The following is a 72,089-nucleotide window of genomic DNA, read 5'->3' on the forward strand; positions in this document are numbered from 1 at the left end:
TCTCCCTCTCCATCTCTCCCCTAAGTCTCCGCTCTGCTCTGGAGCGCTTAAGTTAAGTTAGGCTTAAGCAGTCCATGTTTCAAAGTGTACGAATAAACACCTACGCACGTCGCGTAATAACCCCAAAAGTACTCCCGTGTTTTTTGGGTACCACTCGATATTGGGGCTTCAACTATTTAATCGATCAAGCCGCACCGCCCCAACAGATTCACAATGTTTTATTGGGACATAGTTTAAACATAGAAGTGCTTAGATTAAATTTTACAGAGTTCTGTTTGTCACATGAATTGTATTCTTGTCTTCACGAACGCTAAACGACGACTCCCCGCTCACTCGTGTAGGTATCGGCGGCATTAAAAGAATCGAGTACTTAATCGAGGATTTAAGATTGCAAACTGATTAAGAGTTGCCATATTACTTAACCCGCTTCGAGTGTGCCGTGTAATAAGCCCGCCAGATTCAAATCCTACATTCGGCCCTCCTGACTGTTCATTCGCCTCGAATGGACCTGACCAAGGTTTCATATACTCGGAAACCGTAGATGTTTTAAATGGACCCTCTGAATTACCTATACGTTCTACTTCGTACCGCCCATGATCCTTTACTGCAACAATCCTGTAGGGCCCTAAAAACTTCCCCTTAAGCTTTAATCCGACACCATACTGAGTTCTTTTAATTGCTACCAAATCATTGAGTTGATAGACTCTTTCTTGTTTCCGCTTCAAATCAAACGTATTCTTATTCTCGTCTTGTACCTTTTTGCCGGCTAATCGCATATCAACTCCAGTTAAAAGCTTGAATGGCGTAATCTTGGTGCTTCTCGGCTCAGTGCTGTTGATAATTTGCTGAACTCGTCCCACGTATTTATACCAAGCTAATGGACTTTCATAGCTCAACTTTGCTAGCATTGGTACGACGATCTTGTGAAGTCTTTCGACTTGGCCATTTCCGCGTGGTACACCTGTCGCTATAAGCAGATGCTGTATGTTGTGTGACTCGCAGTATTCCTTGAATGCGAGAGATGTGAAAGCAGTGCCTCTGTCGGACACTATGCGGTAAAAATTTCCAAAATGTACGGCTTGCTTATTCAGACAGTTTAGAACTTCGTCTACACCAGTGCTACGAGTTGGGTAGAGCCAGACATATTCTGAGAATCCGTCTACTATGACAGGGATGTGGTTATATCGCTTGGTCGTCATTTCCATGGCCCGACGTGGTCGATATGGTATGTAATGAAGGGTAAATCGCCTTTGTCAATTGAAGTTAGAAATCCCTCTTTCTTGCCGGCTTTGGCATTTACGATAATGCATCTGATGCAACTCTCGACGACTCGATCGGTTTTATCTTTGAGCTTGGGAATGAAATATGACCTTTCGATTATATCCTGCGTCTTTCTGGCAGAAGTGCCCCTGGCTATGCGCGCTCTGAATTATTTTATTTTGCATAGTCGAAGGTACTACGACCAGCTCACGAGTCGGATCTTTGAAGAGAACGTCATTCTGTATATAGAAGTCCTGGTATGCATCCTTTTCTACAAGGTTCCGAACTGCTTTTGTCCAATCATCGTTAGTCTGGGCTTCCTTTAAGCACATGAGACTCGACTCAGGGCATCAGCATGTTTCATTTGGGTCCCTGAGCGATGTTCGATCTTGTAGTTGAAGTCCTGCAAATATAAAGCCCAACGAGCTACGCGAAGAGGAACTTCCTTTTTGTTCATCGTCATTTAGAACGCGTTACAAGCAGTTACGATTGTGAACTTTATGCCTAACACATATACACGCCACTTGACTAGAGCTCCAATAATAGCCAGTACACTTCCAGTTCATACGAATCGTACTTTTCCTCGAACGGTGATGTCTTTCGGCTCATGTATTGGACTGGATGGAAAGCACTGTCTACGGGGTCCTTCTGCAGTAAGACTGCGCCAAAACCGTACTTGGACGCGTCTGTGTGGCTTTCCGTTTGTAAGTTAGGATTATATAACTTTAGGACTGGTTCGCTAATAAGAGCAGTCTTCAGCTTTTCAAACGCAATTTGTTGTTTCTCTCCAAGTTCATACTTGGAATCGCCTCTCAGTAAATCCGACAAGGGCCTGGCGATGGATGCGTACCCGTGTATAACCTTACGGAAGTAAGAAGTCAGACCTAGGAATCGCTTAATCGCTTTTTTGTCATGTGGTGTGGGAAACTCTTTCACAGCTTGAATCTTTTCTGGACCTGGGGTGATGGTTCCACTTTGAATGATGTATCCTAGGAACTGTACTTTACTGTGCAATATTTGGCACTTACTCCAGTTGATACGTAAACCGTTCCGAGAAGCAACCTGCAAGACATCTTTCAACTTAGCAAGTCCTTCTTCAAAGCCTTGACTGGGTATGATTACATCGTCCATGTACACAACGACAACGTTAGTGGCGATGAGCTCCCTTAGAACTGCCATGATAAATCTTGTGAAAACCGCAGGTGAATTTGATATGCCAAATGGTACATAAAGGAATTCAAATTGTCCAGATTGGGTAACAAATGATGTATACTTTCGAGATCAATCGAAACGTGGTTCAATCGAAACGTGGAAGAAGCCGTTTGTTAGTTCCAAAGTAGTGAATATCTTGGACCCTTGCAGCTTGTCTAGCACGGTCTCCATATGAGCCATCGGAAAATTGTCTCGGATAATTTTCTCATGTAGTTTTCGGTAGTCACAGCACAGTCTCTTCTTTCCGTTTTTCTTGGACACCAAAACTACCGGCGATGCGTACTCTGAGGTACTTGGTTGGATGATTTTCTCTGCAAGCCAGTCCTGAACCTGATCGTCAACTGTTTGAAAGTTAGAACTTGACTCTCGCCTAATACCGTCAAACACTTTTCTTTTCCGGTAAGAGCTTCGTTTCCTAGCTTGAGAGAAATGTTCCTGCGCATTAGGCATAGATCTGCGCCTGTGTCGACGAGTCCTTTGAATTGAGCGTAGGGAGATTTGATAATTTTTAGTTCAAGGCCGGAAACCGTAAACTCGCTTTTTGGCTTAGTAGCTGCGTTCTCCACGTGAACGGCATTAGAATTGCTCTCCTGTTTTACCTCAACCTCGACCTTGCACTGTGCAGCACGATGACCTGGCTGTCCGCACCGATAACAATTATTGTTATCCTTCTTCTTGCAATCTTTCTTTAAATGGGACGGATCCCCACACTTAAAGCATTTACGTAAAAACTCGTGTTTTGAGTCTAAGCTTTTGGATCCTTCTGCCTCAGCTACACGCGCTTCATTTTTGTAGGGCATTTTGTATGAGCGGCGAACCTTCTTATATACTTCAATCTGCTCCTTTAAATCCGTTATGGTTTTCGCCTGATACAACATTGTTTTGTTTGCCTTAGCATCTGGAACTCCCTTCACAAGATACTCTATCAAACTCTCTTCGTCTAGGTAAACTGGCTTGGCTATTTCCATCAAAGCATACAAATGTTCCTGAAGTGTCTCTCCTTTTCTCTGTGCACGTTGACCTAGCTTGCGATGAACCTCAGCAGATAATATTTTAACAGCAAATTCGCCACGTAATGCTGCCTTTAAAAAATCCCAGTTGCGAATGTTAACCTGACTGCGAATGAACGATTTTGCAGCCCCACTGAGCAACTGCTTAGAATAAATGAATAGTTGAAGCTGACTCCACTGCACAGTCAAAGCACATTCCTCCAACACCTGGATCAACTAATCTATATCTGTACTACCTGTACCTGCCAAATTTGAAACACTGCCTTCTACATCTTTAAGTGTAAACAATGAACGGCTTATAGGCGCTGCCTGCACTGGACAATCAAGAGCGGTAGCTACAGATGCGACTCCATCCGAGTCGTTATCATCATCGCCCTGAATACCAAAGTGAGCCAGGAGTCGATCCTGTAAAACGTGCTTTCTACTGGCTGTGGGTAAATTAAGTTCTAGTAGCTTTGCGCGCAAATCGTCGCATCGCATTAACATTATCTCTTCGAGTTGCATTTTGAGATGAAATTTCCTTTAAATGTATTGATAGTAGCTTAACAGTAACAAAAAGATTATATGATTATAAATATAGATTATATGAATAACTTTTAAGTTAATGACAATTTTTGGTTTTATACACACAGTCTACTTTTATACAATTAATTGGGTCAGCTTTCTGGTTACCACCCCTTTCGATGCACTGCTTCTCAAGACTGTTTGCCTGCCAATTGGATTTTCTTCTGGACTATTCAACTTGAAAAGTTCTTGCCGTTGCTTGTCCGCTGACGTCGTTGCCTTCCACCAAGATCTGCTACTCCAAACTCAGAGCTGCTCTTCTTGGAAATCTTGCCCTCCAGGTCCCGTCAACCCGCCATTGCTCCAATGCCCGCTTCACGCTCCTGACTTGCTCCGCTCGCCTCTGTCTATCGCTGCTCCCAACGCCTTCCACAGATCAGCCTCTGCAATTTACCAGTTCACCGTGACTGGACGGATCTCCGACCGACGCTCTGGGGATCTATAATGCACTACCTCCTGGACTGTAGTCGCTATAGGCTCCAAGCGTTTCCCTTGCGCGTTTTCACACACACATCTGCCGAATTCTGGTTTTCGTCGTCGTCTTTTGGACACACTTGTAACGCACGCCTTGTAGGAAAAGTATTTTCTGTCTCACCTTCTGGAAATAACCTACTGGCCCATGAATCCACAACTAACTCGCGATTTGGGACCTTTTGATACCCTAGCTTCAGCGGGAGGAATTGGGTGGGTTGTTGCGGCTGTTGTAGATCGCGGTTACGTCGAAATATTTAAAGATCCCTCCAGAAACTAACTAATCGAAATTCCGCACTAAAACCTCAAATTAATAATGGAACTGAACAATGAATGGCGGATGAACTAAATCGGTATGCAGAACATAAGTTGAATAGATAAAAGCGGATGGGACTGAGATGTTGGCCGTCCTACCCTTCTATACCCTCCCAACCTTGGTTCTTTCTGTTAAGGTGTTAAATAAGAACCCCAAAATGTATAGTTAATTAATATTTTATTTTAGAGCCCCATGTCCTCGGAAAAGAAATTACAAGGGGATTTAGCCTTGCATCATGTTATATATATAATTAAGTTTTACAAACAAATGTTGTATGGGTGTAGTCAACATACATTATTTAAGATTTCATTTACTTAACTTCATGATTTCAATTCAAGTTATATTATCTAACAAAACTGGTCTTTTAAATTTTTATTCTAGGCATAGGTTTTCTTAGTTTTAAGTGCAATTGATTGGTTTCTTTGTATGGGTCACATCTATTAATTCATTTCTTTCGTATTCTTCACCGGGCTTGTCTGTTTAGATATTTGTTTTTTCTTTTCTTTTTATTTTCTTTGATTTACTTAGGCAAACCATAATTACACGCAATGAGTTCCCTTTAATTCATATTTGAGGGCAGCCAAAATTCTCCAAGACGAATAACGCAATCAAAACAAAACGGTCTGGAAAGCTTATCGCGGCCGGACCTCTGTTTAGGCAAACCAGAGCATCACCGAAGGTTTTTGTATTTTGGGACGGCAGCCGGTTATTCGTTTTGGAGGGTTTTAGCTCACCCATTCGCTTTTGGGGTAAAATTTTTTTCAATCGGCGGCTTGCCCGAAACAATCAAAACTAGAGTAGCATGCGATCACTTACCCTCTGAAAATTCCGATGAAGCGCTCCATGGTTCCAGGGGTTAACTAGTGGAAATTCCTTAGAGAGACAAGTTTTAATTATTTCTTCGCAACCGCCGTCGATACCCAAGACTTAGTGCTGATTCTCGTGCAGACATTTACAGGTGAAAGAAGAGAGTTATGCAACGCTTGTACCAACTTGGGTGCGTAAGTATTTTAAATAGCGTAACACGATCAATTGCACTTTGATTTACATAATTTTCAGATAGATTTTAATGTTTTGTTTTGGGGTTATTTCCAAGTGATACTGGCTAACTCTCTCTCTCTAATCTAGGAGCAGCTGCCCTATCGGGGGGTGTTGGCACGTGGCGGCCGCAATTGGGGTGTAGGTGTCTGGGGTTGCCGTTGGGAAGTCGTCGATGAATCTTTGTGGACTTTTGTGGCCGCAGTTTGCCGACCCTCCGCCTTCCAACTGAAGGGATCCTATTCCCTGTTGACGAATGATTTTACCGCCGACTATCCTAGCCTGGATTGTGAAGAGCTTGGTTCCGAACCACACCGACAACCTGCTGCTGGCTAGATGTTTATAGCCTGATCTTCTGATAGAGAACTAAATGTTAATTTCACGTTGGCTACCTCCTTTTCTTTTAACTTACGTTCAGTTTGCTTTCCTTCAATTTATTTGTTGTTTCTTTCTGTTTTCTGATTTAGGAGCTTGACTAGTTGGTTATTTTATTGTGTTTTAGCCTTAATAATCACTGATAAAAAGATTTCTGTGAATTTCGACTGCACGTGGTGTGGCCAAAATTGAAGTTGGACTAACTTTTTTGAAGCCGACCGTACTCTTAGAGTTCTCGAAACAGAAAGACTGAGTAGATCGGAATTCAAAAGCTGGGAGATTAAACATCCGACAAAAATCTAAATTTTGACGTTTCGCTTTGGATCACTTTCCGTCTTTATTTAGGCAATTTTGCTTGTGATTACCTGGGGTTACCTTCTCCGGTAATTAACTCGGATAAGTAACGAGTGCTATCTTTATTATCAGTTACTTTTCAAAAATGTCGTTTAAAGATCTTAAGGCTGGTACATTACACCCACCAGATAATCTGACGAACCTGGCGAGGAATGATTAGCTGGAATTAGCTACGTATGTCTTTAGCATGATATGTTCCGATTTCTTTGCCCTGTAGAGTTTCCAGTAAATAGAAAGCATTCCCTCGCTTTTGTTTGACCCTACACTTGGAGAACTGGGGTGCCAACTTTTTATTGAAATTGTTGCTGAATTGACTTAAATGAAAATTTCTTTTAAAGACCTCTTGTCCTACTCGGTATGATACGGGTTTTGACCGCAAGTTATACTGCTTAACGTTTTTTTCATACGCCTTGCGACTGGCTTTTTTTATTTCTTGTCTTATTAACTGCAGGTGATCCTCGCGCTCTAACCTAGGGGACTCTTCCAATATCGACATTTCCTTTAGTAGTTTATAGTCATCCCCGTGATTAATCATATTCATCCCGAATAAGGCTTTATAAGGGGAGCACCCTATCGACTGATGTAAGGCTGATCTTAAAGCAGAAGAGATACTGGGTAAATGTAAATCCCATTCGGTTTGGTCCTTGCTGATATACGATCGTATAGCCGACAGTAATGAACGATTTACACGCTCTGCCGCATTACTTTGCGGGGAATACAAAGCAGTATATACGTGTCGAATTCCTAGTTTACTTAACAGGGCTTCAAATTCATTTGCTTTGAATTGCACGCCGTTGTCGCTCACAATTACCTCGGGAACTCCAAATTCTGGAAAGATTTTCTGGCTTAAGAACTCATTGATCAGACTTGTTGTAAATTTTCTTAAAGGGCACAACCAATGATACCGGGAGAAGTGATCTAATACGATTAATAAACCGATGTTACCCTTCTTACTCCTTGGATAAGGACCTAAAATATCTACGTAAAGTTTTTGAAAAGGTCTAACCGAGATGCTCTGCTGGCCCATTGGAGGACGCAAAGTCGTATTGGGAGCTTTTGTTTCTTTGCAGATCTCACAATTACGTATGTAATCTCGCACCTCTTTAGATAGTCCTGGCCAATAAAAATTCCTTCGCAGTCTTTCTATAGTCTTTTGCATACCCCCATGCGCATTTACAATGCTATCATGTGCTTGACGAATTGCCGAAGCACGTAGCGGTTCTGGTACCCATAATTTCCATTTAGCGGAATCTAGTTCCTCGTTTCCGGAAACGTGTTCCGTGCGAATATAAACAAAACGATCCACAACCTGCAAATCTGGGAATTGTTCAGAATTTTCTATTATTCTCGCCTTCATTTGTAAATATTCGGGATCGAGAAACGATGTGGACTCTAAATCAATTTCTGGGGCAATCGATTCATAACTTGCAATCTCATCTGCGCTAATTCTGGACAGAGCATCGGGTACAATGTGATCCTTTCCCTTTCTATGGGTAACTTTGAATGAAAATGACTGTAATCGGAAAACCCAACGAGCCAGTCTCCCTGTTACCTCTTGTTGTCTCATTAGCCACTGTAGACTGCTATGATCAGTAACTACTTCGAACGGTTGCATTTCTAAATAGCAGCGAAATTTCTCTATAGCTAATATAACCGCCAGACATTCGCGTTCTGTCACGCTGTAATTCCTTTGGGACTTCGACAATTTCCGGGACATAAAAGCAATTGGCATCTCTTCTCCATCTTTGGATAATTGCACGAGCACCGCGCCAATACCAAAATCGCTTGCGTCGCAATGTAAATAGAATTTTCTATCGAAGTCGGGATTCTGTAGAACCGGAGCTGAGGTTAAAAGATTTTTTAAAGTGTTCATAGCTGTTTGGGCGGCCTCGGTCCACTTAAATGTTTTTTTTGGAGGACAACACCTCGGTAATTGGGAACGTAACGTCGGAATAATTTTTAATAAATCGGCGATACCACCCACAAACACCAAGAAAACCACGAACTTGTTTAAGATTTTTCGGGGTCGGCCAATTTACTATGCAAGAGACTTTACTAGGGTCAGTTGTTATTCCTCCACTTCCAATTACATAACCCAAGTAGTTGACCTTCGTTACACAAAAGTGACTCTTTGCAATGTTAAGAGTGAGATTAGCTTTCTTGAATTGGTTAGCTATACGCACTAGTACGGCTAAATGAGATGAAAAGTCTTCCGATACAATACACAGGTCATCCAAATAGCCAAATACACAGTATCGTAAGTCAGGTGGAATTAATGTATCCATCAGTCGACACATAGTTGACGGGGCATTACATAACCCGAAAGGCATGACAGTGAATTGGAAGAGAGCTCTCCCTGGGACTGTAAATGCTGTTAGCGGCTTTGCTTCTTCAGACAATCCGATCTGCCAATAGGCATCTTTTAGGTCGAGCTTTGAAATAATGTTTGCCTTTGGAAGTCGCGCAAAAATTCCCATGATGCTTTGTAACGGGTAGGCATCCTTCTTAGTTGCTTCATTTAGTTTCCTAGCATCTAAACAAAGCCTTACCTTATTTGGCTTGACAACTAATCGAACAGGTGAACTCCACGCACTTTGTGACGGCTCGATTACACCCAAGCTAAGCATCCGATCAATTTCGGTATATAGAAGTTTCTCGACTGCAGGGCTAACGGGGTAATATCGTTGCTTCACGGGTTTTGCTTCTCCTATGTCTATATCATGCTTTATCCAATCAGTACGGCCAAGCCCTTTGCGTTCGAAATTTGAAAACATTTCCTTGACGGTTTCAAGTTGTCTACACTGAAATTCGGATAATGGATACTGATCTCCCAGTTCCTTGGTTTCGGATTTTAAACAATTAATGGAACCCAGAATATCGGGAGCTAAAGAGAATACTCTCCAAAAATCGATACCCAATATCAACCTCTGAGAAATGGAAGGAATCACATACAAATCAAGCACTTTTTCCTTGTCCTTATATCGCATGAGTACCTTCAGTATTCCAGACACAGGATGCAATCTCGCATCAGCGGTGCGTACATGCGACTTAATTGCTTTATAATTCGACAAGTTGGTAAAAGATTCTTTCGCCAATGTGGACCCAATACAACTTACATTTGCCCCTGTATCGAGCAAACCTATCTCAGAATAATTCATAAACGAAACTTTAGCATAACTACGATTATCTATATTACATTCAAATATTGTTGAGACGACTAAACGTTTTTGAGCCTTTCGTTCTCCAAAATATTGACGCATTCGTATGGTATTGCGATGACTCTTCCTATCAATTCCCGAAAAAATGCGTTCCCTGACTTCATTATAGTTCTTCAATCTTTCATGGTATGGTATAAATTTCACGTTAATTTGCTGACTTCTAACTTGCAATGGTTGACTTACACTTGTAATGGAATTATCTACGTTATCTAGAATACCTCTTATTTGTGGGACACTCGATTTTGGTTGAATGTCCCCGCTAGGCGGTTTTCCGACTTGCGCTTACAGTTTGCACAATTGGGTTTATATCTTTGTGGTGCTCCGCAACCATAACAAAATACTCGCTTTTCAGCCAAACAGTCTTCCCACACATGTCCAGGCATATCACAATTCCAACATGTGATTTTCGCCGACCCAGTATGATTGACTGCTGCGATCGAAAGATCCGACTCACTATTATCTATTTCCTCCTCGGGCGTTTCGTCTAGTGCGTAAACACGAAAGTTAGCTGAGTCTTTACCTTTTTGAGGTACCATTCGCGGTTTACCAAGATCCTTAAGAAAGTTTTCTCGCTTCTGCACTAATTGACGCAATTCAGAAATCGAAGAAACCTTTTCAAACAGTAATCTGTCTTTCATCTCTGTGAGTAAGTTTCCCTGAATCATTTCAACCAATTCATCTTCGCCAAAGGTTACGGACAATTTATCTATAAGCTTGCAAACGGCTTCATAAAAAGAATCAAAAGATTCCCCGGGTTTTTGTTTTCTGGCTCTTATTTGCTCCCGTAATTCAGTTGTGGACCGACTTTCCCTATATTGTTCTCGTAACGCTTCACAAAATTCAGACCATGTAAAAGTTTGGACTCGTTTGTGGAACCTCCAATACCAACTACTGGCCTTCCCCATTAGCAACTGGTGAATGTTTTTATTTAGAAGTTCAAAGTCACTACCCAAGTTTTCTTGAGTTAATATGTTTAAGCGGTACAGAAATTCTTCAACTGACAAGCCCTCCGTAGATCCATCAAAGCGTACACCCCATTTTTGTAGAATGTCTGCGATTTTATGCGAGCTAATGACATCCCTACCATTATTTCTCGAACTCCTCTGACTGATTTGACCTGAGGGTGCGGATCGCTCATGGCTTGTTCCTACGTTTGAACTATTTATCGATGCTAAAACCTGAGAAACGGTTTCTCTGACTATCGACTCCATATTCTCCACGTAATTTTCCGGTCGTCTACCGCGAGTACGTGGTCTTCCGGGCGGCCTTCCAGCAAGTTCTCTTCGAGGCCCTCGTCGTTGCCGACGGAGATCGACATTACCTGTCGGAGTACTTTCCCTTTGTTGTCTTAACCTTTCTTCGTCAACGTCTAGTAAAGGTAGTACAGCGCCTTCCTCCTCTCCACCTACTAGTTCTAATTCCCTCGTTAAAGAGCGAGTACATGGCCGAGGACCTACAGGTAATTTCTTACTTTGCTGTCCTTTTGGGTTATCTTTTGGTTTCGGAGAATGATTTCCCACAATGTATTTTAAGTCTTTGAGGCTTACTAGCACCATACAACTAGGACATTCTTTTGTCTCCGTTACTCGTTTTTCTAAACAGGATTTATGGAATATGTGTTGGCATTTGGTTACTGCACACGGCTGCGTATCTTCCATACGCTCTCCACAAACTATGCAGACATCTTGTGATGCTGGTGGTGGCTGTCTAAATTCATCTGGTGTATGCTCCACTGGCATGATTGTACTAGATTTTATTGATTTGTTTTTTCTTTCCTTGGACAATTTCGGAAGCTCCGAAATAAATACTAATTAAATCTATTCAACTTTGATTTTATTTCTGTTTTTCTGGGCTATTGCACTAAAGATGTCCCCCCAACCAATGAATAATTTATACCGGCCGATCTCGGACAGGGAAACTCATGTGAATTTACCTCTGTTTTCCAGTAGCTTCTGTATACAAAACTCAGTATGGTTGTTTATATTGGTGGAATCTAAATAATGATTTTCTCTGACTATAATTACGGGATAATTTCCTACCTAATTCTAATTTGGTCGAAATATTCAAATGCTCAAATACTCGATTTCCAAAATTAAAGAAATAAGTGTTCAACTTCTCTAAATTACTCTCATGAATTTCATCGAAATAATTAAGCTTGATTGCCGAAACCTATTTCTGGTATTCTACAAAACTGCTGTTTTTATAGGTCCTTTCTTTCCTTTAATAAAGTATACGTATTTCTGGTCGACACTTTTCGCATGCGCAATTAAGTTCGAGTTCCAAGAAAACCCATACTCTATGTTTTTATACAATGTAATCATCAACTTTATTGGTACATCAACTATGATAAAGCAATTTTACATTGCTGTATTATCATAGCTATGCCCCATGTTCTTGGGCGCCAAAATCTTGTAACGCACGCCTTGTAGGAAAAGTATTTTCTGTCTCACCTTCTGGAAATAACCTACTGGCCCATGAATCCACAACTAACTCGCGATTTGGGACCTTTTGATACCCTAGCTTCAGCGGGAGGAATTGGGTGGGTTGTTGCGGCTGTTGTAGATCGCGGTTACGTCGAAATATTTAAAGATCCCTCCAGAAACTAACTAATCGAAATTCCGCACTAAAACCTCAAATTAATAATGGAACTGAACAATGAATGGCGGATGAACTAAATCGGTATGCAGAACATAAGTTGAATAGATAAAAGCGGATGGGACTGAGATGTTGGCCGTCCTACCCTTCTATACCCTCCCAACCTTGGTTCTTTCTGTTAAGGTGTTAAATAAGAACCCCAAAATGTATAGTTAATTAATATTTTATTTTAGAGCCCCATGTCCTCGGAAAAGAAATTACAAGGGGATTTAGCCTTGCATCATGTTATATATATAATTAAGTTTTACAAACAAATGTTGTATGGGTGTAGTCAACATACATTATTTAAGATTTCATTTACTTAACTTCATGATTTCAATTCAAGTTATATTATCTAACAAAACTGGTCTTTTAAATTTTTATTCTAGGCATAGGTTTTCTTAGTTTTAAGTGCAATTGATTGGTTTCTTTGTATGGGTCACATCTATTAATTCATTTCTTTCGTATTCTTCACCGGGCTTGTCTGTTTAGATATTTGTTTTTTCTTTTCTTTTTATTTTCTTTGATTTACTTAGGCAAACCATAATTACACGCAATGAGTTCCCTTTAATTCATATTTGAGGGCAGCCAAAATTCTCCAAGACGAATAACGCAATCAAAACAAAACGGTCTGGAAAGCTTATCGCGGCCGGACCTCTGTTTAGGCAAACCAGAGCATCACCGAAGGTTTTTGTATTTTGGGACGGCAGCCGGTTATTCGTTTTGGAGGGTTTTAGCTCACCCATTCGCTTTTGGGGTAAAATTTTTTTCAATCGGCGGCTTGCCCGAAACAATCAAAACTAGAGTAGCATGCGATCACTTACCCTCTGAAAATTCCGATGAAGCGCTCCATGGTTCCAGGGGTTAACTAGTGGAAATTCCTTAGAGAGACAAGTTTTAATTATTTCTTCGCAACCGCCGTCGATACCCAAGACTTAGTGCTGATTCTCGTGCAGACATTTACAGGTGAAAGAAGAGAGTTATGCAACGCTTGTACCAACTTGGGTGCGTAAGTATTTTAAATAGCGTAACACGATCAATTGCACTTTGATTTACATAATTTTCAGATAGATTTTAATGTTTTGTTTTGGGGTTATTTCCAAGTGATACTGGCTAACTCTCTCTCTCTAATCTAGGAGCAGCTGCCCTATCGGGGGGTGTTGGCACGTGGCGGCCGCAATTGGGGTGTAGGTGTCTGGGGTTGCCGTTGGGAAGTCGTCGATGAATCTTTGTGGACTTTTGTGGCCGCAGTTTGCCGACCCTCCGCCTTCCAACTGAAGGGATCCTATTCCCTGTTGACGAATGATTTTACCGCCGACTATCCTAGCCTGGATTGTGAAGAGCTTGGTTCCGAACCACACCGACAACCTGCTGCTGGCTAGATGTTTATAGCCTGATCTTCTGATAGAGAACTAAATGTTAATTTCACGTTGGCTACCTCCTTTTCTTTTAACTTACGTTCAGTTTGCTTTCCTTCAATTTATTTGTTGTTTCTTTCTGTTTTCTGATTTAGGAGCTTGACTAGTTGGTTATTTTATTGTGTTTTAGCCTTAATAATCACTGATAAAAAGATTTCTGTGAATTTCGACTGCACGTGGTGTGGCCAAAATTGAAGTTGGACTAACTTTTTTGAAGCCGACCGTACTCTTAGAGTTCTCGAAACAGAAAGACTGAGTAGATCGGAATTCAAAAGCTGGGAGATTAAACATCCGACAAAAATCTAAATTTTGACGTTTCGCTTTGGATCACTTTCCGTCTTTATTTAGGCAATTTTGCTTGTGATTACCTGGGGTTACCTTCTCCGGTAATTAACTCGGATAAGTAACGAGTGCTATCTTTATTATCAGTTACTTTTCAAAAATGTCGTTTAAAGATCTTAAGGCTGGTACATTACACACTGCCAAATTAACTGCGCAGTTGTCTCAATTTGTCATTTCACCAGACTTGAAATTTGGCAATCATTGTAGTTGTGTTACTCTAATGTTTGGGTTAATCCCGGATGAGCCCCCAAATTGTGGGAATCGTTAGATTCACAATATTTTATTGGGATAAAGCTTAAACATAGAAGTGCTTAGATTAAATTTTACACATGTCACATGAATTGTATTCTTGTCTTCACGAACGCTAAACAACGACTCCCCGCTCACTCGTGTAGGTATCGGCGGCATTAAAAGAATCGAGTACTTTATCGAGGATTTTAGATTGCAAACTGATTAAGAGTTGCCATATAACTTAACCCGCTTCGAGTGTGCCGTGTAATAAGCCCGCCAAATTCAAATCCTACAAACGTAGCAAGAATTTTTATTCTCTCTCTGAATGGTTACATGTTTAATGCCAGTTTTCATTTATTATCGACAAAATACACGTCGATCAGTAAAAAACACATATTTTAACAAAATGACAGTGAAAAAGTAAGTTAAAATATTAAAATTTGGAAAATAAAGAAACAAAGGAAGGCAGATTCGCCAAGCCGAAGGAGAAAAAAATAAAATATAGCAAGCGTTTCTTATTCACTCTTTAAATATCTAACATATTTAATACCAGTCACAACTTAGCATCGTACACGCATACATAAGCGTTAAATCTATCAGATCCGAGAGCCTCGGAGATTCAATTCTATTGTCATAACTTTAATTGTCAAAGTGACAATTCCAAAATCCAAATCTAGTTTTTAAAATTGGAATTCGAATCCCAAACCAAAAATAAAAACATAGCAAGCGCTTTCTATTCACTCTTCAAATAGGTTACGTGCTTAATGCCAGTCACAACTAAACATCGTACACGCACACACCTTTCTGAAAAAACATGGGATCTAATCATACTATGCTTAAAAAGTAAGTTAAAATATTTTAATGCGAGCACGAACAATACCATGAAAGGTATGATAATTCTAAATTTATAAAAAAAACCCAAACAGAAAGGAAAGTTACTTCGGCAAGCCGAAGTTTATACATCCTTGCGGTGTTAGGTTTTTTGATACTCGCAAAGTCGGTACAAATTCTAAAATTGGAACACAAATCCCAGACCAAAAATAAAAACATAGAAAGCCTTTTCTAATCACTCCACAAATAGGTTACAAAGGTTAATGCCAGTCACAACTTAGCATCGTACACACGCACACACATACACGACACGTCCAAGCTTAATAAAAAATAAATCTATTTTATATAAAACAATACAGTTTTGAAAAAACTGATAGCAAGCCGTACAACAGTAATCGGTTTTATATCATTTACAAACATCCGTCGGTACAACTACTTAAAAATAATGCGCTTATTTTCTGTTTTTTTTAAGAGAAGGTAAATCGGATTAATTAAACGCGAATTCAACAGTGAATATTAGAAAATCCTTTTAGCTATATAATTTATAAAGAATGTAGTATGCAATTTATTAGTTTTTTTTTAACCGAGGCAAGCGTAATTTTATGAACACTGCACTACTCGCCTATAGATAGCTTTAATATCCAATCGTTTAGTGGAAGTCAATCAAGTCTTCAACTACTTTACATCAACTAATTTAAATTTTATACACCTTATTAATGTTACAGGGAGGAGGAGGCGAAAAATGAAGAGCCGGTAGTCGCTACCGTACCAAAGCCCCCGTCGGGGATCAAGAATCCATCTTTCAAGCCAAGGCGTAGCCGCAACATATCTCAGCGAAAGGGACTTTTATCCATTCCTCGGTGGTCCGAGTGGTCACGCCAGGAAATGTAAGAAAGAGGCGGGCTCCGGTGAATATTACAGCTAAAGAATTGGCCGGAAAGACTAGAGGGAAGGCCGGAACCGTTTCCCCATCAATTCCCACGGAAGAGGACTCTACACCTTTGCAGGAGGAGTGTAACGATTTGGTCTCGCCTAGAAGGAAGGCCGCCCCGAAATCTTCTCATCCAAGGGATGCTCAATTCCGGCAATGGTTTAACAAAGATTATGGCCAGGTCCAAAAGCTACTATTCAGGGTTGGACTAAAGGTGGGACCAAAGGCCAGAGCTAAGCCACGACCCAAACCTGGAGGCAAACCTGTACCCAAGGCGGTACCCATAGCCAGAGCCACTGGAGCGTCAAAGGGATCAGCCAGAGGAGCTGCGAAGGCAGGAGCGAATGAAAAACCGAAGGTCAAGACAGGAACCCGTGCAACGATCAGGAAAAGAAAGTATAAGTGAAGGTCAAACCTATCGGCACTCGTTCATCAAGCCCCTCGAAAATTATCAGTATTCGTTATAGTACGTATGGTATTTGATCAGATTTACGGAGCGCTTCTAGTTTGGCTGGAATTTATGATTATAATTCGTCACGAAATGCTTGACGTTCCCAGAAACAGTCGCCCAACGGGAGCATCGCTAAAACCCCAAAATTCTTATCGTCCAATGTCACAATCAATTATATATGCTATGTGCTCGATGTTCATTAACACTAATCGGTGTAAAACGTGATGGACTGGATCGACGGTGGGCTACTACTGCCGATATCGTAAGCGTTAAATCTGTCAGATCCGAGAGCCTCGGAGATTCAATTCTATTGTCATAACTTTAATTGTCAAAGTGACAATTCCAAAATCCAAATCTAGTTTTTAAAATTGGAATTCGAATCCCAAACCAAAAATAAAAACATAGCAAGCTCTTTCTATTCACTCTCCAAATAGGTTACATGCTTAATGCCAGTCACAACTAAACATCGTACACGCACACACCTTTCTGAAAAAACATGGGATCTAATCATACCATGCTTGAAAAGTAAGTTAAAATATTTTAATGCAAGCACGAACAATACCATGAAAGGTACGATATTTCTAAATTTAAAAAAAAAACCCAAACAGAAAGGAATGTTACTTCGGCAAGCCGAAGTTTATACATCCTTGCGGTGTTAGGTTTTTTGATTCTCGCGAGGTCGGTACAAATTCTAAAATTGGAACACGGATTCGTGTTCCAATTTTAGAATTTGTACCGACTTCGCGAGTATCAAAAACCTAACACCGCAAGGATGTATAAACTTCGGCTTGCCGAAGTAACATTCCTTTCCGTTTGGGTTTTTTTTTTAAATTTAGAAATATCGTACCTTTCATGGTATTGTTCGTGCTCGCATTAAAATATTTTAACTTACTTTTTAAGCATAGTATGATTAGATCCCATGTTTTTTCAGAAAGGTGTGTGCGTGTACGATGTTTAGTTGTGACTGGCATTAAGCATGTAACCTATTTGGAGAGTGACTAGAAAGCGCTTGCTATGTTTTTATTTTTGGTTTGGGATTCGAATTCCAATTTTAAAAACTAGATTTGGATTTTGGAATTGTCACTTTGACAATTAAAGTTATGACAATAGAATTGAATCTCCGAGGCTCTCGGATCTGACAGATTTAACGCTTACGATATCGGCAGTAGTAGCACACCGTCGATCCAGTCCATCACGTTTTACACCGATTTGTGTTAATGAACATCGAGCACATAGCATATATAATTGATTGTGACATTGGACGATAAGAATTTTGGGGTTTTAGGGACGACTGGGCGACTGTTTCTGGGATCGTCAAGAATTTCGTGACGAATTATAATCATAAATTCCAGCCAAACTAGAAGCGCTCCGTAAATCTGATCAAATACCATACGTACTATAACGAATACTGATAATTTTCGAGGGTCTTGATGAAGGAGTGCCGGTAGGTTTGACCTTCACTTATACTTTCTTTTCCTGATCGTTGCACGGGTTCCTGTCTTGACCTTCGGTTTTCCATTCGCTCCTGCCTTCGCAGCTCCTCTGGCTGATCCCTTTGACGCTCCAGTGGCTCTGGCTCTGGGTACCGCCTTGGGTACAGGTTTGCCTCCAGGTTTATGTCGTGGCTTAGCTCTGGCCTTTGGTCCCACCTTTAGTCCAACCCTGAATAGTAGCTTTCGGACCTGGCCATAATCTTTGTTAAACCATTGCCGGAATTGAGCATCCCTTGGATGAGAAGATTTCGAGGCGGCCTTCCTTCTAGGCGAGACCAAATCGTTACACTCCTACTGCAAAGTTGTAGAGTCCTCTTCCGTGGGAATTGATGGGGAAACGGTTCCGGCCTTCCCTCTAGTCTTTCCGGCCAATTCTTTAGCTGTAATAATCACCGGAGCCCGCCTCTTTCTTACATTTCCTGGCGTGACCACTCGGACCACCGAGTTTTCATCAATACACTCGTGCACTGGAGGAATGGATAAAAGTCCCTTTCGCTGAGATATGTTGCGGCTATGCCTTGGCTTGAAAGATGGATTCTTCATCCCCGACGGGGTCTTTGGTACGGTAGCGACTACCGGCTCTTCATTTTTCTCCTCCTCCTCCCTGTAACATTAATAAGGTGTATAAAATTTAAATTAGTTGATGTAAAGTAGTTGAAGACATGATTGACTTCCACTAAACGATTGGATATTAAAGCTATCTATAGGCGAGTAGTGCAGTGTTCATAGGATTACGCTTGTCTCGGTTAAAAAAAAAATTAATAAATTGCATACTACATTCTTTATAAATTATATAGCTAAAAGGATTTTCTAATATTCACTGTTGAATTCGCGTTTAATTAATCCGATTTACCTTCTCTTAAAAAAAAACAGAAAATAAGCGCATTACCGCCTTGGGTACAGGTTTGCCTCCAGATTTGGGTCGTGGCTTAGCTCTGGCCTTTGGTCCCACCTTTAGTCCAACCCTGGATAGTAGCTTTTGGACCTGGCCATAATCTTTGTTAAACCATTGCCGGAATTGAGCATCCCTTGGATGAGAAGATTTCGGGGCGGCCTTCCTTCTAGGCGAGACCAAATCGTTACACTCCTACTGCAAAGTTGTAGAGTCCTCTTCCGTGGGAATTGATGGGGAAACGGTTCCGGCCTTCCCTCTAGTCTTTCCGGCCAATTCTTTAGCTGTAATAATCACCGGAGCCCGCCTCTTTCTTACATTTCCTGGCGTGACCACTCGGACCACCGAGTTTTCATCAATACACTCGTGCACTGGAGGAATGGATAAAAGTCCCTTTCGCTGAGATATGTTGCGGCTACGCCTTGGCTTGAAAGATGGATTCTTCATCCCCGACGGGGTCTTTGGTACGGTAGCGACTACCGGCTCTTCATTTTTCTCCTCCTCCTCCCTGTAACATTAATAAGGTGTATAAAATTTAAATTAGTTGATGTAAAGTAGTTGAAGACATGATTGACTTCCACTAAACGATTGGATATTAAAGCTATCTATAGGCGAGTAGTGCAGTGTTCATAGGATTACGCTTGTCTCGGTTAAAAAAAAAATTAATAAATTGCATACTACATTCTTTATAAATTATATAGCTAAAAGGATTTTCTAATATTCACTGTTGAATTCGCGTTTAATTAATCCGATTTACCTTCTCTTAAAAAAAAACAGAAAATAAGCGCATTACCGCCTTGGGTACAGGTTTGCCTCCAGATTTGGGTCGTGGCTTAGCTCTGGCCTTTGGTCCCACCTTTAGTCCAACCCTGGATAGTAGCTTTTGGACCTGGCCATAATCTTTGTTAAACCATTGCCGGAATTGAGCATCCCTTGGATGAGAAGATTTCGGGGCGGCCTTCCTTCTAGGCGAGACCAAATCGTTACACTCCTACTGCAAAGTTGTAGAGTCCTCTTCCGTGGGAATTGATGGGGAAACGGTTCCGGCCTTCCCTCTAGTCTTTCCGGCCAATTCTTTAGCTGTAATAATCACCGGAGCCCGCCTCTTTCTTATATTTCCTGGCGTGACCACTCGGACCACCGAGTTTTCATCAATACACTCGTGCACTGGAGGAATGGATAAAAGTCCCTTTCGCTGAGATATGTTGCGGCTACGCCTTGGCTTGAAAGATGGATTCTTCATCCCCGACGGGGTCTTTGGTACGGTAGCGACTACCGGCTCTTCATTTTTCTCCTCCTCCTCCCTGTAACATTAATAAGGTGTATAAAATTTAAATTAGTTGATGTAAAGTAGTTGAAGACATGATTGACTTCCACTAAACGATTGGATATTAAAACAAGGAAGAACGCTATAGTCGAGTACCTCGACTATCAGATACCCGTTACTCAAAGGGAAATGGAGATATGCAAGCAGCAAAGCGAAATTAAAATGCGCCACCTACCGGCGGTAGACAGATTTAAGCGTTATGGGCGTTAGAGTGGGCGTGGCAAATTTATTTTTGGATCAATCGATTTCAGTTCAAATTTTTCATCTAGCATCCAAATTGTGGGCGTCACAGGTTTTCGCCGTTTGTGGGCGTTTAAGTGGGCGTGGCAAACTTTTTTTTAGGTCAATCGATAGGTATTGATGAGAACAATACATTTCAGTTAAAATTTTCTATCTAGCATCAAAACTGTAGGAGTTTCAGTTTTGGGCGGTTTGTGGGCGTTAGAGTGGGCGTGGCAGTCTACTGAAACAAGCTTGCGCTGCGTAAGAAGCTCAGGAATCTGTACGCCAAATCTCAATAGCCTAACTCTCATAGTTTCCGAGATCTCAGCGTTCATCCGGACAGACAAACAGACAGACGGACAGCCGGACAGACGGACAGACGGTCAGACGGACAGACGGACAGACGGACAGACGGACAGACGGACAGACGGACATGGCTAGATCGACTCGGCTAGTGATCCTGATCAAGAATATATATACTTTATGGGGTCGGAAACGCTTCCTTCTGCCTGTTACACACTTTCCGACGAATCTAGTATACCCTTTTACTCTACGAGTAACGGGTATAACTATCTATAGGCGAGTAGTGCAGTGTTCGTAGGATTACGCTCGCCTCGGTTAAAAAAAAAATTAATAAATTGCATACTACATTCTTTATAAATTATATAGCTAAAAGGATTTTCTAATATTCACTGTTGAATTCGCGTTTAATTAATCCGATTTACCTTTTCTTAAAAATAACAGAAAATAAGCGCATTATTTTTAAGTAGTTGTACCGACGGATGTTTGTAAATGATATAAAACCGATTACTGTTGTACGGCTTGCTATCAGTTTTTTCAAAACTGTATTGTTTTATATAAAATAGATTTATTTTTTATTAAGCTTGGACGTGTCGTGTATGTGTGTGCGTGTGTACGATGCTAAGTTGTGACTGGCATTAACCTTTGTAACCTATTTGTGGAGTGATTAGAAAAGGCTTTCTATGTTTTTATTTTTGGTCTGGGATTCGTGTTCCAATTTTAGAATTTGTACCGACTTCGCGAGTTTCAAAAAACCTAACACCGCAAGGATGTATAACATTCCATTCTGTATGGGTTTTTTTTTAAATTTAGAAATATCGTACCTTTTATGGTATTGTTCGTGCTCGCATTAAAATATTTTAACTTACTTTTTAAGCATAGTATGATTAGATCCCATGTTTTTTCAGAAAGGTGTGTGCGTGTACGATGTTTAGTTGTGACTGGCATTAAGCATGTAACCTATTTGGAGAGTGACTAGAAAGCGCTTGCTATGTTTTTATTTTTGGTTTGGGATTCGAATTCCAATTTTAAAAACTAGATTTGGATTTTGGAATTGTCACTTTGACAATTAAAGTTATGACAATAGAATTGAATATCCGAGGCTCTCGGATCTGACAGATTTAACGCTTACGATATCGGCAGTAGTAGCCCACCGTCGATCCAGTCCATCACGTTTTACACCGATTAGTGTTAATGAACATCGAGCACATAGCATATATAATTGATTGTGACATTGGACGATAAGAATTTTGGGGTTTTAGGGACGACTGCGCGACTGTTTCTGGGAACGTCAAGAATTTCGTGACGAATTATAATCATAAATTCTAGCCAAACTAGAAGCGCTCCGTAAATCTGATCAAATACCATACGTACTATAACGAATACTGATAATTTTCGAGGGTCTTGATGAAGGAGTGCCGGTAGGTTTGACCTTCACTTATACTTTCTTTTCCTGATCGTTGCACGGGTTCCTGTCTTGACCTTCGGTTTTTCATTCGCTCCTGCCTTCGCAGCTCCTCTGGCTGATCCCTTTGACGCTCCAGTGGCTCTGGCTCTGGGTACCGCCTTGGGTACAGGTTTGCCTCCAGATTTGGGTCGTGGCTTAGCTCTGGCCTTTGGTCCCACCTTTAGTCCAACCCTGGATAGTAGCTTTTGGACCTGGCCATAATCTTTGTTAAACCATTGCCGGAATTGAGCATCCCTTGGATGAGAAGATTTCGGGGCGGCCTTCCTTCTAGGCGAGACCAAATCGTTACACTCCTACTGCAAAGTTGTAGAGTCCTCTTCCGTGGGAATTGATGGGGAAACGGTTCCGGCCTTCCCTCTAGTCTTTCCGGCCAATTCTTTAGCTGTAATAATCACCGGAGCCCGCCTCTTTCTTACATTTCCTGGCGTGACCACTCGGACCACCGAGTTTTCATCAATACACTCGTGCACTGGAGGAATGGATAAAAGTCCCTTTCGCTGAGATATGTTGCGGCTATGCCTTGGCTTGAAAGATGGATTCTTCATCCCCGACGGGGTCTTTGGTACGGTAGCGACTACCGGCTCTTCATTTTTCTCCTCCTCCTCCCTGTAACATTAATAAGGTGTATAAAATTTAAATTAGTTGATGTAAAGTAGTTGAAGACTTGATTGACTTCCACTAAACGATTGGATATTAAAGCTATCTATAGGCGAGTAGTGCAGTGTTCATAAAATTACGCTTGCCTCGGTTAAAAAAAAATTAATAAATTGCATACTACATTCTTTATAAATTATATAGCTAAAAGGATTTTCTAATATTCACTGTTGAATTCGCGTTTAATTAATCCGATTTACCTTCTCTTAAAAAAAACAGAAAATAAGCGCATTATTTTTAAGTAGTTGTACCGACGGATGTTTGTAAATGATATAAAACCGATTACTGTTGTACGGCTTGCTATCAGTTTTTTCAAAACTGTATTGTTTTATATAAAATAGATTTATTTTTTATTAAGCTTGGACGTGTCGTGTATGTGTGTGCGTGTGTACGATGCTAAGTTGTGACTGGCATTAACCTTTGTAACCTATTTGTGGAGTGATTAGAAAAGGCTTTCTATGTTTTTATTTTTGGTCTGGGATTCGTGTTCCAATTTTAGAATTTGTACCGACTTCGCGAGTATCAAAAAACCTAACACCGCAAGGATGTATAACATTCCATTCTGTTTGGGTTTTTTTTTAAATTTAGAAATATCGTACCTTTCATGGTATTGTTCGTGCTCGCATTAAAATATTTTAACTTACTTTTTAAGCATAGTATGATTAGATCCCATGTTTTTTCAGAAAGGTGTGTGCGTGTACGATGTTTAGTTGTGACTGGCATTAAGCATGTAACCTATTTGGAGAGTGACTAGAAAGCGCTTGCTATGTTTTTATTTTTGGTTTGGGTTTCGAATTCCAATTTTAAAAACTAGATTTGGATTTTTGAATTGTCACTTTGACAATTAAAGTTATGACAATAGAATTGAATATCCGAGGCTCTCGGATCTGACAGATTTAACGCTTACGATATCGGCAGTAGTAGCCCACCGTCGATCCAGTCCATCACGTTTTACACCGATTAGTGTTAATGAACATCGAGCACATAGCATATATAATTGATTGTGACATTGGACGATAAGAATTTTGGGGTTTTAGGGACGACTGCGCGACTGTTTCTGGGAACGTCAAGAATTTCGTGACGAATTATAATCATAAATTCTAGCCAAACTAGAAGCGCTCCGTAAATCTGATCAAATACCATACGTACTATAACGAATACTGATAATTTTCGAGGGTCTTGATGAAGGAGTGCCGGTAGGTTTGACCTTCACTTATACTTTCTTTTCCTGATCGTTGCACGGGTTCCTGTCTTGACCTTCGGTTTTTCATTCGCTCCTGCCTTCGCAGCTCCTCTGGCTGATCCCTTTGACGCTCCAGTGGCTCTGGCTCTGGGTACCGCCTTGGGTACAGGTTTGCCTCCAGATTTGGGTCGTGGCTTAGCTCTGGCCTTTGGTCCCACCTTTAGTCCAACCCTGGATAGTAGCTTTTGGACCTGGCCATAATCTTTGTTAAACCATTGCCGGAATTGAGCATCCCTTGGATGAGAAGATTTCGGGGCGGCCTTCCTTCTAGGCGAGACCAAATCGTTACACTCCTACTGCAAAGTTGTAGAGTCCTCTTCCGTGGGAATTGATGGGGAAACGGTTCCGGCCTTCCCTCTAGTCTTTCCGGCCAATTCTTTAGCTGTAATAATCACCGGAGCCCGCCTCTTTCTTACATTTCCTGGCGTGACCACTCGGACCACCGAGTTTTCATCAATACACTCGTGCACTGGAGGAATGGATAAAAGTCCCTTTCGCTGAGATATGTTGCGGCTATGCCTTGGCTTGAAAGATGGATTCTTCATCCCCGACGGGGTCTTTGGTACGGTAGCGACTACCGGCTCTTCATTTTTCTCCTCCTCCTCCCTGTAACATTAATAAGGTGTATAAAATTTAAATTAGTTGATGTAAAGTAGTTGAAGACTTGATTGACTTCCACTAAACGATTGGATATTAAAGCTATCTATAGGCGAGTAGTGCAGTGTTCATAAAATTACGCTTGCCTCGGTTAAAAAAAAAATTAATAAATTGCATACTACATTCTTTATAAATTATATAGCTAAAAGGATTTTCTAATATTCACTGTTGAATTCGCGTTTAATTAATCCGATTTACCTTCTCTTAAAAAAAACAGAAAATAAGCGCATTATTTTTAAGTAGTTGTACCGACGGATGTTTGTAAATGATATAAAACCGATTACTGTTGTACGGCTTGCTATCAGTTTTTTCAAAACTGTATTGTTTTATATAAAATAGATTTATTTTTTATTAAGCTTGGACGTGTCGTGTATGTGTGTGCGTGTGTACGATGCTAAGTTGTGACTGGCATTAACCTTTGTAACCTATTTGTGGAGTGATTAGAAAAGGCTTTCTATGTTTTTATTTTTGGTCTGGGATTCGCGTTCCAATTTTAGAATTTGTACCGACTTCGCGAGTTTCAAAAAACCTAACACCGCAAGGATGTATAACATTCCATTCTGTTTGGGTTTTTTTTTTAATTTAGAAATATCGTACCTTTTATGGTATTGTTCGTGCTCGCATTAAAATATTTTAACTTACTTTTTAAGCATAGTATGATTAGATCCCATGTTTTTTCAGAAAGGTGTGTGCGTGTACGATGTTTAGTTGTGACTGGCATTAAGCATGTAACCTATTTGGAGAGTGACTAGAAAGCGCTTGCTATGTTTTTATTTTTGGTTTGGGTTTCGAATTCCAATTTTAAAAACTAGATTTGGATTTTGGAATTGTCACTTTGACAATTAAAGTTATGACAATAGAATTGAATATCCGAGGCTCTCGGATCTGACAGATTTAACGCTTACGATATCGGCAGTAGTAGCCCACCGTCGATCCAGTCCATCACGTTTTACACCGATTAGTGTTAATGAACATCGAGCACATAGCATATATAATTGATTGTGACATTGGATGATAAGAATTTTGGGGTTTTAGGGATGCTCCCGTTGGGCGACTGTTTCTGGGAACGTCAAGAATTTCGTGACGAATTATAATCATAAATTCCAGCCAAACTAGAAGCGCTCCGTAAATCTGATCAAATACCATACGTACTATAACGAATACTGATAATTTTCGAGGGGCTTGATGAAGGAGTGCCGATAGGTTTGACCTTCACTTATACTTTCTTTTCCTGATCGTTGCACAGGTTCCTGTCTTGACCTTCGGTTTTTCATTCGCTCCTGCCTTCGCAGCTCCTCTGGCTGATCCCTTTGACGCTCCAGTGGCTCTGGCTCTGGGTACCGCCTTGGGTACAGGTTTGCCTCCAGGTTTGGGTCGTGGCTTAGCTCTGGCCTTTGGTCCCACCTTTAGTCCAACCCTGGATAGTAGCTTTTGGACCTGGCCATAATCTTTGTTAAACCATTGCCGGAATTGAGCATCCCTTGGATGAGATTTCGGGGCGGCCTTCCTTCTAGGCGAGACCAAATCGTTACACTCCTCCTGCAAAGGTGTAGAGTCCTCTTCCGTGGGAATTGATGGGGAAACGGTTCCGGCCTTCCCTCTAGTCTTTCCGGCCAATTCTTTAGCTGTAATATTCACCGGAGCCCGCCTCTTTCTTACATTTCCTGGCGTGACCACTCGGACCACCGAGTTTTCATCAATACACTCGTGCACTGGAGGAATGGATAAAAGTCCCTTTCGCTGAGATATGTTGCGGCTACGCCTTGGCTTGAAAGATGGATTCTTGATCCCCGACGGGGGCTTTGGTACGGTAGCGACTACCGGCTCTTCATTTTTCGCCTCCTTCTCCCTGTAACATTAAAAAGGTGTATAAAATTTAAACTAGTTGATGTAAAGTAGTTGAAGACATGATTGACTTCCACTAAACGATTGGATAATAAAGCTATCTATAGGCGAGTAGTGCAATGTTCATAGGATTACGCTTGCCTCGGTTAAAAAAAAATTAATAAATTGCATACTACATTCTTTATAAATTATATAGCTAAAAGGATTTGCTAATATTCACTGTTGAATTCACGTTTAATTAATCCGATTTACCTTCTCTTAAAAATAACAGAAAATAAGCGAATTATTTTTAAGTAGTTGTACCGACGGATGTTTGTAAATGATATAAAACCGATTACTGTTGTACGGCTTGCTATCAGTTTTTCAAAGCTGTATTGTTTTATATAAAATAGATTTATTTTTTATTAAGCTTGGACGTGTCGTGTATGTGTGTGCGTGTGTACGATGCTAAGTTGTGACTGGCATTAACCTTTCTAACCTATTTGTGGAGTGATTAGAAAAGGCTTTCTATGTTTTTATTTTTGGTCTGGTATTCGTGTTCCAGTTTTAGAATTTGTACCGACTTTGCAAGTATCAAACAAGGAAGAACGCTATAGTCGAGTACCTCGACTATCAGATACCCGTTACTCAGCTAAATAGAGATATGCAAGTAGCAAAGCGAGATTAAAATGCGCCACCTACCGGCGATATACAGATATAAGCGTTATGGGCGTTAGAGTGGGCGTGGCAAATTTTTTTTGGACCAATCGATAGGTATTGACGAGACCAATACATTTCAGTTAAAATTTTTTATCTAGCATAAAAATTGTGGGCGTCAGGTTTTTTGCGGTTTGTGGGCGTTAGAGTGGGCGTGGCATATTCGCGTAAAAAACTTGCGCTGCGTATAAGGCTACGGAATCTAAATCTGACATCCCAATTCTCTATCTTTGATAGTTTCCGAGATATCCACGTTCATATTTACGATTTTTTGAAGTTTGTGGGCGGTTTATGGGCGTTAGGGTGGGCGTGGCGAACTTTTTTTTGGCTCAATCGATAGGTATTGATGAAAACATTACATTTTAGTTAAAATTTTTTATTCTAGCATCAAAACTGTAGGAGCCACAGTTTTGGGCGGTTTGTGGGCGTTAAAATGGGCGTGGCACTCTACTGAAACAAACTTACGCTGCGTAAGAAGCTCAGGAATCTGCACGCCAAATCTCAATGGCCTAGCTCCCATAGTTTCCGAGATCTCTGCGTTCATCCGGACAGACATACAGACGGACGAGACCAATACATTTCAGTTAAAATTTTTTATCTAGCATACAAGTTGTGGGCATCACAGGGTTTCGCGGTTTGTGGGCGTTAGAGTGGGCGTGGCATATTCGCGTAACAAAAGTGCGCTGCGCATAAGGCTACGGAATCTAAATCTGAAATCCCAATTCTCTATCTTTGATAGTTTCCGAGGTATACACATTCATACTTACGATTTTTTGAAGTTTGTGGGCGGTTTATGGGCGTTAGGGTGGGCGTGGAAAACTTTTTTTTGGGTCAATTGATAGCTATTGATGAGAACATTATATTTCAGTTAAAATTTTTATTCTAGCATCAAAACTGTAGGAGCCACAGTTTTGGGCGGTTTGTGGGCGTTAGAGTGGGCGTGGCACTCTACTGAAACAAACTTGCTCTGCGTAGGAAGCTCAGGAATCTGCACGCCAAATCTCAATAGCCTAGCTCCCATAGTTTCCGAGATCTCAGCGTTCATCCGGACAGACAGACAGACGGACAGACGGACATGGCTAGATCGACTCGGCTGGTGATCCTGATCAAGAATATATATACTTTATGGGGTCGGAAACGCTTCCTTCTGCCTGTTACATACTTTCCTACGAATCTAGTATACCCTTTTACTCTACGAGTAACGGGTATAAAAACCTAACACCGCAAGGATGTATAAACTTCGGCTTGCCGAAGTAACATTCCTTTCTGTTTGGGTTTTTTTTTTTAAATTTTGAAATATCGTACCTTTCAAGGTATTGTTCGTGCTCGCATTAAAATATTTTAACTTACTTTTTAAGCATAGTATGATTAGATCCCATGTTTTTTCAGAAAGGTGTGTGCGTGTACGATGTTTAGTTGTGACTGGCATTAAGCATGTAACCTATTTGGAGAGTGACTAGAAAGCGCTTGCTATGTTTTTATTTTTGGGTTTGGGATTCGAATTCCAATTTTAAAAACTAGATTCGGATTTTGGAATTGTCACTTTGACAATTAAAGTTATGACAATAGAATTGAATCTCCGAGGCTCTCGGATCTGACAGATTTAACGCTTACGATATCGGCAGTAGTAGCACACCGTCGATCCAGTCCATCACGTTTTACACCGATTTGTGTTAATGAACATCGAGCACATAGCATATATAATTGATTGTGACATTGGACGATAAGAATTTTGGGGTTTTAGGGACGACTGGGCGACTGTTTCTGGGATCGTCAAGAATTTCGTGACGAATTATAATCATAAATTCCAGCCAAACTAGAAGCGCTCCGTAAATCTGATCAAATACCATACGTACTATAACGAATACTGATAATTTTCGAGGGTCTTGATGAAGGAGTGCCGGTAGGTTTGACCTTCACTTATACTTTCTTTTCCTGATCGTTGCACGGGTTCCTGTCTTGACCTTCGGTTTTTCATTCGCTCCTGCCTTCGCAGCTCCTCTGGCTGATCCCTTTGACGCTCCAGTGGCTCTGGCTCTGGGTACCGCCTTGGGTACAGGTTTGCCTCCAGGTTTATGTCGTGGCTTAGCTCTGGCCTTTGGTCCCACCTTTAGTCCAACCCTGAATAGTAGCTTTCGGACCTGGCCATAATCTTTGTTAAACCATTGCCGGAATTGAGCATCCCTTGGATGAGAAGATTTCGAGGCGGCCTTCCTTCTAGGCGAGACCAAATCGTTACACTCCTCCTGCAAAGGTGTAGAGTCCTCTTCCGTGGGAATTGATGGGGAAACGGTTCCGGCCTTCCCTCTAGTCTTTCCGGCCAATTCTTTAGCTGTAATAATCACCGGAGCCCGCCTCTTTCTTACATTTCCTGGCGTGACCACTCGGACCACCGAGTTTTCATCAATACACTCGTGCACTGGAGGAATGGATAAAAGTCCCTTTCGCTGAGATATGTTGCGGCTATGCCTTGGCTTGAAAGATGGATTCTTCATCCCCGACGGGGTCTTTGGTACGGTAGCGACTACCGGCTCTTCATTTTTCTCCTCCTCCTCCCTGTAACATTAATAAGGTGTATAAAATTTAAATTAGTTGATGTAAAGTAGTTGAAGACTTGATTGACTTCCACTAAACGATTGGATATTAAAGCTATCTATAGGCGAGTAGTGCAGTGTTCATAGGATTACGCTTGCCTCGGTTAAAAAAAAAATTAATAAATTGCATACTACATTTTTTATAAATTATATAGCTAAAAGGATTTTCTAATATTCACTGTTGAATTCGCGTTTAATTAATCCGATTTACCTTCTCTTAAAAAAAACAGAAAATAAGCGCATTATTTTTAAGTAGTTGTACCGACGGATGTTTGTAAATGATATAAAACCGATTACTGTTGTACGGCTTGCTATCAGTTTTTTCAAAACTGTATTGTTTTATATAAAATAGATTTATTTTTTATTAAGCTTGGACGTGTCGTGTATGTGTGTGCGTGTGTACGATGCTAAGTTGTGACTGGCATTAACCTTTGTAACCTATTTGTGGAGTGATTAGAAAAGGCTTTCTATGTTTTTATTTTTGGTCTGGGATTCGCGTTCCAATTTTAGAATTTGTACCGACTTCGCGAGTTTCAAAAAACCTAACACCGCAAGGATGTATAACATTCCATTCTGTTTGGGTTTTTTTTTTAATTTAGAAATATCGTACCTTTTATGGTATTGTTCGTGCTCGCATTAAAATATTTTAACTTACTTTTTAAGCATAGTATGATTAGATCCCATGTTTTTTCAGAAAGGTGTGTGCGTGTACGATGTTTAGTTGTGACTGGCATTAAGCATGTAACCTATTTGGAGAGTGACTAGAAAGCGCTTGCTATGTTTTTATTTTTGGTTTGGGTTTCGAATTCCAATTTTAAAAACTAGATTTGGATTTTGGAATTGTCACTTTGACAATTAAAGTTATGACAATAGAATTGAATATCCGAGGCTCTCGGATCTGACAGATTTAACGCTTACGATATCGGCAGTAGTAGCCCACCGTCGATCCAGTCCATCACGTTTTACACCGATTAGTGTTAATGAACATCGAGCACATAGCATATATAATTGATTGTGACATTGGATGATAAGAATTTTGGGGTTTTAGGGATGCTCCCGTTGGGCGACTGTTTCTGGGAACGTCAAGAATTTCGTGACGAATTATAATCATAAATTCCAGCCAAACTAGAAGCGCTCCGTAAATCTGATCAAATACCATACGTACTATAACGAATACTGATAATTTTCGAGGGGCTTGATGAAGGAGTGCCGATAGGTTTGACCTTCACTTATACTTTCTTTTCCTGATCGTTGCACAGGTTCCTGTCTTGACCTTCGGTTTTTCATTCGCTCCTGCCTTCGCAGCTCCTCTGGCTGATCCCTTTGACGCTCCAGTGGCTCTGGCTCTGGGTACCGCCTTGGGTACAGGTTTGCCTCCAGGTTTGGGTCGTGGCTTAGCTCTGGCCTTTGGTCCCACCTTTAGTCCAACCCTGGATAGTAGCTTTTGGACCTGGCCATAATCTTTGGTAAACCATTGCCGGAATTGAGCATCCCTTGGATGAGATTTCGGGGCGGCCTTCCTTCTAGGCGAGACCAAATCGTTACACTCCTCCTGCAAAGGTGTAGAGTCCTCTTCCATGGGAATTGATGGGGAAACGGTTCCGGCCTTCCCTCTAGTCTTTCCGGCCAATTCTTTAGCTGTAATATTCACCGGAGCCCGCATCTTTCTTACATTTCCTGGCGTGACCACTCGGACCACCGAGTTTTCATCAATACACTCGTGCACTGGAGGAATGGATAAAAGTCCCTTTCGCTGAGATATGTTGCGGCTACGCCTTGGCTTGAAAGATGGATTCTTGATCCCCGACGGGGGCTTTGGTACGGTAGCGACTACCGGCTCTTCATTTTTCGCCTCCTTCTCCCTGTAACATTAAAAAGGTGTATAAAATTTAAACTAGTTGATGTAAAGTAGTTGAAGACATGATTGACTTCCACTAAACGATTGGATAATAAAGCTATCTATAGGCGAGTAGTGCAATGTTCATAGGATTACGCTTGCCTCGGTTAAAAAAAAATTAATAAATTGCATACTACATTCTTTATAAATTATATAGCTAAAAGGATTTGAATTCACGTTTAATTAATCCGATTTACCTTCTCTTAAAAATAACAGAAAATAAGCGCATTATTTTTAAGTAGTTGTACCGACGGATGTTTGTAAATGATATAAAACCGATTACTGTTGTACGGCTTGCTATCAGTTTTTTCAAAGCTGTATTGTTTTATATAAAATAGATTTATTTTTTATTAAGCTTGGACGTGTCGTGTATGTGTGTGCGTGTGTACGATGCTAAGTTGTGACTGGCATTAACCTTTCTAACCTATTTGTGGAGTGATTAGAAAAGGCTTTCTATGTTTTTATTTTTGGTCTGGTATTCGTGTTCCAGTTTTAGAATTTGTACCGACTTTGCAAGTATCAAACAAGGAAGAACGCTATAGTCGAGTACCTCGACTATCAGATACCCGTTACTCAGCTAAATAGAGATATGCAAGTAGCAAAGCGAGATTAAAATGCGCCACCTACCGGCGATATACAGATATAAGCGTTATGGGCGTTAGAGTGGGCGTGGCAAATTTTTTTTGGACCAATCGATAGGTATTGACGAGACCAATACATTTCAGTTAAAATTTTTTATCTAGCATAAAAATTGTGGGCGTCAGGTTTTTTGCGGTTTGTGGGCGTTAGAGTGGGCGTGGCATATTCGCGTAAAAAACTTGCGCTGCGTATAAGGCTACGGAATCTAAATCTGACATCCCAATTCTCTATCTTTGATAGTTTCCGAGATATCCACGTTCATATTTACGATTTTTTGAAGTTTGTGGGCGGTTTATGGGCGTTAGGGTGGGCGTGGCGAACTTTTTTTTGGGTCAATCGATAGGTATTGATGAAAACATTACATTTTAGTTAAAATTTTTTATTCTAGCATCAAAACTGTAGGAGCCACAGTTTTGGGCGGTTTGTGGGCGTTAAAATGGGCGTGGCACTCTACTGAAACAAACTTACGCTGCGTAAGAAGCTCAGGAATCTGCACGCCAAATCTCAATGGCCTAGCTCCCATAGTTTCCGAGATCTCTGCGTTCATCCGGACAGACATACAGACGGACGAGACCAATACATTTCAGTTAAAATTTTTTATCTAGCATACAAGTTGTGGGCATCACAGGGTTTCGCGGTTTGTGGGCGTTAGAGTGGGCGTGGCATATTCGCGTAACAAACTTGCGCTGCGCATAAGGCTACGGAATCTAAATCTGAAATCCCAATTCTCTATCTTTGATAGTTTCCGAGGTATACACATTCATACTTACGATTTTTTGAAGTTTGTGGGCGGTTTATGGGCGTTAGGGTGGGCGTGGAAAACTTTTTTTTGGGTCAATTGATAGCTATTGATGAGAACATTATATTTCAGTTAAAATTTTTATTCTAGCATCAAAACTGTAGGAGCCACAGTTTTGGGCGGTTTGTGGGCGTTAGAGTGGGCGTGGCACTCTACTGAAACAAACTTGCTCTGCGTAGGAAGCTCAGGAATCTGCACGCCAAATCTCAATAGCCTAGCTCCCATAGTTTCCGAGATCTCAGCGTTCATCCGGACAGACAGACAGACGGACAGACGGACATGGCTAGATCGACTCGGCTGGTGATCCTGATCAAGAATATATATACTTTATGGGGTCGGAAACGCTTCCTTCTGCCTGTTACATACTTTCCTACGAATCTAGTATACCCTTTTACTCTACGAGTAACGGGTATAAAAACCTAACACCGCAAGGATGTATAAACTTCGGCTTGCCGAAGTAACATTCCTTTCTGTTTGGGTTTTTTTTTTAAATTTTGAAATATCGTACCTTTCAAGGTATTGTTCGTGCTCGCATTAAAATATTTTAACTTACTTTTTAAGCATAGTGTGATTAGATCCCATGTTTTTTCAGAAAGGTGTGTGCGTGTACGATGTTTAGTTGTGACTGGCATTAAGCATGTAACCTATTTGGAGAGTGACTAGAAAGCGCTTGCTATGTTTTTATTTTTGGTTTGGGATTCGAATTCCAATTTTAAAAACTAGATTTGGATTTTGGAATTGTCACTTTGACAATTAAAGTTATGACAATAGAATTGAATCTCCGAGGCTCTCGGATCTGACAGACTTAACGCTTACGATATCGGCAGTAGTAGCCCACCGTCGATCCAGTCCATCACGTTTTACACCGATTAGTGTTAATGAACATCGAGCACATAGCATATATAATTGATTGTGACATTGGATGATAAGAATTTTGGGGTTTTAGGGATGCTCCCGTTGGGCGACTGTTTCTGGGAACGTCAAGAATTTCGTGACGAATTATAATCATAAATTCCAGCCAAACTAGAAGCGCTCCGTAAATCTGATCAAATACCATACGTACTATAACGAATACTGATAATTTTCGAGGGGCTTGATGAAGGAGTGCCGATAGGTTTGACCTTCACTTATACTTTCTTTTCCTGATCGTTGCACAGGTTCCTGTCTTGACCTTCGGTTTTTCATTCGCTCCTGCCTTCGCAGCTCCTCTGGCTGATCCCTTTGACGCTCCAGTGGCTCTGGCTCTGGGTACCGCCTTGGGTACAGGTTTGCCTCCAGGTTTGGGTCGTGGCTTAGCTCTGGCCTTTGGTCCCACCTTTAGTCCAACCCTGGATAGTAGCTTTTGGACCTGGCCATAATCTTTGTTAAACCATTGCCGGAATTGAGCATCCCTTGGATGAGATTTCGGGGCGGCCTTCCTTCTAGGCGAGACCAAATCGTTACACTCCTCCTGCAAAGGTGTAGAGTCCTCTTCCGTGGGAATTGATGGGGAAACGGTTCCGGCCTTCCCTCTAGTCTTTCCGGCCAATTCTTTAGCTGTAATATTCACCGGAGCCCGCCTCTTTCTTACATTTCCTGGCGTGACCACTCGGACCACCGAGTTTTCATCAATACACTCGTGCACTGGAGGAATGGATAAAAGTCCCTTTCGCTGAGATATGTTGCGGCTACGCCTTGGCTTGAAAGATGGATTCTTGATCCCCGACGGGGGCTTTGGTACGGTAGCGACTACCGGCTCTTCATTTTTCGCCTCCTTCTCCCTGTAACATTAAAAAGGTGTATAAAATTTAAACTAGTTGATGTAAAGTAGTTGAAGACATGATTGACTTCCACTAAACGATTGGATAATAAAGCTATCTATAGGCGAGTAGTGCAATGTTCATAGGATTACGCTTGCCTCGGTTAAAAAAAAATTAATAAATTGCATACTATATTCTTTATAAATTATATAGCTAAAAGGATTTGAATTCACGTTTAATTAATCCGATTTACCTTCTCTTAAAAATAACAGAAAATAAGCGCATTATTTTTAAGTAGTTGTACCGACGGATGTTTGTAAATGATATAAAACCGATTACTGTTGTACGGCTTGCTATCAGTTTTTTCAAAGCTGTATTGTTTTATATAAAATAGATTTATTTTTTATTAAGCTTGGACGTGTCGTGTATGTGTGTGCGTGTGTACGATGCTAAGTTGTGACTGGCATTAACCTTTCTAACCTATTTGTGGAGTGATTAGAAAAGGCTTTCTATGTTTTTATTTTTGGTCTGGTATTCGTGTTCCAGTTTTAGAATTTGTACCGACTTTGCAAGTATCAAACAAGGAAGAACGCTATAGTCGAGTACCTCGACTATCAGATACCCGTTACTCAGCTAAATAGAGATATGCAAGTAGCAAAGCGAGATTAAAATGCGCCACCTACCGGCGATATACAGATATAAGCGTTATGGGCGTTAGAGTGGGCGTGGCAAATTTTTTTTGGACCAATCGATAGGTATTGACGAGACCAATACATTTCAGTTAAAATTTTTTATCTAGCATAAAAATTGTGGGCGTCAGGTTTTTTGAGGTTTGTGGGCGTTAGAGTGGGCGTGGCATATTCGCGTAAAAAACTTGCGCTGCGTATAAGGCTACGGAATCTAAATCTGACATCCCAATTCTCTATCTTTGATAGTTTCCGAGATATCCACGTTCATATTTACGATTTTTTGAAGTTTGTGGGCGGTTTATGGGCGTTAGGGTGGGCGTGGCGAACTTTTTTTTGGGTCAATCGATAGGTATTGATGAAAACATTACATTTTAGTTAAAATTTTTTATTCTAGCATCAAAACTGTAGGAGCCACAGTTTTGGGCGGTTTGTGGGCGTTAAAATGGGCGTGGCACTCTACTGAAACAAACTTACGCTGCGTAAGAAGCTCAGGAATCTGCACGCCAAATCTCAATGGCCTAGCTCCCATAGTTTCCGAGATCTCTGCGTTCATCCGGACAGACATACAGACGGACGAGACCAATACATTTCAGTTAAAATTTTTTATCTAGCATACAAGTTGTGGGCATCACAGGGTTTCGCGGTTTGTGGGCGTTAGAGTGGGCGTGGCATATTCGCGTAACAAACTTGCGCTGCGCATAAGGCTACGGAATCTAAATCTGAAATCCCAATTCTCTATCTTTGATAGTTTCCGAGGTATACACATTCATACTTACGATTTTTTGAAGTTTGTGGGCGGTTTATGGGCGTTAGGGTGGGCGTGGAAAACTTTTTTTTGGGTCAATTGATAGCTATTGATGAGAACATTATATTTCAGTTAAAATTTTTATTCTAGCATCAAAACTGTAGGAGCCACAGTTTTGGGCGGTTTGTGGGCGTTAGAGTGGGCGTGGCACTCTACTGAAACAAACTTGCTCTGCGTAGGAAGCTCAGGAATCTGCACGCCAAATCTCAATAGCCTAGCTCCCATAGTTTCCGAGATCTCAGCGTTCATCCGGACAGACAGACAGACGGACAGACGGACATGGCTAGATCGACTCGGCTGGTGATCCTGATCAAGAATATATATACTTTATGGGGTCGGAAACGCTTCCTTCTGCCTGTTACATACTTTCCTACGAATCTAGTATACCCTTTTACTCTACGAGTAACGGGTATAAAAACCTAACACCGCAAGGATGTATAAACTTCGGCTTGCCGAAGTAACATTCCTTTCTGTTTGGGTTTTTTTTTTAAATTTTGAAATATCGTACCTTTCAAGGTATTGTTCGTGCTCGCATTAAAATATTTTAACTTACTTTTTAAGCATAGTATGATTAGATCCCATGTTTTTTCAGAAAGGTGTGTGCGTGTACGATGTTTAGTTGTGACTGGCATTAAGCATGTAACCTATTTGGAGAGTGACTAGAAAGCGCTTGCTATGTTTTTATTTTTGGTTTGGGATTCGAATTCCAATTTTAAAAACTAGATTTGGATTTTGGAATTGTCACTTTGACAATTAAAGTTATGACAATAGAATTGAATCTCCGAGGCTCTCGGATCTGACAGACTTAACGCTTACGATATCGGCAGTAGTAGCCCACCGTCGATCCAGTCCATCACGTTTTACACCGATTTGTGTTAATGAACATCGAGCACATAGCATATATAATTGATTGTGACATTAGACGATAAGAATTTTGGGGTTTTAGGGATGGTGCCGTTGGGCGACTGTTTCTGGGAACGTCAAGAATTTCGTGACGAATTATAATCATAAATTCCAGCCAAACTAGAAGCGCTCCGTAAATCTGATCAAATACCATACGTACTATAACGAATACTGATAATTTTCGAGGGGCTTGATGAAGGAGTGCCGATAGGTTTGACCTTCACTTATACTTTCTTTTCCTGATCGTTGCACGGGTTCCTGTCTTGACCTTCGGTTTTTCATTCGCTCCTGCCTTCGCAGCTCCTCTGGCTGATCCCTTTGATGCTCCAGTGGCTCTGGCTCTGGGTACCGCCTTGGGTACAGGTTTGCCTCCAGATTTGGGTCGTGGCTTAGCTCTGGCCTTTGGTCCCACCTTTAGTCCAACCCTGGATAGTAGCTTTTGGACCTGGCCATAATCTTTGTTAAACCATTGCCGGAATTGAGCATCCCTTGGATGAGAAGATTTCGGGGCGGCCTTCCTTCTAGGCGAGACCAAATCGTTACACTCCTACTGCAAAGTTGTAGAGTCCTCTTCCGTGGGAATTGATGGGGAAACGGCTCCGGCCTTCCCTCTAGTCTTTCCGGCCAATTCTTTAGCTGTAATATTCACCGGAGCCCGCCTCTTTCTTACATTTCCTGGCGTGACCACTCGGACCACCGAGTTTTCATCAATACACTCGTGCACTGGAGGAATGGATAAAAGTCCCTTTCGCTGAGATATGTTGCGGCTACGCCTTGGCTTGAAAGATGGATTCTTCATCCCCGACGGGGTCTTTGGTACGGTAGCGACTACCGGCTCTTCATTTTTCTCCTCCTCCTCCCTGTAACATTAATAAGGTGTATAAAATTTAAATTAGTTGATGTAAAGTAGTTGAAGACATGATTGACTTCCACTAAACGATTGGATAATAAAGCTATCTATAGGCGAGTAGTGCAGTGTTCAGTGTTACGCTTGCCTCGGTTAAAAAAAAATTAATAAATTGCATACTACATTCTTTATAAATTATATAGCTAAAAGGATTTTCTAATATTCACTGTTGAATAGTTATACCGACGGATGTTTGTAAATGATATAAAACCGAGTATCAAAAAACCTAACACCGCAAGGATGTATAAACTTCGGCTTGCCGAAGTAACTTTCCTTTCTGTTTGGGTTTTTTTTTTTAAATTTAGAATTATCATACCTTTCATGGTATTGTTCGTGCTCGCATTAAAATATTTTAACTTACTTTTTAAGCATAGTATGATTAGATCCCATGTTTTTTCAGAAAGGTGTGTGCGTGTACGATGTTTAGTTGTGACTGGCATTAAGCACGTAACCTATTTGGAGAGTGAATAGAAAGCGCTTGCTATGTTTTTATTTTTGGTTTGGGATTCGAATTCCAATTTTAAAAACTAGATTTGGATTTTGGAATTGTCACTTTGACAATTAAAGTTATGACAATAGAATTGAATCTCCGAGGCTCTCGGATCTGATAGATTTAACGCTTATGTATGCGTGTACGATGCTAAGTTGTGACTGGTATTAAATATGTTAGATATTTAAAGAGTGAATAAGAAACGCTTGCTATATTTTATTTTTTTCTTCTTCGGCTTGTCGAATCTGCCTTCCTTTGTTTCTTTATTTTCCAAATTTTAATATTTTAACTTACTTTTTCACTGTCATTTTGTTAAAATATGTGTTTTTTACTGATCGACGTGTATTTTGTCGATAATAAATGAAAACTAGCATTAAACATGTAACCATTCAGAGAGAGAATAAAAATTCTTGCTACGTTTGTAGGATTTGAATCTGGCGGGCTTATTACACGGCACACTCGAAGCGGGTTAAGTTATATGGCAACTCTTAATCAGTTTGCAATCTAAAATCCTCGATAAAGTACTCGATTCTTTTAATGCCGCCGATACCTACACGAGTGAGCGGGGAGTCGTTGTTTAGCATTCGTGAAGACAAGAATACAATTCATGTGACATGTGTAAAATTTAATCTAAGCACTTCTATGTTTAAGCTTTATCCCAATAAAATATTGTGAATCTAACGATTCCCACAATTTGGGGGCTCATCCGGGATTAACCCAAACATTAGAGTAACACAACTACAATGATTGCCAAATTTCAAGTCTGGTGAAATGACAATTTGAGACAACAGCGCAGTTAATTTGGCAGTGTGTCCAAAAGACGACGACGAAAACCAGAATTCGGCAGATGTGTGTGTGAAAACGCGCAAGGGAAACGCTTGGAGCCTATAGCGACTACAGTCCAGGAGGTAGTGCATTATAGATCCCCAGAGCGTCGGTCGGAGATCCGGCCAGTCACGGTGAACTGGTAACTTGCAGAGGCTGATCTGTGGAAGGCGTTGGGAGCAGCGATAGACAGAGGCGAGCGGAGCAAGTCAGGAGCGTGAAGCGGGCATTGGAGCAATGGCGGGTTGACGGGACCTGGAGGGCAAGATTTCCAAGGAGAGCAGCCGTGAGTTTGGAGTAGCAGATCTTGGTGGAAGGCAACGACGTCAGCGGACAAGCAACGGCAAGAACTTTTCAAGTTGAATAGTCCAGAAGAAAATCCAATTGGCAGGCAAACAGTCTTGAGAAGCAGTGCATCGAAAGGGGTGGTAACCAGAAAGCTGACCCAATTAAATTGAAAGTCGGTCACAAACAGTAAACGTAGACTGTGTGTATAAAACCAAAAATTGTCATTAACTTAAAAGTTATTCATATAATCTATGTTTATAATCATATAATCTTTTTGTTACTGTTAAGCTACTATCAATACATTTTAAGGAAATTTCATCTCAAAATGCAACTCGAAGAGATAATGTTAATGCGATGCGACGATTTGCGCGCAAAGCTACTAGAACTTAATTTACCCACAGCCAGTAGAAAGCACGTTTTACAGGATCGACTCCTGGCTCACTTTGGTATTCAGGACGATGATGATAACGACTCGGATGGAGTCGAATCTGTAGCTACCGCTCTTGATTGTCCAGTGCAGGCAGCACCTATAAGCCGTTCTTTGTTTACACTTAAAGATGTAGAAGGCAGTGTTTCAAATTTGGCAGGTACAGGTAGTCCAGATATAGATCAGTGGATCCAGGAGTTGGAGGAATGTGCTTTGACTGTGCAGTGGAGTCAGCTTCAACTATTCATTTATTCTAAGCAGTTGCTCAGTGGGGCTGCAAAATCGTTCATTCGCAGTCAGGTTAACATTCGCAACTGGGATTTTTTAAAGGCAGCATTACGTGGCGAATTTGCTGTTAAAATATTATCTGCTGAGGTTCATCGCAAGCTAGGTCAACGTGCACAGAGAAAAGGAGAGACACTTCAGGAACATTTGTATGCTTTGATGGAAATAGCCAAGCCAGTTTACCTAGACGAAGAGAGTTTGATAGAGTATCTTGTGAAGGGAGTTCCAGATGCTAAGGCAAACAAAACAATGTTGTATCAGGCGAAAACCATAACGGATTTAAAGGAGCAGATTGAAGTATATAAGAAGGTTCGCCGCTCATACAAAATGCCCTACAAAAATGAAGCGCGTGTAGCTGAGGCAGAAGGATCCAAAAGCTTAGACTCAAAACACGAGTTTTTACGTAAATGCTTTAAGTGTGGGGATCCGTCCCATTTAAAGAAAGATTGCAAGAAGAAGGATAACAATAATTGTTATCGGTGCGGACAGCCAGGTCATCGTGCTGCACAGTGCAAGGTCGAGGTTGAGGTAAAACAGGAGAGCAATTCTAATGCCGTTCACGTGGAGAACGCAGCTACTAAGCCAAAAAGCGAGTTTACGGTTTCCGGCCTTGAACTAAAAATTATCAAATCTCCCTACGCTCAATTCAAAGGACTCGTCGACACAGGCGCAGATCTATGCCTAATGCGCAGGAACATTTCTCTCAAGCTAGGAAACGAAGCTCTTACCGGAAAAGAAAAGTGTTTGACGGTATTAGGCGAGAGTCAAGTTCTAACTTTCAAACAGTTGACGATCAGGTTCAGGACTGGCTTGCAGAGAAAATCATCCAACCAAGTACCTCAGAGTACGCATCGCCGGTAGTTTTGGTGTCCAAGAAAAACGGAAAGAAGAGACTGTGCTGTGACTACCGAAAACTACATGAGAAAATTATCCGAGACAATTTTCCGATGGCTCATATGGAGACCGTGCTAGACAAGCTGCAAGGGTCAAAGATATTCACTACTTTGGAACTAACAAACGGCTTCTTCCACGTTTCGATTGAACCACGTTTCGATTGATCTCGAAAGTATACATCATTTGTTACCCAATCTGGACAATTTGAATTCCTTTATGTACCATTTGGCATATCAAATTCACCTGCGGTTTTCACAAGATTTATCATGGCAGTTCTAAGGGAGCTCATCGCCACTAACGTTGTCGTTGTGTACATGGACGATGTAATCATACCCAGTCAAGGCTTTGAAGAAGGACTTGCTAAGTTGAAAGATGTCTTGCAGGTTGCTTCTCGGAACGGTTTACGTATCAACTGGAGTAAGTGCCAAATATTGCACAGTAAAGTACAGTTCCTAGGATACATCATTCAAAGTGAAACCATCACCCCAGGTCCAGAAAAGATTCAAGCTGTGAAAGAGTTTCCCACACCACATGACAAAAAAGCGATTAAGCGATTCCTAGGTCTGACTTCTTACTTCCGTAAGGTTATAAACGGGTACGCATCCATCGCCAGGCCCTTGTCGGATTTACTGAGAGGCGATTCCAAGTATGAACTTGGAGAGAAACAACAAATTGCGTTTGAAAAGCTGAAGACTGCTCTTATTAGCAAACCAGTCCTAAAGTTATATAATCCTAACTTACAAACGGAAAGCCACACAGACACGTCCAAGTACGGTTTTGGCGCAGTCTTACTGCAGAAGGACCCCGTAGACAGTGCTTTCCATCCAGTCCAATATATGAGCCGAAAGACATCACCGTTCGAGGAAAAGTACGATTCGTATGAACTGGAAGTGTACTGGCTATTATTGGAGCTCTAGTCAAGTGGCGTGTATATGTGTTAGGCATAAAGTTCACAATCGTAACTGCTTGTAACGCGTTCTAAATGACGATGAACAAAAAGGAAGTTCCTCTTCGCGTAGCTCGTTGGGCTTTATATTTGCAGGACTTCAACTACAAGATCGAACATCACACCCAAATGAAACATGCTGATGCCCTGAGTCGAGTCTCATGTTTCTTTTTGTCAGACTCTGTTACTCATCGCTTAAAGGAAGCCCAGATTAACGATGATTGGACAAAAGCAGTTCGGAACCTTGTAGAAAAGGATGCATACCAGGACTTCTATATACAGAATGACGTTCTCTTCAAAGATCCGACTCGTGAGCTGGTCGTAGTACCTTCGACTATGCAAAATAAAATAATTCAGAGAGCGCATAGCCAGGGGCACTTCTGCCAGAAAGACACAGGATATAATCGAAAGGTCATATTTCATTCCCAAGCTCAAAGATAAAACCGATCGAATCGTCGAGAGTTGCATCAGATGCATTATCGTAAATGCCAAAGCCGGCAAGAAAGAGGGATTTCTAACTTCAATTGACAAAGGCGATTTACCCTTCATTACATACCATATCGACCACGTCGGGCCATGGAAATGACGACCAAGCGATATAACCACATCCCTGTCATAGTAGACGGATTCTCAAAATATGTCTGGCTCTACCCAACTCGTAGCACTGGTGTAGACGAAGTTCTAAACTGTCTGAATAAGCAAGCCGTACATTTTGGAAATTTTTACCGCATAGTGTCCGACAGAGGCACTGCTTTCACATCTCTCGCATTCAAGGAATACTGCGAGTCACACAACATACAGCATCTGCTTATAGCGACAGGTGTACCACGCGGAAATGGCCAAGTCGAAAGACTTCACAAGATCGTCGTACCAGTGCTAGCAAAGTTGAGCTATGAAAGTCCATTAGCTTGGTATAAATACGTGGGACGAGTTTAGCAAATTATCAACAGCACTGAGCCGAGAAGCACCAAGATTACGCCATTCAAGCTTTTAACTGGAGTTGATATGCGATTAGCCGGCAAAAAGGTACAAGACGAGAATAAGAAAACGTTTGATTTGAAGCGGAAACAAGAAAGAGTCTATCAACTCAATGATTTGGTAGCAATCAAAAGAACTCAGTATGGTGTCGGATTAAAGCTTAAGGGGAAGTTTTTAGGGCCCTACAGGATTGTTGCAGTAAAGGATCATGGGCGGTACGAAGTAGAACGTATAGGTAATTCAGAGGGTCCATTTAAAACATCTACGGTTTCCGAGTATATGAAACCTTGGTCAGGTCCATTCGAGGAGAATGAACAGTCAGGAGGGCCGAATGTAGGATTTGAATCTGACGGGCTTATTACACGGCACACTCGAAGCGGGTTAAGTAATATGGCAACTCTTAATCAGTTTGCAATCTTAAATCCTCGATTAAGTACTCGATTCTTTGAATGCCGCCGATACCTACACGAGTGAGCGGGGAGTCGTCGTTTAGCGTTCGTGAAGACAAGAATATAATTCATGTGACAAACAGAACTCTGTAAAATTTAATCTAAGCACTTCTATGTTTAAACTTTGTCCCAATAAAACATTGTGAATCTGTTGGGGCGGTGCGGCTTGATCGATTAAATAGTTGAAGCCCCAATATCGAGTGGTACCCAAAAAGCACGGGAGTACTTTTGGGGTTATTACGCGACGTGCGTCGGTGTTTATTCGTACACTTTGAAACATGAACTGCTTAAGCCTAACTTAACTTAAGCGCTCCAGAGCAGAGCGGAGACTTAGGGGAGAGATGGAGAGGGAGAGCGGACGGCAGTGCGAGCGCGCGAGATATAGAAATCTGGATAAAACTGCCGCTCGACACTGTCTCCTGAAATTAAACGCCCTTTTGGCGTGAACATTCTCCCCCCCCCCCTTGCGAGGACACCCGTAGCAAGAACCTCAGGATAGTAGGCTCAGGAATATTTTGGAAGTATAGATCGGTCGTCCGTATGTAGGAGAGTGTGGTGGGCCTTTCCACACTTGTGGCAGTAATGACCACTGCGGCAGGAGTCCTTGGAATGATTGTGAGCCAAGCAATTGGAGCAGTACTTCTGGATATGTACTTCCTGAAGCCGATTCTGGGGGCTTAGCCGTAGAAAGTGGTGGCACTTCCGTAGAGGATGGATCTTTTGGCAGACTCGGCATTGGTAGGATTTAATACCTCGAGTACGTCTGCCATCCAAGGCGGGGTATGGAACCCAATATTCGGATGGAGTATTCTTAGGAGGAACTTTTTGTACGGAAACTTGCGTTGAATAGGACGAAATGATGTGTGGAACTGAGGCGGATATTGGCCTTGGAGGGTCGGATGGAATCGTCGGAGTAGTAGGACCGCTGTTTCGATGCAGCAATGTGTGATGCCGATCTTGGCAAGTGAGACAGTTGTGAGCGCTTGTGCAATCCCGGAATTGATGGCTACTTGCAAAGCAATTGGAGCACAACTGGTTCCTTTGGATATAGGCTAAGCGATCTTCTACCGTCATCTGTAGGAAGCGTGGACATATACGCACGGAGTGGTTCTTCTTCGAACACAGATCGCAGCCTTTGGTTATCGGAACTAACCTTGTGTTGAAGGAATTTATTTTTGGAAATTCTGCCTCTCGATTTGTGTCTTTGGACTGGACGTGGTGGAAATTGGCAGATCGGAAGCTATCGACGGCCTCAAGAGTTCGATGGCGCTCCGTCAAATATGAATCAAGCTCAAGCCACGTTGGAATTTCGCCTTTATTTTGGATGGATTGCTCCCATAATGAGAGAGTGAGCTTTGGTAGTTTTGTCGAGCACATATAAACCAGGATAGGGTCCCAATTCTCAATATTAACACCGGAAAATTTTAAGGAAGTTAAGCAACCTTGAAAAGTGCGTTGAAGTTCCTTTAAGGCTGCTCCCGACTCCTGTGCTATGGATTGCACATTGAAAAGTGCTTTCAGGTGACTGTTTACCTGCAATCGCTTATTTTCGAAACGCTCAGTTAGGTTATTCCAGGCTGAGCGAAAGCCATCATTGGTGAGTGGGGATCTTGAAACTATGGAATGAGCTTCGCCACTTGATTTTGAATTTAAGTGGAATAATTTTTCAACGGGCGTTAGACTCGGATTGTCTATGTATATTGCCGTCAAAAGGTCCCGGAAAGTCGGCCAGCGAAGATAATCGCCAGAGAAAACCTCTGTGTCGATAGGAGGGAGCCGACAGCCATAAGACGTGAAATTTTGGGACGGAGTTACTGGAGCTTGAGGTATTTGGGAGGAGCCCTTTTGGATTTGTTCCATCAGCTGCGCGGCAAATATTTCGTAAGTGGAGTACGTTTGGTAATACTTAGACTTTAGTATGGATTTTGTGTCTGCGGCGCTCTCGCCTGCAGCTATAATGCAGTCGGAGCCTATGTCGTATGCTGCCTTTACCGATTGCCACAAGGAATTGAGGTGATCGCGACGGATGTTACAGGCGGATAACGTTGGTGTAGGAGCACCTGGAGCGTTCACAGTGGCCTCAAAGTGGATCAGACAGTCAGCTGTGGCCATAAATCGGGTTAAAGCGGCTTTTACTGACGTTGCATTGACGTTAAATAATTTAGAATTTTAATTCAGATGTAAGGAAACGGATTGGAATCAAATTGGAATTTAGGAACCAATTAAGATTGTAAATATATACGGTCACACTGTCGGATAGTCAATAAATATTTATTATATCGGATGGTCGGACTTATGTAAGGAATTACGGACTTTAATATTGTTTGTTTGAAAGGAACACTTTTTGTGAGCTCTTGACCCACTGTGCACCCGCGAAAATATCGATATACGTATGTATGTACACTGTAAGAAAGACTTCGCTTATGTTTGTATGTCGGTGCGTTTGTTTGTCACCTGCACAACTAAATTGCAAACGATTTGCTGGAGTAAATTTGTGGATATTGTAACTTTGTTTTTAATATTGGAAATAGTTTAGCCGTATTTGTAGGTCGAGAAAAGTAGTTAGAGTGGACTGTATTAGAAAGAGTAGTTAGAGTGGACTGTATTAGAATATTTATGTAAATATACACACGCAGCTGGAACACAGTAAAAAATAAAGAGTGCAATTCTTAAGGAAAAATTTTATGACCGGGAATTTTTTACTGCGGCTGAGTTATATTTTACACACGATTGGAATTGAAAATATATTTGACAAATATTTTCGTTGAATAGTAGCACTGAAATATTTACTGGAATTGTTTCAAGTGTGCAACTGTGGGCAAAGGAAACTGGAATATTGTCGGGCACAAGTAACGGAATTGAAATACATATATTAAATGCCGTTGCGTCGGATTAATCTCTTTTGGATTTAGACAATATATCATACAGAAAGTTAGTCGAAATAGGGTTCGAAAAACTGGCTGTATGACCGGCAATTATAGTAAGCGGAACTTATCTGGAGTGTTTCAAGCCTGCTGGGACAAAATCAAAGGAAACTCCAGGAGAGGAAAGTCTAAAGATTTTGAAATCCGGCTCGAACTGGACCAAAATGTTGGGGCGGTGCGGCTTGATCGATGAAATAATTGAAGCCCCAAGATTGTGTGGTACCCAAAAAACACGGGAGTATTTTGGGGTTTTTACGCGACGTGCGTAGATGTTTATTGTATCACTTTGAAACAAGAACTTGTTGGGGCGGTACGGCTTGATCGATGAAATAATTGAAGCCCCAAGATTGAGTGGTACCCAAAAAACACGGGAGTATTTTGGGGTTTTTACGCGACGTGCGTAGATGTTTATTGTATCACTTTGAAACAAGAACTGCTTAAGCCTAACTTAACTTAAGCGCTCCAGAGCAGAGCGGAGACTTAGGGGTGAGATGGAGAGGGAGAGCGGACGGCAGAGCGAGCGCGCGAGATATAGAAATCTGGATAAAACTGCCGCTCGACACTGTCTCCTGAAATTAAACGCCCTTTTGGCGTGAACAGAATCTAACGATTCCCACATTTGTTAAAAATTGGTATTCACCAGCGGGAATCTGTGAAATCAATAAATAGTAAATTGAATTGTAGGTAAATCTAGTCTTTTTAGAGTCTGATATCTTTTACTATATTCTGCTAGTTACATGTTATGAGTTAATATTTGGGGTTTCGGGTGCTCAATAATCCCATAAAGTGATAAAAGTTTAACAAATATAACGAAAATAAAGTAGAGGATGCCATTCAAGAGGGAGGTCAGAACCAGTTTAAAAATTGTGTACATTGCTTAGAAAGGAAAAGAGAAAATCAAAAGAAATGTTCAGTTTAGGTAGCTGGGGCAGTCATTGGAAAAGTCAAATCTGTTACAGTGGTGGGTGTGGCTAGGTGTTGAAGCACGCAATACAATTCTAAATCTGTTTACATGATGGATAAAAGGATATTAGTTAGAGAAGGATGTAAACATCTTAAATATGAATTACAAGTACCCATCTATGACAAACCATCATTATTAAATATGAGGAACATATATTTCACCGGTGGGGAATTAGAGGGATCCAAAAGATCAATTTTATGGGAGAAGACTAATATTGTTTTTGGTAAATTAAATAGGCACATGAAAACATATTACTCAATTAGTTAGAGAATATCAAACAACTAGATTTATCAAGCACTTTGATGGAAAAATCAAAGTATTGAATTAATATATATTTTTTTATTATCCAAATAGAAGAAATTTTCGTTTTTGGTCAAGGGATAATATTCCATGAATTTTTCCATTACCTTGACCCTTGCGCCTGCATCAAAGTATTTTAGCAATCCTTTCTAACAACTATTTGTGTTGTTGGTAGCATTTATAAATTGTTTGCAAATAAAAAATACTTCCCAATTATATATTTTATGACCTCTTTTATGAAGGGATAATATTCCATGAATTTTTTTCCAATACCTTGACCTTTGCGCCTGCGTCGAGGCATTTAAGCAAATCCTTTGGAACAAGTACTAGTGTTGTTGGTAACAGTTATAAATTGTTCGCAAATAAAAAATACTTTCCTAATTATATATTTTATGACCTTTTTTTATGACCTTTGCGCCTGCGTCGAGGCATTTTAGCAATCCTTTACACCACCATCGGTGTTTATTGTAGGTAACCAACTTGACTCTGGGGTTATGGTACGGTTAGCAATGGATGGTTTGCTTAATGGGATTTAAATTATCGGTGACATTTTTGGAGAAACGATACAATTGGTCATTTAGGTGTGGGTATACACATTTGTTATGGTGATAGAAAATGGGATAATCACAGTGTTTTTTGTTTTTTACGTCGGAGCGATTTCAATTACTTTCACAATTATAGTTAGTTTTAAATCGTTTTTGACATTCATATATTTTGTTCTTTCTAGACGTTTTATTGTAGCTAATAACTATAGTTATGGGATGTAAGGCTAGCTATCGTAGTTCAGATTTAACTTATTATACCTACATAAGATAAAAGAACATTAAAAATGGAAATGTTTTATTTTAACAATATACTAGTTAAAGTGGATGATATTATTATATATTCTTTATATCTGGAATTATGAATCAAAATTGTTTATCAAAACAGCTTCTAAACAGCTTTTAGACAGCTTGTGAACAATTTATTTCTTAATTAGTTTTACAATCACAGGATACATCTTCCCCCAACATAATCGGACATGTTCCTCCAAGATTTATATATCAATCTTGAGATATTTTGGCTTTGATTCTTTCTTACGTACATAGCAAACACATTGAAATTCAGAGTGTAAGTTTTTACTTCACATCGAAAGTCGTCTAGTGATCAAGAATTTTTGATCAATCTTAACAAAAGACTATAAAAGCTCGTAGACGTTAATAACAACTAGTAACCAGCTAATAATAATTAGTAAACATCAAGTAAAAAGATACTAAACATATATAAACCAGATACTAAACAGCTAGTAAACAACTTGTATACATCTACTAAACCACTTGTATACATCTATTAAGCTTATAGAAACCAGATACTAAACAACTTGTATACATCTACTAAATATATAGTAACCAGATACTAAACAGCTAGTAAACAACTTGTATACAACTAGTAAACAACTTGCATACATCTATTAAACATATAGAAACCAGATACTAAACAACTTTTATACATCTACTAAATAGATGGTAACCTGCTAATCAGTATTTGTTTAGAGTTTATTAAACTAATTCAGAATCTTAGACAATGATGCCTTACTCGTACAAATATTAATAGTAGGGAAACGCGGATTCTGGGACAATTAGCATATTAATGGCCCCCGCCCCCTTACTAATTAGCATGTTAATGACCCCCGCCTCTCAGTAATTAACATATTAATGGCCCCCGCCTCTTCATTAATGTATGCGGGTTCTGGGACAATTAGCATAATCCATAAATTATCTGATTTTAAGGGGTTTAGATGTCATAAAAATGTCACGATCATATCCATAAAGAGTATACTAAATTGCCCATGTGAAAATACTGATCACGTGACCTTTTTGCCCCATTATCAGCAATTAATATTCAGCAGGTGTTGCTGTACACGGGAGAAAGGTCGCACACTTTCCCCACATCCCCATGTGACAATATTGATCATGTATCCTTTTCCTCATTATCAGCAATTAATATTCAGCAGGTGTTGCTGTGCACGTGAGAAAGGTAGCAAACCCAAAACATCTAAAGCTGGTTGCCTTACAGGGACATGTCCGATCATGTTTGGGAATAACGTTTCCTGTGATTGTAAAACTAATTTAGAAATCAAAAGAACCCCAATAAAATAAATCCCAAAAGTTAATGATTCTCAGATGTCGAATATTTTCAAACAGACTTTTTTTTTTGCCCCAGAATGTTTAACTGGTAAATTATTTCAAGATCTCTCCTTTCTACAAACGGGTTATAAACATATCATAAAAGGGATTCAAGCAAGAGCTACCCGAACATGCGCACCTGTCTATTACCTGACCGCAATAAAAGGGACACATGCACAAGTCTGAAGGCGCACGCCCATTGACAAAATCATGAGCCTCACGCCAACGACCTCACGGCTGAGTGCGAGCTCTAATACGTTCCCATAATAGGGGTTGAAATCACGACCGCGCAACAGCTCGCAAGTAGCCGACATATCTCAGTCAAGGAAATATTTTCCATTCTCCGTACCTGTAATTTTAACTCGAAATAAAATGTCAGAAGTTTATTTTGTACCATAATAATACATTTATTCATTTACAATTATTTATTTTGGTATTGCGAACATTTTTTTTTATATATTGAAATTAATTTTCTGCTATGATTCCGGCGATTTGCATAGAAGAAGCAGGCGCACGTTTCCGACGTCATTTCTGGATTACAAAATGTAAAGTGTTCACCATAATTCGTAGTTTTGAGATCATGTCCACCTCGATTCATGGACATAGTTTTTTGTGTTTAGAAGGTATTGAAAATGCTGACCAATTATCTCTCCTTTAAATTGTTCAATAAATTGGTCAATTTCCTCATGAAACTTAATTTGGTTAATTTTATTTTCTTGTAGGTCTTTACACGTCTAGTCTCAACTTTAAAATGATGTATAACAATTATTTTATTGTTTTGGAGCTACTTTTAAAAAATGTCAAAATAATGTATGCATTGTTTAGAGCACGGTCTTGTATGAGGAGACAGTAAGCTTGGGTATTTTCATGACTTGGCGTCTTTAGTTCTACTGAAATTCTCACCTCAATAGGACCAATTTTTACTGATTCATTTTGATATGAAAGATCAACCACAATAATAGGGGTCTTCAATTTAAATTCATTTGGGGTCAAAAATGGTTGTGATTCACGATTATAGTAACTAGATTGAAATCTTGTATACATTTCATATAGGTGAGCATACTAATTCTTACTAAAATCAACATTCAGATTATCATATGGATATGACTCAGAATTCAAGTGAACTTTCAAGTTTGATAAGTTATTTGTGATAAGTTCTCCATTTAGTGTAAATCCAATTATGGCAAATCTTGGTTTTTCAGGGTTAGCCGAAAATTTCACATTCCAGCTTTGTTGACTTCCATACCCCAATTTGGGGTTAACATATGAATCCCAACTCCGGAATGCGATTGGTAGGTTTACACCACTCTTAATAATATCGTACATCTTAATTTTTGCAAAATCGCTCAGAGTTACATGGGGAATTTTCCAGATTTTATTCGTAATTTCCAAATTAAAAATTTGTTCATTTCTGGTTTGTTCAAACACATCACCAAGATTCTTAGTTAGCATCAACACTAGTTCATGTTTACAACTTTTTTATAATCCTCAGCCAATCCCAACAAATTTTTTAATGGTACAGAAAAATTTTAAGTGGGGATCCCGTACAAATTTCGTCTCCACTGCTCCATCCAGTTTAATAGGTAATTTAATAGGTATTGACTTTGAAGATTATCCAGAGATATACAATTTTTTAGGGTAGTAGCCATACCGACATAGACTTGACACGTTGGACTCGTTGTATTTAGTTGTTACCTAGCAGTATTTTGATGGTTACTTTCTTTTTAGTCTTGCTTTTGGATGGTTACTTTTTGTATAGTACCTGTACAGTACTTGATTTTGGATGGTTACTATTAGACGGTAACTAAATGTTAACAAGTATTATGAGTCGCTATAGTCTCTTATTAGGAACTATCAAAGTACACAAGTTAAAGTTTCTAAGATGTGTTAGCCATTGCAGTGAACTATCATTACCTGACCGTCATCAAAGTCACATGCCCAAGACCCAAGGACATTGAATAAAATACTTCCCCTTCATTTGTACCTGAAGTATTGATTTTGAAAAATATTTGATACAAGTGTAACCAATAGGACACCATCAAATCGATAAAGGATACACAAAATCATAGAATAAAGGAGAGTGTTGGTTAGAAGAGGTCGCACATACTTTGCTGCAGGTGGGAAAGGAAAGGTAATTTTTTAGACACACCATCATACTCAGGTAGCCAATAGGGGACAGTTTGGAAAAAATCATTTCGAGTTTGGGAAAAAACAAAGATTTTCATTTGTTGAATTTCGAGAATGCACATTTTTGGGTAAAAAAGAGGAAAAATCAAAGATTTTCATTTGTTGAATTTCGAGAATGCATATTTTTGGGTAAAAGAAGAAGATGAAAACCTGTAGAAATTTCCTTATAAATCGTGTAAGCATATTTAAAAGGGTAAGACGAGATTGTTGACTTAGATAGACAACATGCATTCAGTTAAAATAAATAACTTTTTGAATGCATTTGACGGAATTCTGTTCAATGCACACTATGTACGGCTCCAGTTCATACAATCAAAATTCTTTGAATGTGAACGAGGTAATATAAAAACATCTATTCATGGAAATCATATGGACACCTGCGTGTGGAGCAATGATGCAGCCACTGAGGGAGTTGATACTTGTGTATGCCATCGAATTTCGGATTACAGAAAGGAAGCACTCAACATTATGAATAAATACTATAATCTTGAAAAAAGAATGAAAATGATTAAATAACATAATAAAACATGTTCGCAGTACCAAAATAAACTTCTGACTTTTTATTTCGAGTTAAAATTACAGGTACGGAGAATGGAAAATATTTCCTTGACTGAGATATGTCGGCTACTTGCGAGTTGTTGCGCGGTCGTGATTTCAACCCCTATTATGGGAACGTCGTATGAGCTCGTATGAGGTCGTTGGCGTGAGGCCCATGATCTTGTCAATGAGCGCGCGCCTTCTGGGTTGTGCATGTGTCCCTTTTATAGGTAATTGACAGGTGCGCATGTTCGGGTAGCTCTTGCTTGAATCCCTTTTATGACATGTTTATGACCAATTTGTGGAAAGGAGAGAATCTTAGACAATTTACCAGTTAAACGTTCTGGGGCGGAAACAAAAATGTGTATTTGAAAATATTCCACACCTGAGAATCATTAACTTGTGAGATTTATTTTATTGGGGTTCTTTTGATTTCTAAATTAGTTTTACAATCATAGGAAACATTATTCCCCAACATGATCGGACATGTTCCTCTAAGATAACCATCTTTGAATACTTTGGGTGTGCGACCTTTCACACGTGCACAGCAACACCTGTGATAATGAGGCAAAAGGGTACGTGATCACACCTTTCCCCAACATGATCGGATATGTTCCTCTAAGATAACAACCTTTGGATACTATGGTTGTGCGACCTTTCTCACGTGCACCTTTTTCACCTGACTATTAATTGCACATAATGAGGGGAAGGATACATGATCAATATTGTCACATGGGGATGTGGGGGCGATGGGGGCAATTAAGTATACTCTTTATAGACATGATCGTGACATTTTTATGACTTCAAAGCCCATTAAAATCAGTTAACTTATTGGATTATGCTAATTGTCCCAGAACCCGCATACGTTAATGAGGGGGGAGGGGGGGCCGGGGGCCATTAATATGCTAATTGTCCCAGAACCCGTCTTTCCCTACTACTCAACTTGTATACATCTACTAAATATATAGTAGCCAGATACTAAACAACTAGTAAACCACTTGTATACATTTAGTAAACAACTTGTATACATCTATTAAACATATAGAAACCAGATACTAAACAACTTGTATACATCTACTAAATATATAGTAACCAGCTAATCAGTATTGTAATTAAAGAGTTTATTAAACTTATTCAGAATCTTAGACAATGATGCCTTACTCATACAAATAGTATACAAATAGAATAGAATTAGAAAACTAGAACTAGAAAAATAGTTGACAACAAAAACCGATATTACCAGGTCCCAACACCTCTATCATAAACTTGAATCAGAAATTAAATTAATAGGCGCTCCTACGCTAGCTAATGATGCCTTCGAAATATGTTACAATATTATTATGGGATGGAACAAATGAATGCTTTAAAAATAATTCAACATCTGAGAAAGATTACATTGTGAGAAATATTTTACATCTGTCTACGGGAACCAAGCGAAAATCTGCGCTTGGAACGAAGATTAAAAAGCGACATGTTTCTTACAGAGGGATGGAGTAAGAAAATTAATTATATACAAATATACATAAAATATAATTAATTATGAATTTAATGAAATATGTTTACAATAATAAAATATATAAAGAAATATTGAATGATCCTACAAATTTTGTATCTGACACTCTCCTTTATTCTATGATTTTGTGTATCCTTTATCGATTTGATGGTGTCCTATTGGTTACACTTGTATCAAATATTTTTCAAAATCAATACTTCTCATCTCTTCTAACCAATGAACAGTCGATGTAACCTACTAGAATTGCCTATATTGTTTTCGAATTTAAAAAAATCTTAAGTATGCATCTCTCATCTTCAATATTATCGTTCACGCCCACTTCAAACACTATAAATGATCGAGGACAATAGTTAGACTTCCAAAAATAGTCTTGAAGTGGTATACTCTGCTACGTCAAACACAACTTGAGTAAAAGTGAAAAAAGTGATCGTGAAAAAAGAATTTTACCAAAACGAATAAAATAAAATGTATAACCAAAATCAGTTTTGTCAATCCTGCAAGTGTTTATTGCTAAAGAATAAGTGGGCAAATCATGTCCGTTCGGAGTTGCATAAGCGAAATGCAATTCAACCCCTTGACGGAAGAGTCAAAAAAATTTCTGAGGGATTCAAGGGAAGAATACTACATTACATGTATGTAAACGATGGATCGGACTTGATCTTACCAGAGAGTTTCTTGAGTGAAGCTGGATTGTCCCTGCTACCTCATCTCAGCATTCTGTTAGAAAGTTATACTTCAGCAAAAGTCAACTTTGAACTGTTTGCAGAGTATATACTTTTTAAAGATGAATCTGAAGAAATTGATATGAAAAGCTTTCAAAGTAAAATGACGATCATGAACAAAGATTCTGACTTAGAAAATATCTTCCATGAACATACCATGGAAATAATTTCAAAAACACAAGAATTTCAAGAGAGAGATAGTGGATGGTCTCTTATAAAATTGATTCGCTTGGAAATGAATGTGAATCATTATACACCGATGGCTGGTTCATCTTTCATACCACTACCTCGTTTCCTTTTAACGAAAAAAGCAATAGTTAACGTTTGTAACGAAAATGATCACTATTGTTTTAAATGGGCTTTGATTTCTGCCTTGAAAATTATTAACAGGCCGCAAAGATGTTCGGCATATAATATTGATATATCGCTGGAGATAATTCGTATAAGTGGTGAAATAATATTAGATTTCACAGGGTTGACTTTCCCATTTGAAATAAAATGTATAAAAAATTTTTTAAAGAAGAATACTCATATGAGTTTAAACGTATTCGGATATAATGAAGAGACGAGGGAAATAATTGGACCGCTTTTTCAATCGGAAGTGGAAAAGCCTCTTCATATCAATATGATGTTTTTGGAAGAAGGTGGAAATGGACATTACATGTACATTAAAAATATTTCAAGGTAAATTCTTTTATTCATTTTTATCTCTTTTAAGCAATTAAATAATTTGTATATATTTCTCTTTCAAAGACTAATGACTGCTCAAAGAGGAAATCAGAGGAGGGCGCAATTTTTCTGCAATGTGTCTTTGAATTTTTCCGGAACCCAGGAAGCTGCATTAAAACACAAAACGCTCTGCAGTAAAAAGGTCTCAAAGATGCCCCACCCCCAGAATAATACATTGGAATTTACCCAGGTTCAACATCAGCTTCAAGTTCCATTCGTTGTCTACGCGGATTTTGATTGCATTCTGGAACCGAAAAATCTTGAAGTGAGCCCTAAATTATTTAATATTAATGAACATATTCCAATATCATATGCGTATTATATAAAGTGTGCTTTTGATTCTAGACTAGATAAATTTGTTTTAGAAACAGGAAAAAATTCGGGAGTAAGTTTTGTAGATTCATTGATAAAAAATTTAACTAAATTGAGTGATGACTACTTAAATAAAATAGTTCCTATGAGAATGACTTTGGATGACCAGAAAATATTTGATAATTCATTGAATTGTTCTATTTGTCAGAAAGATTTAGGGACTGATAGGGTTAGAGATCATTGTCATTTCACAGGTCGCTTTAGAGGTGCAGCCCACTCTAAGTGTAACTTGGATTATAAAGTTAACAAATTCATACCAGTATTTTTTCATAATTTTTCAAAATACGACTGTCATTTGTTTATTCAAGAGTTGGGAAAGATTCCCGGTGAAATTTCCGTAATACCAATAAATAAGGAAAACTATATTTCTGTCTCAAAGAAAATAAAAAGTTTAAGTGGAAATAGTTTTGAAATTCGTTTTCTCGATACATATAGATTTATGCCATCAAGTTTAGACACCCTAGCTTCTAATTTAGTTGATGATCAATTGAACACTGTTAAATCATTTTTCAGTAATGATATAGAAATTGGACTAATGCGTAAGAAGGGTATATTTCCCTATGAATATTTAGACTCCGCTAGTAGACTCGAGGAAACTTCCCTCCCACCAAGGGAAGCATTCTATAGTAATTTAACGGAAAGGGAATGCTCTCAGGAAGATTATGATCAAGCTCTTAAAGTTTGGTCGCATTTCTCTTGTTCCACTCTTAAAGATTATTTAGAATTATATTTAAAAACTGATGTATTTCTTTTAACCGACATTTTTGAAAACTTCCGAAAAATTTGTATGCAAATTTATTCACTTGACCCAGCTCAGTATTTTACGACACCAGGTCTATCTTGGGAGGCAATGTTGAAATCTACAAATATTCAACTTGAATTGCTGACAGATATAGATATGTATAGATTTATTCATAGTAGCATTCGAGGTGGTTTAGTTCAATGTTGTCATAGATATACAAAAGCAAATAACAAATATTTGTCAGATTATAATTCCTCGAAGGAGTCTTCATTTTTAATGTATGTAGATGCGAATAACTTGTACGGTTGGGCAATGTCACAGCCTTTACCATATAAAGATTTTAAGTGGATGTCTACCACAGACATAGACAATTTTGATATTAATAATATTCCAATCGATAGCAAATACGGTTATTTTTTTGAAGTGGACTTAATATATCCATACCGTTTACATGATCTTCATAATGATCTTCCATTTTGTCCGTCAAATTGTCTGGCCTCAAAAGAGGATAAGGTAAAAAAATTAATTGCTGACCTGGGAAATAAGAAAAATTATGTAATACATTATCGGAATTTGCAACAACGTATACAGAATGGGTTAGTATTGAAAAAGATCCATAGAGGTGTTCAGTTTTTACAAAAGCCTTGGTTAAAGAATTACATTGATCTAAATACTTTACATAGACAAAATGCAAAAAATAAATTTGAAAAAGATTTTTTTAAATTAATGAATAATTCTGTTTACGGAAAAACAATGGAAGATCCCGAGCGCAGGGTCGATATTAAGCTTATTAGTTCATGGGAAGCTCCGGATAACTCCAATGTATTTAGGATTTGCAGTATTAGACTTATCGAAATGGAAAATGTATGATTTTCACTATCAATATATGAAGCCAAAGTTTCAGGAAAAGTTACTCTTAAATTTTATGGATACTGATTCATTTATCTATACAATAAAAACTGAAGATTTTTATAAAGATATTCGTAATGATCTTGAAGCAAAATTTGATACATCGGACTATTCAGATGAAAGAATTAATCTATATAACTTTAAAAGAGTTAACAAAAAAAGTTTAGGGTTTTTTAAAGATGAGCTTAACGGTAATCTTATGACAGAATTTGTAGGTCTGTGCTCAAAGGTTTATTGTTATAGAATAGATCAAGTTAAATCTTCACATAATAAAGCAAAGGGAGTGAGTTCACGAAATCTTACAATCGAAGACTATAAAAACGTTTTATTAACTGGGGCCTCACTATATGGTAATAGAACAATGTTTAGATCAAAAGCACATAAAATAACTACAGTTAAAGTAAATAAAAAATTTCTTTGTGGCAAAGATAACAAAAGAAAACGTAATGTTAATGAAACACAATTTTTAGAGTTAAGTAATGAAGACCATGGTACGACATCAATAAAACATCAGAGATTAATTGAAAAAGATATTTTAGAAAATGTTGAATGGCTAGAATCGAATTCATTTTGCTTGGGTGAGATGATACAAAATAATTATGTGAACGATGGAGAATCATTAGATAGCCTTAAATTTCAAAAGGAACATATTGAAAAATAACTATTTTATAAATCAGTTGAATTGGAGATGTTTTATTATGATCGAGACTTTGGAAAATATAAATGAAAATGATTTTGAGTTTGTAAAAAGTATTTTTATTATATTTAATTTTAATTTAAAACATTGTACAAAAATATTAATATTAAACTTAATATAAGATAAGATAATATGTAAATAAAAATTAATTAAATAAATCATTTATTATACTACAAAATGTCTTCCTTGTTTATCCAGCTAGTCTTTGAAAACCCAAGCCACTTAACCAAAACTTTATTTCCTTTTCGCGTTACAATTTTTTCAACTAGGTATGTGTGGGGAAATCGTTTTTTTTTCAGTTCTTCTTTATAGAATCCGCCCTGAATCGGGCTACCATCTAGATCTTCAAGTAAGTATGTTTTAGGGTATGTATTCTTCACCTTTCTAATTTTAAAGATTTCAGTTGTATAGTTTGGTGTATACCCTTTCTCAAAGACATGTTTATATTTACTGATACGAACGTGGTCCCCCTTACGGAATTTACTTGCAACAAATATTTTCAGGTGATTATACGATGTTTGTAATATTTGTTTTTCATTGGAAGAATTGACTTTACTTGGACTCATTTTTATTGTTCTATGCTCTCTATTATTATATTTATTAATTAATTGTTTATACATATCTATCCACTTATATTTTCCATTGAAACTAAACTCACGCCACATTAACTCTTTAAGGGTTCTATTGAAACGTTCAACTATTGATGCTTTTAGAGTACTGAAGGTTGAATAATGATTTATCCTATAACTTTTCATTAATACCTTAAATTTGGAATTAAAGAATTCAGTGCCATCATCAGTTTGCAGGTTTCTTGCTGTTCCATGACCCGATTTAAATATTCTCTCCATGGGTTGGGAAACATCATTTGCATTTTTTGATTTTAATGCCTCACCCCAAGCATATTTCGAAAATGTGTCTATAATTTTTGAATTTTTTTGATTTTGAAAAGGCTACCATTTCAAACAGATCTGCTTGCCACAGATCGTTTATACCCCTTGTAATCACTCGTCTTCGTTGAAAGTTTTTTCGAGATGGTCCGTGCAACTCATTTACGATTTCTCGCTTAATCATATTCTTCTAATAGGCTGAAAAGCGACACCTTCTAACTCAATTGTGGTTTTTTTCGGTAATGATATCGGTTTTGTTACATATTTAAATATATAGTCCTCAATGGTTTTAATCTTTTCCAGAATTTTGGCAAAAATTTGGTCAGCGCTGTCTGCCCTCTTACTATTCAATTCAATTTTATTTTCTAAGCTTGAAATTTTTGTGAGTCGACGATTAACATTTTGAGTTATAATTTTTCTTAAATCTTCTCCCAACTTTCCGAGGATCTCATCAGTATATTGATTCGTTGCTAGATCATTGTTGTCTAAAGGCTTAGATCCGTTTTTGATACGTTTATTTTGAGCATTTAGATTACCGTCCTCATCGATGAATAATCCCTCAGTAGAATTAACACGTCTTTTCAAATTTTCTGATCGTTCCTTATCAACAGAAAAATGTCCAAACTTGTCGACAGACATGGTGTTTATAAATGTAAAACATATTTGTCCTTCCTATTTATACTCATTAATATATAATCCTTTCTTCACGCAATTCCTCTAATATTGAAAAAATTTCGTTATTGTGGCTGGTGTTACCCGCTCCTTTTGATGCTACTAAAATTTCCAATCGTTCGACTAACTCATTTACATCATTCCAATATACATAGTTTGGATTTGATTTCTGAAGAGTCATGTAACCAAAGCCTGTTTTTGAGCGAAGTGGAGTAGACGTTGTAGGACTGAAATCTTTGTCTATCAACTTCTTAATAATATGGCTATATTTGTATGCTCGTGTACTCTTGATTCTGTTATTAGGTTTCAAGCCTACTCTATGTATATTCGTTTCTAAAATAATTTTTTTATACATTTTCAAGTCTTGATCATCATAGTTTTCAGGTTTACTAAGAAAAATTAGAGAGTACAGACCAGGAGTCAGATCACAACTCATTCCACTAGAAAATGTTATTTTATTATTTTTAATTTTTAATTCTTTATCTCCCAAAGTTAATGAATTGTTTGCGCTTTTTTAGGTCCATAACCCTTATCCAACACATTTCCTCTGGTCAAATTACTGATATTAAAATCATAATTATAACTAGTGTTATTATCTTCTAGCTCTGCATCCACACCCATATCGGCCTCTCCTGTATACATTGGTAAAGGTGTTGTCCCCTCTTCTTCACTCTTTTCCGTCTCCTTTTTCTCTTCTTCTATATCTTCCTCTATATTCGTTTGTGAAAAGAATTGATTATAGGAATCACTATCATCGAAAGACCTTGGTGGAGTTATGTTTCGATTAGACTGCGGATCTTTCTCATTAGTTGTAAAGTAAAAATCGTCAAGCTCTCTCTCATCATCATCGTATTTCTTAATTTGCTTCATTTCACGCTTTACTTTTATACTATCTTTTACATTAGAAATCTTTTGTTTTTTATTTTCCTTAACAAGTTCATGTAAGGGTTCAGTAATAGGTTTAAAAGTTTCCTCCAATTGTAAATTCGTATGATTTTTGACTTGTTTGAGATCATCGAATTTTCGCTTCAAAGCAAATCTAGCTTTGGTTAACTGTGACAAAATATTCATTGTAGTATATTGTTCAAACTTTATAGGTGAAAGATTTAAAATTTCCGAAATTCATGTAGTCACTCCTCAGTTACTAAACAAATACTGTTTAGGGAACGCCAAGATCTGTAATATTTATATACCATTTCCGAATAAAAAAAAAAAGATTCGATACATTTTCTTCATTATATTTTAAAAAGTGTATTTATTGTTATATTCTTAAAATCTCAATCTTTTTAATGATTACTGACTTTTTTCTAAATACAAATTGTCATTACTTTTATAAATATTAAATTTTCCATCAACCATTTCATTGATGATATCATCTTGAAGAGAGGTGTACCTTTCCGGCATGTACAGAATGTGCTCCTCCAACTCGAGAGCAATAGATTCTCCAACCTTTGTTGTTTTGCGCTCCGCCTTGAGGATCGGGAATCTTACATTTTCAGGCATCCTTGTCTTCGATAGCAGTGTCTTTTTATTAAATTTATTGAACTCTTTAACTACATTGTTCATCTGGTTTTCCTGATTCATGATGGTGGTTGAGTTTTTTGGACTTGGTACAGTTGTTCCACGTTGTTTTTAGCTGTTTTTTGATGTTTACTACCTGTTTAGCAGTTGTTCAGCACTTGTTTCGTAGTTGCTTACTACTTGTTTTAGCTGGTTAATAGCTGTTATTAGATGGTTATTATCTGTTTAGTAGCTGTTAACTAGTTGTTTACTAGTTGTTATAAGCTGGTCACCAGCTGTTTTGAGCTGTTATGAGCAGTTATAGGCTTTTTTTGTTAAGAATGATCCAAAATTCTTGTCCTCTAGATGACGTTCGATGTGAAGTAGAAACTTAGACTGTGAATTTGAACGCGTGCAGGTCCACTTTTTATACCATACAGAGTTCACACATACACGTACCCATACATTGATTTTCAACCCCCCAAATGTAAATTAACCATTTAAATATACCGGTTTTGACTCCACATTTTCTACGAAGGAAAGTAGAAAAGCGAGGCACAGGTGTCCACAGTTGTATGTATCAAAGTCTTGAACTCTATCGTAGTTGTATTGTATTCTATGTCCCAAGTATTTCACAACTTCTCTAGGTGGCTGAAGATTTCCAAAACTGTCGATATAATGTATATTATTTTTATTTTTATTATATGCAACCCAATGTGTACCACTTGATCGTGAACTATCTAAGTTTACTATACCACACTCCCTACTTTTTGGTGCTTCTGGGAGTAGATCTCTCATAAACACCCCTCTAAAATGTGGGATATATTTCCTAGCAAGATGTATAATGTCGATATTTGATAGTGGTCTATTGGGTAGCAGAGAAATTAGTTTTTTCGCTTCTTAATTCCTTTCCCCATACTATAGGGCTTAAGAAAGAAACCATAACCCTTTCTATAGGGCTTGAGATATAATCCTTCTCCTACAGCAACACTTTCAATTTTCCTATTGTGACGTTTTTTCTCCTCCATATCTTCCTTAGCCATTCTCGCATTGTTAATTGTTTTTGCAATTGCTGCACTACCACTTGCTAAACTACCAAGAGCGCTGAGGGCTGTCAAGATCGGCACGATTGGTAGAAAACCTCCAATTTTGGGTACATTAATTACACGAGGTACTTTAACATTTTTCTTAGAACCCATTGATTGATGAATTGATTTACGTGCAACTTTAATTGCACTCATAATGTCTAATGGTTTTTGTTTTTTTAATGTCTTAGTAGCAGCATTAATTACAGTCGAAAGGTTTGTCTTCTTCATTTTGTTCTTCAATATCTTTTTCCTTCCTTTCTTTTCCGTTTTATTCAATCCCATACCAAATTTTTTCTTGGCTTTCATTATATTTGTAACAAAGTGTGCTGCTGCTCTTTCACCAAGACTGCTATCTGATGCCTTGACACGCGACCAGGCATTGTCAATTAATATGGAGTCTGCCCTATGTCGTTCACTCAATACCTTGTTTTGAGAATATGCAATATCGTGCTCTTTGCAAGCTTCATCCAATGGGTTTATTCCTTGATCACCACGTTCCAACCGTTTCTGTAACTTTGTACCCGGTCCACAAAAATTATATCCCGGAATATGGGCTTCAAACGGTAATGTATTAATTAGCTTATCGACAAGACCACCACCGTGTTTACAATTAAAAATACGACTGATGCGATTATAAAAACGTTTCCCCATTTTATTGATGTTTAATCATCAAAGATTTCTCATTGAATGAGGTACATTAGGTTAAAAGATGCGTTTAATAAGTCAGAAACAAAAAATTGTAGTTAGAAATATTAACGATGAAAACGAGAAAAATCTACCGCCACGACATAGTGCTCTCTTACCGAACACAATAAGGGCTCTAATTGTTGGGCCTTCGAATTGTGGTAAAACTAATATTATGTTAAGTCTAATAGAGAGTCCTAATGGATTAAAATTCGAAAATGTTTATATATTTTCAAAAAGTTTATATCAACCTAAATATGAGTACTTGGAGAAATTAATCAAACAGATTAAAGGAATGGGATATCATACATTCTCCCATAATGAGGGTGTACTAGACCCCAGTGAAGCTAAAAACAATTCCATTATGATATTCGATGACGTAGCTTGTGAAAAACAAGATAACATAAGATCTTATTTTTGTATGGGTCGACATAAAAATATCGACTCTTTTTATTTATGTCAAACGTATAGTCATATACCTAAACATCTGATTCGTGACAATGCCAACTTTATTATAATGTTTAAGCTAGATGATTTAAATATGCGGCATATATATCGGGACCATATTAACACTGATATGAATTATGAAACATTTGTGAGAATTTGTCAAAAATGTTGGGAGGACAAGCACGGATTCCTATTAATTAGCAAGTGTTCACGCCAAAAGGGCGTTTAATTTCAGGAGGCGTGTCGAGCGGCAGTTTTATCCAGATGTCTACATCTCGCGCGCTCGCACTGCCGTCCGCTCTCCCTCTCCATCTCTCCCCTAAGTCTCCGCTCTGCTCTGGAGCGCTTAAGTTAAGTTAGGCTTAAGCAGTTCATGTTTCAAAGTGTACTAATAAACACCTACGCACGTCGCGTAAAAAACCCAAAAGTACCCGCGTATTTTTATGCGTACCATTCGATCTTGGGGCTTCAATTATTTCATCGATCAAGCCGCACCGCCCCAACATTTTGGTTCAGTTCGAGCCGGATTTCAAAATCTTTGGACTTTCCTCTCCTGGAGTTTCTTTTGATTTTGTCCCAGCAGGCTTGAAACACTCCAGATAAGTTCCGCTTACTATAATTGCCGGTCATACAGCCAGTTTTTCGAACCCTATTTCGACTAACTTTCTGTATGATATATTGTCTAAATCCAAAAGAGATTAATCCGACGCAACGGCATTTAATATATGTATTTCAATTCCGTTACTTGTGCCCGACAATATTCCAGTTTCCTTTGCCCACAGTTGCACACTTGAAACAATTCCAGTAAATATTTCAGTGCTACTATTCAACGAAAATATTTGTCAAATATATTTTCAATTCCAATCGTGTGTAAAATATAACTCAGCCGCAGTAAAAAATTCCCGGTCATAAAATTTTTCCTTAAGATTTGCACTCTTTATTTTTTACTGTGTTCCAGCTGCGTGTGTATATTTACATAAATATTCTAATACAGTCCACTCTAACTACTCTTTCTAATACAGTCCACTCCAACTACTTTTCTCGACCTACAAATACGGCTAAACTATTTCTAAAATTAAAAACAAAGTGACAACATCCACAAATTTACTCCAGCAAATCGTTTGCAATTTAGTTGTGCAGGTGACAAACAAACGCACCGACACACAAACATAAGCGAAGTCTTTCCCATTCCCGCAACGTTATTCTGCTACTCGCAATCCACATATGTACACACATACATACGTATATCGATACCTTCGCCAGTGCACAGTGGGTCAAGACCTCACAACAAATGTTCCTTCCAAACATACAATATTAAAGTCCGTAATTCTTTACATAAGTCCGACAATCCGATATAATAAATATTTATTGACTCTGCCTATCCTACAGTGTGACCGTATATATTTACAATCTTAATTGGTTCCTAAATTCCAATTTGTTTCCAATCCGTTTCCTTACTTCTGAATTAAAATTCTAAATTATTTAACGTCATGGCCACATCAGTAAAATCCGCTTTAACCCGATTTATGGCCACAGCTGACTGTCTGATTCACTTTGAGGCCACTGTGAACGCTCCAGGTGCTCCTACCCCAACGTTATCCGCCTATAAAATCCGTCGCGATCACCTCAATTCCTTGTGGCAAACGGTAAAGGCAGCATACGACATATGCTCCGACTGCATTATAGCTGCAGGCGAGAGCGCCGCAGAAACAAAATCCATACTAAAGTCCAAGTATTACCAAACGTACTCCACTTATGAAATATTTGCCGCGCAGCTGATGGAACAAATCCAAAAAGGCTACTCCCAAATACCTCAAGCTCCAGTAACTCCGTCCCGAAATTCCACGTCCTATGGGTGTCGGCTCCCTCCTATCGACACAGAGGTTTTCTCTGGCGACTATCTTCGCTGGCCGACTTTCCGGGACCTTTTCACGGCAATATACATAGACAATCCGAGTCTAACGCCCGTTGAAAAATTATTCCACTTAAATTCAAAAACAAGTGGCGAAGCTCATTCCATAGTTTCAAGATCCCCACTCACGAATGATGGCTTTCGCTCAGCCTGGAATAACCTAACTGAGCGTTTCGAAAACAAGCGATTGCAGGTGAACAGCCACCTGAAAACACTTTTCAATGTGCAATCCATAGCACAGGAGTCGGGAGCAGCCTTAAAGGAACTTCAACGCACTTTTCAAGGTGGCTTAACTTCCTTAAAATTTTCCGGTGTTAATATTGAGAATTGGGACCCTATCCTGGTTTATATGTGCTCGACAAAACTACCAAAGCTCACTCTCTCATTATGGGAGCAATCCATCCAAAATAAAGCCGAAATTCCTACGTGGCTTGAGCTTGATGCATATTTGACGGAGCGCCATCTAACTCTTGAGGCCGTCGATAGCTTCCGATCTTCCAATTTTCACCACGTCCAGTCCAAAGACACAAATCGAGAGGCAGAATTTCCAAAAATAAATTCCTTCAACACAAGGTTAGTTCCGATAACCAAAGGCTGCGATCTGTGTTCGAAGAAGAACCACCCCGTGCGTATATGTCCACGCTTCCTACAGATGACGGTAGAAGATCGCTTAGCCTATATCCAAAGGAACCAGTTGTGCTCCAATTGCTTTGCAAATAGCCATCAATTCCGGGATTGCACAAGCGCTCACAACTGTCTCACTTGCCAAGATCGGCATCACACATTGCCGCATCGAAACAGCGGTCCTACTACTCCGACGATTCCATCCGACCCTCCAAGGCCAGTATCCGCCTCAGTTCCACACATCATTTCGTCCTATTCAACGCAAGTTTCCGTACCAAAAGTTCCTCCTAAGAATACTCCATCCGAATATTGGGTTCCATACCCCGCCTTGGATGGCAGACGTACTCGAGGTATTAAATCCTACCAATGCCGAGTCTGCCAAAAGATCCATCCTCTACGGAAGTGCCACCACTTTCTACGGCTAAGCCCCCAGAATCGGCTTCAGGAAGTACATATCCAGAAGTACTGCTCCAATTGCTTGGCTCACAATCATTCCAAGGACTCCTGCCGCAGTGGTCATCACTGCCACAAGTGTGGAAAGGCCCACCACACTCTCCTACATACGGACGACCGATCTATACTTCCAACATATTCCTGAGCCTACTATCCTGAGGTTCTTGCTACGGGTGTCCTCGCAAGGGGGGGGGGAGAATGTTCACGCCAAAAGGGCGTTTAATTTCAGGAGGCGTGTCGATCGGCAGTTTTATCCAGATGTCTACATCTCGCGCGCTCGCACTGCCGTCCGCTCTCCCTCTCCATCTCTCCCCTAAGTCTCCGCTCTGCTCTGGAGCGCTTAAGTTAAGTTAGGCTTAAGCAGTTCATGTTTCAAAGTGTACTAATAAACACCTACGCACGTCGCGTAAAAAACCTAAAAGTACCCGCGTATTTTTATGCGTACCATTCGATCTTGGGGCTTCAATTATTTCATCGATCAAGCCGCACCGCCCCAACAGCAAGGATAACGAAATATATAACGGAAGATACAGAAAAGGATTTGATCAATTTATTATGATTTAAGGAGTAATTTCAATATAAAGCTTGGTTAGATACTTACAATCCCACAGTTTATCAAGATATTTCAATATGTCTAGATCACTTGCATTATCCTTGAATGGAAATAGTTCCATTATAAATACAAACTTTTTTCCACCTATCGAATTGAATGGTCGATATGAGTGCGCTCTTATCGATTTTAATATGTATAATTCGATTCCAAATATTGATGAAAAAAATAACCTCTTCCACATCGGTGACAAGGTTATCACAATTCCAACTGGATCATATGAATTGAATGAAATCACCGATTTCATTTACAATAAACTAAAAGACTATAACCTGGAAAATACATTTAAAATTCAAAGTAATAATAATACACTTCAAGTTGAAATAACTACCATGCGAGAGTCAGTTTACTTTAATAAGGAAAGATCGGTTGGACAGCTGTTTGGTTTCTATCAAAAACAACTAGAACCACATCCTACAAAAACCTATCGATCAGATCAGACCGTGAACATATTAAAAATTAATACAATTCGTTTGGAATGTAATATAATCAGCGGTTCATATGTAGATAATACACCGAATCATACATTACATGAGTTTGGCATTAATGTTCCGCCTGGGTATAAAATGACAGTGACACCACATAACCTAATTTATTTACCAATCAACTGTGACGAAATAAGCACACTATCTATACGCATAGTTGATCAAAACGGTGATTTGGTGAATTTACCTGGTGAAAACGTTTCGATTCGCATGCACATTCGGTTAATAGAATGATTATTTATAATAAAAGACGTAGCTTAAGTCCTCAGCCAAGCATTACTAATTGTAAAGCTATAGAAAGAGGATCAAAAGTAAAAAGAAGCTCACTTACTTTGAAAAATAAACTATTTTTAAAGTCGTTAGGCTTGAAGCTTCGAGTATAATATAAAAGGTGGAAAGGAAAACAATGAACGAAATTTTAAATGTTCGAGAAAAGGTTTACTCAGATGAGAGTATTTCGAAGAAAGAGTTTCATACTTATTCATCGTATAATCAAACATTTAAGCCAAGCGATGAAATTCGAAATACTATTTAAAATCAAGACTTATACGTGCTTCCTCACGAAAGTTACCTTAATTTTCAAGGAATTATTAGAAAAGATTCACCGAATGGACCTACAACTGAAAATGTTACCACTTTTTTTAAAAACAATTGTATGGCTTACTTTTTGGATGAAATTAAGTACGAAATAAATGGATGTGAGATTGATAAAACACGATTTGTCGGTATAACTACAACCCTAAAAAATTATATATCTCTGGATAATCTTCAAAGTCAAAATCTATTAAATTCCGGATGGAGCAGTGGGGACGAAATATCTACGGGACCCCACTTTAACTTTTCTGTACCATTAAAAAATTTATTGGGATTTGCTGAGGATTATAAATAAGTTTTGTTAAATTGTAAACACGAACTAGTGTTGATGCTAACTAAGAATCTTGGTGATGTGTTTGAACAAACCAGAAGTGAACAAACTTTTAAGTTGGAAATGACCAATATAACCTGGAAAATCCCCCATGTAACTCCGAGCGATTTTGCAAAAATTATTAAAAGTGGTGTAAACCTACCAATCGCATTCCGGAGTTGGGATTCATATGTTAACCCCAAATTGGGGTATGGAAGTCAACACAGCTGGAATGTGAAATTGTCGGCTAACCGCGAAAAACCAAGATTTGCTATAATTGGATTTACACTTATCAAACTTATCAAACTTAAAAGTTCACTTGAATTCAGAGTCATATCCATATGATAATCCTAATGTTGATTTTAGTAAGAATCAGTATGCTCATCTATATGAAATGTATACAAGATTTCAATCTAGTTACTATAATCGTGAGTCACAACCATTTTTGACCCCAAATGAATATAAATTGAAGGCCCCTATTATTGTGGTTGATCTTTCATATCAAAACGAATCAGTGAAAACTGGTCCTATTGATGTGAGAATTTCAATAGAACTGAAGACACCAAGTCATGAAAATACCCTAGCTTACTGTCTCCTCATACATGACCGTTTAGTTGAATATAACCCATTAAACGGACTAGTACAACGAGTTGTTTTACATTAGAAAAATGTTGAAAGATACTGTTTCGATTTATGTTCAAGGTTTCTTTGATAATAATAATAATTTTATTCTAAAAGAAATTGGAATTGTATTCGAAAAAGATCCAAACTTGAATAATAGTTTATTAATAGAACCCCCATATTATTTTAAATTTGATGATATGATTTTAAATACAAAATCTCGAAAGACTGCAATTTGGTTAACTAATACACACCACAGAATTTTTTGGAACGATGGAGAGAACAGTTTTCCACAAACTCGAAAGTATCTGAGGACAATTACAAGCGGAAAACAAATTATTTGTAAAGGTGTGGAAAAGAAACGATTTCTACAGAAGTTTTTTGGGAGTCGTCAGCTCATTAATATCGAGGAAATGGGCTGTCCGTCATTAAACAGGTTTAAAGGAAACCGGTTTCCCTATTGTGAAACACACCTTAAGGGCGGGTTTGGGCTCTAAACAATGCATACATTATTTTGACATTTTTTAAAAGTAGCTCCAAAACAATAAAATAATTTTTATACATCATTTTAAAGTTGAGACTAGACGTGTAAAGACCTGCAAGAAAATAAAATTAACAAAATGAAATTTCATGAGGAAATTGAGCAATTTATTGAACAATTTAAAGGAGATATAATTGGTCAGCATTTTCAATACCTTCTAAACACAAAAACTATGTTCATGAACCGAGGTTGACATGATCTCAAAACAAGGAAGAACGCTATAGTCGAGTACCTCGACTATCAGATACCCGTTACTCAGCTAAAGGGACCAAAGGGAAATGGAGATATGCAAGCAGCAAATCGAGATTTAAATACGCCACCTACCGGCGGTAGACACATTTAAGCGTTATGGGCGTTAGAGTGGGCGTGGTAAAATTTTTTTTGGATTAATCGATAGGTATTGACGAGACCAATACATTTCTGTTAAAATTTTTTATCTAGCATGAAAACTGTGGCCGTCACAGGTTTGGGCGGTTTGTGGGCGTTAGAGTGGGCGTGGCAATTTCGGGTCACTCGATAGGTATTGATGAGAAGAATACACTTATGTTAAAATTTTTATTCTAGCATCAAAACTGTAGGAGCCACAGTTTTGGGCGTTTTGTGTGCGTAAGAGTGGGCGTGGCACATTGCTGAAACAAACTTGCGCTGCGTAAGAAGCTCAGGAATCTGCACGCAAAATCTCAACAGCCTAGCTCCCATAGTTTCCGAGATCTCAGCGTTCATCCGGACGGACAGACAGACGGACAGACGGACAGACGGACATGGCTAGATCGACTCGGCTAGTGATCCTGATCAAGAATATATATACTTTATGGGGTCGGAAACGCTTCCTTCTGCCTGTTACATACTTTCCGACGAATCTAGTATACCCTTTTACTCTACGAGTAACGGGTATAACTACGAATTATGGTGAACACTTTACATTTTGTAATCCAGAAATGACGTCGGAAAAGTGCGCCTGCTTCTTCTATGCAAATCCCCGGAATCAAAGCAGAAAATTAATTTCAATATATAACAAAAATGTTCGCAATACCAAAATAAATGAATAAATGTATTATTATGCTACAAAATAAACTTCTGACTTTTTATTTCGAGTTAAAATTACAGGTGCGGAGAATGGAAAATATTTCCTTGACTGAGATATGTCGGCTACTTGCGAGTTGTTGCGCGGTCGTGATTTCAACCCCTATTATGGGAACGTCGTATGAGGTCGTATGAGGTCGTTGGCGTGAGGCTTATGATCTTGTCAATGAGCGTGCGCCTTCTGGGTTGTGCATGTGTCCCTTTTATTGCGGTCAGGTAATTGACAGGTGCGCATGTTCGGGTAGCTCTTGCTTGAATCCCTTTTATGACATGTTTATGACCCATTTGTGGAAAGGAGAGAATCTTAGACAATTTACCAGTTAAACGTTCTGGGGCGAAAATAAAAGTCTGTTTGAAAATATTCGACATCTGAGAATCATTACTTTGTGGGATTTATTTTGTTGGGGTTCTTTTGATTTCTTAATTAGTTTTACAATCATAGGAAACGTTATTCCCCAACATGATCTGACATGTCCCTCTAAGGCAACCAGCTTTAGATGTTTCGGGTTTGCGACCTTTCTCACGTGCACAGCAACACCTCCTGAATATTAATTGCTGATAATGAGGAAAAGGCTACATGATCAATATTGTCACATGGGGATGTGGGGAAAGTGTGCGACCTTTCTCCAGTGTCCAGCAACACCGGCTGAATATTAACTGCTGATTATGAGGTAAAAAGGTCACGTGATCAGTATTTTCACATGGTGGTGTGGGGTTGGGGGGCAATTTAGTATACTCTTTATGGATATGGTCGTGACATTTTTATGACATCTAAACCTTTTAAAATCAGATAATTAATGGATTATGCTA

At 39.1% G+C, this 72,089-nt stretch overlaps 1 protein-coding gene and 2 long non-coding RNA genes across 3 annotated transcripts; all 3 read right to left on the minus strand.

The window, feature by feature from the left end:
- Positions 1–5,221: 5,221 nt before the first annotated feature.
- On the minus strand, positions 5,222–7,349 carry LOC139353671 (uncharacterized). The gene is made up of 2 exons (XR_011604889.1): positions 6,284–7,349; positions 5,222–6,226 (listed from the first exon to the last, which is right to left on the minus strand). It is a non-coding gene; the product is annotated as an uncharacterized lncRNA (long non-coding RNA).
- A 5,499-nt stretch (positions 7,350–12,848) lies between these two features.
- LOC139353761 (uncharacterized) lies at positions 12,849–14,335 on the minus strand. The gene is made up of 2 exons (XR_011604904.1): positions 13,911–14,335; positions 12,849–13,853 (listed from the first exon to the last, which is right to left on the minus strand). It is a non-coding gene; the product is annotated as an uncharacterized lncRNA (long non-coding RNA).
- A 15,034-nt stretch (positions 14,336–29,369) lies between these two features.
- On the minus strand, positions 29,370–37,469 carry LOC139353735 (muscle M-line assembly protein unc-89-like). The gene is made up of 4 exons (XM_070998058.1): positions 37,432–37,469; positions 34,516–35,142; positions 31,283–31,909; positions 29,370–30,009 (listed from the first exon to the last, which is right to left on the minus strand). The coding sequence occupies exons 1-4, from the start codon at positions 37,467–37,469 to the stop codon at positions 29,370–29,372; spliced, it is 1,932 nt and encodes a 643-aa protein (XP_070854159.1).
- Between the last annotated feature and the right edge of the window lie 34,620 nt (positions 37,470–72,089).

This window comes from Drosophila suzukii, chromosome Y (genome assembly GCF_043229965.1).
Source record: "Drosophila suzukii chromosome Y, CBGP_Dsuzu_IsoJpt1.0, whole genome shotgun sequence".
Taxonomy (NCBI): Eukaryota; Metazoa; Arthropoda; class Insecta; order Diptera; family Drosophilidae; genus Drosophila; species Drosophila suzukii.

Bases quoted from the DNA above. Each gene is read 5' to 3' on its own strand.
- LOC139353735 (XM_070998058.1), bottom strand. From the start codon at position 37,469: ATGGACTGGATCGACGGTGGGCTACTACTGCCGATATC. The intron at 31,910-34,515 runs GTATAAGTGAAG...TTAATGTTACAG, and splicing joins GCAACGATCAGGAAAAGAAA to GGAGAAGGAGGCGAAAAATG. The intron at 30,010-31,282 runs GTATAAGTGAAG...TTAATGTTACAG, and splicing joins GCAACGATCAGGAAAAGAAA to GGAGGAGGAGGAGAAAAATG.